This window comes from Pseudopipra pipra, chromosome 4, assembly GCF_036250125.1.
Source record: "Pseudopipra pipra isolate bDixPip1 chromosome 4, bDixPip1.hap1, whole genome shotgun sequence".
In the NCBI taxonomy this organism is placed as follows: domain Eukaryota; kingdom Metazoa; phylum Chordata; class Aves; order Passeriformes; family Pipridae; genus Pseudopipra; species Pseudopipra pipra.
In genome coordinates this window covers 70,476,407-70,546,353 of record NC_087552.1, presented here as the reverse complement: position 1 = coordinate 70,546,353, position 69,947 = coordinate 70,476,407, and the positions used below count along the sequence as shown (strand labels likewise).

Sequence of the window (69,947 nt, the reverse complement as noted above, 5' to 3'; positions counted from 1 at the left end):
TCCTCCTAGCTCATAAATGTGACACTGGAGCAGAGGGACGTGGCAGCCCAGTCAGTGGAGTAATTGCCTCCAAATCTGTTCCCTGGGTGGGAGGGGTGGGCTGGGTGGCCACAAGTTGGAAGGTGGGGATGGACATTGTGGCAAAGCACAGGGGAAGGGTGGACTGCTCTGCTCACGGGAAAGAGCATCCTCACCTGCAGCACGGGATTTGATATTCCTCTCAATTTTGTTTCAACCAGTGCTGCAGTCAGCCAGTCATCCCATGTACCCCTTTAATGAATAGCACTCTTAATGGCACTATTAATGACTGGAGTGATGAATCACAGCTTGGCTCTGCTCCTGAAGTCTCCATGGGACTCAACACCAGGTGACAACTGCAAGCTCGGAGGCAGATGGCTTAAAGGGTAGACCCCATGAGTATCCAGATAGATCCCAAGACATTACTTTCTCCTCAAGATACATAGGAGTTAGGAACACATCCCAGCCACGCCCCTCAGTGTGAAGGATGTCCTGACCTCTGGGGGAACATGGGATTCCCATGGAGTATGGCCACTGGTTCATAGGCATCACTGTCTCCTGGATCACATGTGTCAGATCTCCTTGCGGTGAGGGACCTGAACTCGGAATTTTTGCTGAAGAAAAGTGTGATCAGCTGATGTATGAGGTGAACTATTTGACAAGTCTGTCCTGGATTTGTGATCAGCTCTGGAAGGGGCAGAACTAATATACTGTTAACATTGGGAGCGTTTCAGGCTGCCAGAGACTGCAGCCCCCCAGCAGTGTTGGGTGAGGAGAGACCACTTTTCTGCATGACTTTCCTCCCTCCATTTTCCATCTTTCCATCAAACCAAGCTGACCTTCCCTCTCAGCCAGAGACCTGAGGATGAGTGAGCAGAGCCCCAAGCTCCTGTTTTGGGGACAGAGTGTGAGATCCCAGTGTGAGCGGCCACAGATGCCATGGTCCCGAAGCAGGGTGGGACACAGCATGCCCAGGGGGCCAGGTTCATTCCCATATCCCAGGCACTGGCCTGGCATGTGCAGCTGTGCATTTCCCCCTGTGGGAGTGCAGCACCCCCTGCAAGCTGAGCTTGTCTGTGCTCCCTCTGCCTTGGCTCCAGGCATGGAACAGGCTTTTCCTGCTGTGCTTCTGGCCCAGGGATTGCAGAGAGAGTTTTCGTAGTGTCATTCCCCCCCAAAAATCTGATACCCCATAGGGGTATCCTCAGGGATGGTTGAGAATTAAACTCCTTTTCGCCCTTCCTGGGCATTGTCTGCAGCGAGGCCAGACCCTTTACCCATCCTACGGCTTCAGGGCATTGGGATGGGAGCATGGAATGTATTCATCAGGTTTTCTGCTTGCAAAATACACCAGGACCTTGGCAGGCTGTGAGTCCAGCCCCACTCACCCATCCTTCCCTGTGTTCCCCAGTGAGGGGTCCGGGTCTGGCCCCTTGCCCTCCAGTCTCCTCCTCCTACTCCAGTCCTGACCAGACAGCTGGGTTTGCAACCTCTTGCTTGGATGTGGAATTTCAGGCCTCTCCCCTCTCACAGGGTGTCTTAAGCTATGATTAAGAGCTAAATTACAACTGGGCAGCCGTCCCCGGCTGAGAGCCGCAAGATTTGGGGAGGCAGCTATTAAAGGTGGTGGAGTCCACTGAGCATAACATCTGCATCAACCAGAGGGGATCGTGGGGCCGAATGGAACCAGAGGGTTTCTCACTGGCACCCCCAGTGACATGCTGCACCACCCCCCCACCCTGTGCAAAGCCATCCTTCAGCCTCGTGAGGCTGAGGTTAAGGTGCTGCTTAAATAGGAGGTATTTTGCTGGTTTGGCTGTTAAAGAAGGGTGAATGATGGCCTTGTGGAGCATCATTCCTGGACTCCACCACCATTTTCCTCCCAGCTCCTTGATCCATGCAAGTAGAGCCGTTAGCATTAAAAACATCCAAGCGCTGTGATTTTTTTGCATAATTTTCAACTAAGCTGTTTCCCTCACCCACATTAATTGGGATGGGGCAGCCTCAACCCCCCCATCCTGGAGAAGGCACAGGTCCCTCCTCTCCTGCAGGGTTTCAGTGGGATGGAAGAAGGTGGCACGGGGCCGGTTGTGCCGGAGGGAGCCAAGGAAAAGTCTTCCTGAGTGCCAGCAAGGCAGCCCAGGCAAAGCTTCCCACTCTTCCCGCACATTCTGCAACATCCCAAGCTGAATCACTTCACAGAACTTACTTTTACCCTGTTAAATGCCACTAAACCTTCAAATTAATCCTCCCATTACAGGACTTCTTTTGATGTCAAAGGGGGAATTTTTTTTGATGGCAGAGGGGGATTTTTCCCCCCGGTATAATTATTCCTATTTTTCTTTCCCCTTTTTTAGGCACAAGAGATTCCTGCCAGATGCATGACTTGTGGAGGCAGCTCCCACACAAGGTATTTATATATTTATATGTATATGATGGGAACGTGGTATTGAATGACCTGAAGTTTCAGGCAGAGGATAAGGGGAATTTCCCATTTCCTACTCGTTACAGTGGAAGTTGCCCGGGAAGAGTCTGCAGCAGGACTAGGACCAAAAGCCCTGAGATAAAGAACTGCTTTCCAGTGCTGTAAGATAAGCATGTCCAGGGAAAACATCTGCCATTTAACACTATAATTGAGCAAGTTTCAATGCCTGGGAATGATCCCTGCCACTGCCTAAATTACAGGGATGGGTAAGGTGGATTAGCTCCAGTCTTGCATGTGTTTCCCATTGAGCATCTTGGGTATTACTGGGATCACTGGGCTGAACATCCCAGCACGGAGCCAGAATCACTGGATAAAGCTCATGAAGCAGTGGGTAGTGCTAAGGAAGCTTTCTGTAATAGCCAGTAAAGATGGAACAGGCAGGTCAATCCAGAGTTTCAATCAGATTTTATGAATTATTAGGACAAAGGGGATACAATTGCAGAGGTCTTTACTAAAAATGTTATGAAATAGTCCATATACTTCAATGGGGAAGTGCATTCTTGCTAATAAATCATCGCATGGAGGCTCCCAGCATAACATGGGGCTTTCCTGGGAACAAAGAATGAGCCCTGGGAGGCATTGACCAGCTGTGCCCAGTAGCTCAGGTCTGTGTGACTACCTGCCCCCTGATCCTCCACTACCCCAGGGGTGCAAACTGACTCCCACCCTCTGCCTCCCACCGCTGTGCCACGGCTCCAATCCGCCCCCGGAGCACCTGTGCCCAGTCCTGTCCCCGCTCCAAGGGAGTGGACCTGGTCTCCATTGTTGTCAGGGCAGTGATTTCAGGGGGGATCTGGGGAACCAGGCCAGCTTGGAGCACGGCATCCTGAAATTTGGCTGCGGAGGCTGGAGCTAAGCAACACCGGGGAATGCTGCAAAGGGAAGAAAAGCAAGGAAATTGGGATGTAAGCAAGCCCTGGGCTGGAGATACTGAAAGAACAAGGGGATAGTGATGCTCCAGTCCCCAACACTCCCTCACCTGTCTGGCTGAGAGTAGTGGTAGTGAGCAGCCACGGCGGAGTGGGGGCACAGCAGGTACTGGTTTTCCTCCCAGCAGCGCCGCATGGCTCCAACAATATCCTCGTCGGAGGCTGAGCAGGATCTCAGGGTCTCAGAAAGCTGTGGGAATCAGGGAGGCTTGTTTTGCACAGGGCATCAGCCACAAGCACTCAGCAAAGCAATTCAAAATAGGGAGGCTGGAGGATGGAGCTTCCCAAGGACTGAAGGAAGAGGGGTTGCTGCAGCACTGCTGGAAACAACCATGGGGACAGAGTGTGAGCAAGGGTTTTCCATCCACAGGTGCTGCGAGTGTGGGTGGAAAGGAGTCGAGACTCAGCTCAGCTCTTGGCTGCTATTTCCATGCTCTGAGGGACTTGTAAAACCCACCTCAGTGTAACAGCTCTTCTTGCTTTTAATAAAATCATTACTTAGTATTTATCTTGCTGCGCAAGCAGGAGTAGGCACCAGGCAAAGGATCCTCCTCCCTCCTAGTGAGGGACAGTGATTGGGAATTTGGATGGGAAGAGGCAAGGCTTTGCATCTGGCCCTCTCATAGTTCATATCTTCGGTTTTCTCTGGTATCTCTCTCTGTGTTGTGCTCCCATTTGCCATAAGAGTGAGGCTGAATTGCAGCACCCAAGTCATCAGACCCACTCCCAAACGCTCAATTTGTGCCAGCATCTGCTGCACGATGCCTCGGTGCATGGCCAAGGATGGGGTGGTTTCAGATCCTAACTAAATAATTGTAGGCATTCATTAAATTAGTTTTGCAAAGAAGAAAGAGCTTTTTAAAAGAAAAAATAAAATTTAAAAGCAGTTTTTAACATCTCAGTGCACACACATTGATATAAAACTTCTGTTCTGGCCTCACACGTAAATTTTTGGTTGGAAGCTCTCCACTATGATTTTTTTATTCTGTAAATGAGTTGAAAATGGTAGTTCTCCTTACACACAAACACACATACATAGTGTTGTGTGTGTCAGGAACTGACCTTTCTGTGCAAATCCTCCGGCAGCTTTAGCCTTTTTGATGTGCTGAATCGCTCCATCAGCGTTTTTATCAGGTTGCTGTCAGAGCCTGAGAACAGCCACAGGATCCTCTCCACATTGTAAGGCTCCTGGGAAAACAAAGCAATAGGTGAGCAGTGGAAATTCAAGCATTCGTCTCAGGGGAAGAGCACCTGTGTTGATTCTCTGATGTCTCCGTAGGGTTGAGGTCCTACTGCTGAGTTTTTCTTGGTGGCAGCTGGCGTGGGCTTTTTGTCTTCCCTTTACTCACCTACATCCCAAGACAAGTCTTTGGGAACATGATGTCTTTTGGACCTTTGACCTGTTTGACAGTGACCATCAGATTAAAACAGAAAATGCAGGGATAACTGATGAATCAACAGTGTGACCACATCTGTACAATCACCATGATGAACCCAGGCTAATAACACACTGTGAACTGGAGAACCAGAAATATCCAGCTGTTTACTCAGTGTTGCAGATGCTGAGTGACTCACAGTGACACCCAGCTCCCTGCAGGGCTGGTTGATAATCTTTGAGAACTTATAGGGCACATATAGGGCCTGACTGGCCTGTATGGCTGCGTAGCAATCAGTGTTGCAACACCACAGCAGAGCTCTGTGCAAGACCATAGAGGAGGGTCACAAACCAATTTCTCTTCTCCCTGTCTCATCCCTGCATGTTTACAAGCACTAAGAAACATTCATCCAGTGGTTTGGCTGAGATACCTTGTAGAGACAGACAGGACAAGGAACATCAACTCACAGAGTACTCATCACATCTCCTGGGTTCAAGTGATGGGTTTGAATGAACTTTTCACATCTTTCTGCCTGTGACCTTTTGTCACTCCATCCTGTTCTACCTTGGAGAGTCATCAGGTCCTACTCAGACTTTTGTGTCCTCATCTGGGTGTCTTATGGCCCCAGTTCTGTCCTTCATCTTCCCACCATCACCTCCCAGAGCCTCTAATCTTCAGTTTAGCTGGGTGTTGCCTGCCCTTTGCTTTAGGTTGTCCCCTGTTTTAGGCTGTCCTCTGCTTCCCAACCTGGCTGTCCTGAGAAGCTACATGTCAGTGTGCCCTGGACTCCAACAACCTGCTCCCAGAAGCTCCTCCAGCACCATGCTCCTGACATCCCTTCTCCTGTCCTTCTTTCTGCGGCTCCCACATCCTTCACACATGCTTCCCCTTCACCCTCCATTCATGCCAGCCTTTTGGTTTCCACTACAGATCTCTGTGTTGACCAGTAAGCTGAACTGGGCCAAGACACTGATGCAAGTACTGGCCTTACCATCTAAGTAAGGCTTCTGCTTCTGTCCCAGGCCACCAGAACTGTCCAGGAGAACTTTGGGGCCCAATTTGGAGGACAGATCACACTGGGGACAAAGTTTTGGCGTGTGGACATGAGCTGTGTGGTGCTTCCTGACCTCAGGGCCAGAGAACATCCCCTGGTTGTCTTTAGGTGCTGCAAAGACACAGCACCTGCTGTGATTCTCCTGGGATTGCTCCTTACAAGGCTCATCCACACCAGACTTCCTGCTTCACCTGCAACTCTTTAGGCAGCATCTAATGGGAAAATTTTCTCTGCTGTACTTTAGGCTGCAGAAGAGGCAACCTAAAGAGGCTGTGCACTCTTCATCCTTAAAGGTTTCCGATACCCGAATGGAAAATCCCTGAGCAATCTGGTGTGACCTCAGGGCTGACCCAGCTTTAAACAGGCCCCAACTAGAGACCTCCTGAATTCCCCTCAAGAATGAATAGTCTCTTATGCTGTGGAAAAACTCGCATGGATGCTTCAGATGTGAGCTGAACAATGATGTCCCACGCAGGTGTGGAGAGGGATGTGTAGAGGGATACACCCATCCAGCTCCTCAGCAATCTCGGGATATCACCTTGCCTGACTGCCTGCTGCCATAATCCCAAAGGCTGGCACATGCCTGGGTACCTCAGCAGAGCAGTACTACTGAAGGGACATGGGCCCAGAAAGGAGCCCAGATACCCCTGGAGCTCTGAGGAGCTCCCCAAGTTCATGGCTTGGGAGGAAAGCAAAGCTGCAGAGCACAGCCTGGTGATAGGGGTACAGGGACTTAGTGACTGCAGAGCATGGCAGCCCCTCCAGGCTCCCGGGTCCTCCCAAGGTGTTTGAAAAGCTTTTGGAAAATCCAGGTAGCTTAAGGCCACAGAGACACAACACCAAGGGTTTCCCTCTGATCACTTGTTTGGAAGCAGATCCAATCCCTGAGGATCACAGGGTAGGGATGAAACGGGAGGTATTTGCTTCCAGGTGTTTGGTTTCTGTACCTCTACGACTTTTCTTTCTGAGGCCTTTGCCTGCCTGTTGAGACTTGTTTTGCTCTGAGCAAGCTGCAGACAGCCATAAATGAGGCATTTCTTCTGGACTTCCCTACCTTCTTCCTGGTCTATCCTCTTGCTCTTGGTGGAGCCTTTCAGAAGCGTCGACAAAACCCCTGAGACATGGTGGCATTTATAGTTCTGTAGTTGTCACATGTTGTGAAAGTGTCCCTCTCTTGCTAACCTTGCACAGGACAAAACCCCAGAAACACAGCACTTAACAATGAAGATCACAAAGTCAAGCCTTGAAAAGTGAGGAGGAGGGTATTTGATCTATCTCAGCTCAGCAGTCTGCAGCATAAATGGTTAATAGGAGTCACACCTCCTAATGCATCACTAAGAGGCACTGCCAGTGGCAGAATTATGCAGGTAGATCAGAGTAAAAGAAAAAAAATTCAATATTTGCTATTTCCCCATTTTGGCCAAGTCACTACATACCTGAATATCCATGGCTGATGCTAATGTAGCCTTCACGCTCTCTGCCACTGAGAAATCTCCATGTTGGACAGTCCTATGAATGATGTCATTGCTGTTCACCACGGCAACAACTCGAATTGGGAGACCCATTTTCTGGGCAATACAGGCAGCTGGGAAAAAACAGTGAAAAATAAATGTGTGCTTGGTGAAGAAACATCCAAAGGAAGTTTAGCAAAGGAGTCATTGTACAAATTGATTGAGCAACTGGCTCAGAAGCAGACACGAATGATATTCCCTGGTGGGCTCTGAGATATCTGTCCCCAGGGGTTTGGTAGAGCACCAGATTATAAAATCCAGGGATGCAATGCTCCACCTGCCATTGAACACTGACCTTTGGGCATTTCTATATTTGATGATGGATGGTTAGGGGATGACAGGTCAGGCAGGTGCTGTGCAAGCAAGAGAGATGAAGATTTTGAGCTTGTTAATGCTGCCTCAGATGGGCAACCTGGAAGTGCAGTGAATGTATCAAATCCTTTGTTGCTGTCATAAGACAGTTCTATGCCTATTTTGGGACAGAGGCAATCAAGGGCTCTCATTTAGAAGGCCAGATTATGCAATTATGAGTGGTTCTCTTGACCACACACTACCATGCAAACCAGAGTAGGACTAGGCAGGACTCCACACCTCTGTTAATGTCTCACTTAAGAAATCAGAGCCACAGTATTTTCCCTCTTTTCTTCATCAAACACATTCTGTCCTCTCCTAATGTTCCCATCCTCAAGACAGCTACAGTCATCATCAAAGGGTGGTTTGGGTTTTTCTGCACCTTGTAAATCATCAGTGACACCTAAATTGAGTAATAAGCATACATGAGTAATAAAATAAAAGTGGTTCTGAAGAAATCCTACCAGAGAGTGGGTGTTTTAATAAATAGCAATACCTAGTATCTGTGAAGTGCTTTTGGTCTATAGATCACAGCATTGTCTCTCTTATCTAACCTATCTTTTTCCCTTTACCTGTGATATTTCCTCCTCCTCCTGTTGGCACAACAATTTCCACCACTGGCAATGGGGTGGTATCCAGGGATGGGGCACACTGAAAGTAAGCATAGAAGAAGTGAGCAATCTGCACCATAATCCTACACCAGTTGACGGAATTCAAGCTCATCAAATTGTATTTTCTGGCAAAATCGTCATCAGCGAACAGTTCCTTGATGGGTTCATCGATTTCATCGCTGTTCCCATGAGCTGTCAAAAGGAGAAAGGAAAGATTAGATCTGCCAACAGCAGTGCATCAGGCACAAGGTATGTCTGCTCAGAAATAGGGGTTGGTCTCAAGCCCTGGGGTTTGCTGTGGCCCATCTGCCTCAGGGGCTGAGTGGCACCCTGTGGATGTCGGGTGGTTTCTGCAGACGTGGCACTCTGGGTTCCTGCTTATACCAAATATATATTTCCCAAATATGTATTTCCCCTTGTGAGATGCCAAGGTGAGACCTAGCTGAGCAGAAGAGTCCATGAGAACTCAAGCAGCTCAAGCACCCAGTGGTGATGCTGACCCATGGGGATGGCAAGGTGGTAGGGGATGGATCACACAGGAAGGTGAGAAGACAGAGGGCAGAGGTGACTCCAAATCCTTTTAGTGTCAAGAAATGGTGCTGAACTCAGTGTAGCCAAACACCAGCCACCTGCATGGAGGCAGCTCTGATCTGTGGCCAGGAGAGAAAGAAGCCTTGAACTACTTGGTCACCAAACTGGGGATGTCGTCTCCTGTTAGCAAGATGTCTGGGCATGGTGATGGCAATGACCTGACTGGCTACAGCTGCTAAAGCTGCAAATCCCACTGAATATCTCCCTGAGACTTTAAGGGTCATGGTTTTGACACAGCAGGGCCATAGAGAGGACAGTCCAACAGCAGTGCCAACCAGCAAAGACGTGGACATTGTCTTCAATGACGGTGGTCATCTGAAGTTCCTGTATCTGAGTGCAGAGCCCCTTGGGCAGCAGAACAAAGATGTCCATGTTCTTCTGCCCTCTCACACTCTCGATGGCCGAGCTCCCTGTGTCCCCTGAAGTTCCTGTTTCAAAGTGAGGAAGCACCAAGAAAAGAAAAAAATTGATGCATCAGTCAAACCTGCATTGCTGCACTTCAAGAAAAGACACAGAGATGCTCCATGAGATGTTTTTGACTAGAGAAGCCACCCTGGCATTGCCTGGAGATCACTCACCAGCCACCCATAAGGCAATACCACCCTGGGTCATCTGTGGGGAGGGCTGTGGGATGGTGGCTCTCAAGGTAAAGGCCTGACCAGAAATGTCACCCCCCACAAAGAGATATACTCACCCACAAGAATAGTGACGTGCTTCTGCTTTTTCTCCAAGAAATATTGCAAAAACTGCCCTGTGCAGGACAAGGACAGATCCTTAAATGCAAAAGTAACCCCGTGCCACAGCTCCAAAACATTCAGCCCATCTTTCAGCCTGGATAAATGGACAACATCCTTGTGCCCGAACCTGCTGAAGGCCCTGTCGATCAGGTCTAGAGGGAAAATGGTTAAAGGAGCTGTTAGATTGTTTTTCTGACCCATGGCTTCCTGCACCTGTGTTCTTCATGCTCCTGGTATCTTTCTGCACAACCAAAGACTCTCAGTTGCTGGAGTGGTGACAGACATCCAACAAGTTATTAGTAGTTACTAGGAATAAACCAACCCAGCTTCATGGTGTTTGATAACTATGCCAAGTAACCCCAGGGGATACTCTACACAATCAGAGAAAACTGTGCTAAAATATAAAATACAGGAAACCTGAGTTTTATCACTATGTGCTGTTGAGACAGAGGTTGCAGCTGCCCTCTAGTGGAGGTGACAGCTCTTAAATGTTGCAAAACATTAAAAATGTGATCTCAAGGAGAGCGCGGAGCAGCAGGAAGCCCTGGAGGGAGGGCAAGTCTGGAGCTCAGCAGAGCAGACAGGTGACCCAGCAGAGAGCAGGGTCACAGCATCAGCCATCACTACTGAAGTCACCACAATCCCTATTTGCACACAGGGAACACCTTTTCCTGCAAGGTGACAAAGGAGATCAGGGTACAGAAAGGAGCAGGCAATAGTGCAGCAGGCTCCATCCTCTGGGGGCCACGAGAGGGTGGGGTGTAGACAGGCAGGTGCATCTGAACACCCTAAAATCCTCGCGCACATCCCCGCGAGCAGCTCCCTGCATGGCTGCACTCACCACTGAGCGTGTTCCGTGGGACCAGGTCAGCGGGGATGAAGAGGGAGCACAGCTCCTTGACCAGCCCAGGGTAGCAGAGGCTGCTCCAGCGCCACAGGGTGTCCCTGTCCAGCGAGGGGATGTTCTGGGGCATGAACAGGCCCCCGTCGGGCGCGTAGCCGGAGAAAAGGGCTCCCTCGAAGTCAACGGCCCTCGTGCCGCCCCGTGTGCTGATGTACTCCATGGCTGCTGGGGAGGGACTGCTGTCACTGCCAGGGACCCAGAGCAGCCCCCTCAACTCCCTCAAAAACTTCCCCTATGGACACACAGAGCTCCTCAGGGAACAAACCACCTCCTCTCAGAAAAAGTCACAGGGAGCTGGAGCAGCGGGGGCCAGTGAGGGGCATGCGGCATTTTGCAGGGTACGGAAAGGCCGTCTGGGATTTGTGCCAAGGTGGCCGGAGCCTCCTCGTCTTGCTTTCCCTTCACCCTTCCCACCCTGCCCCGGAGACGCTTCCCGCCTGAGGAAAAGCCCTGACTGACGGCGCAGAAGCCGCTGCACAAGCACGTCATGTCTCTTGTGGGCTGTTTGCCAAAGCTGCAGCTTTTTTTTTTTTTTTTTTTTTTAAAAAGAAATAACTGTTTTTAGAGCAGGCTGATTCTGTTCAAAGGGGTTAAACTAAGGACAGGATTTGACACAGTGCAGGAACGGCTGAGCTAAATCCGCCGTGTTCACGCAAATCCGACCGAGCAGCCACCGGCGCTGCTGGAAGAGGCCATTTCCCACCCAGATCCCGTGAACTCCCACGACTGTTCTCACCTCAGGCACTTGGGCCAATGCTGCAGCCCCTCGGCAAGGGATGGGCAGCAGGAGAGTGAGCAAACAACCTGCTGCCACCACTTCCAACCCGGTCACCCTTTGCACTTGTGCTCACGGAAAATGTGTCCCCGTTGCAACATGACGATGTTCCCTGCGGAGCAGCCAGCAGAGACAGCCTCCCTGCACCGAGCCTGGGAATGGGAGTATGCTGCAGCTCAGGAGAAATCTAATTAAATATTAGAAGAGAGCTTTTAACATGAGGGTGATCAAGCACAGGACACAGAGGGCTTGTTGTCTCCATTATAACCCCAGCTGAGGAAACATATTGATCTGATGTAACTGTGAGCTTGGATTTCAATTTGAGATTGAACCTGCTTAAAGCAGGTTTTGGGTCAGAAACATCCTTGCAACGAAGATCAGTCTGTAAGTCAGCTGTGCAAAGGCAAGTGTTCAGCCTCCTAACAGCCCTGTCCCACCGACGGGGAAACTGAGGCAGGAAGGGAGAGGGGACACGTGCGGGATTGTGAAAAAGAAATCAGTTTTCCTTTGCAGGGAATGGCTGTGCATCCCTTTTCTACTTTTTATTTTAATACAATCAGTGCATTTTGAAGGGAAAGTTTGACACAGGACCAGTGGCTGCACAAACCCAGGGTGCAGCTCAGTGTGGGCTGCTGGAGCTTGAGTGGGGACTTCAGTCCAGGCAGGTAAGGTGCAGAGGTGCAAGGGATGGCTGATAACAGCCTGCCATGACCCAGAGAGCTTATGTCTGAAGCAGGGGACACATTGCCTGCCAAAGCACTGGAGTCTGACACATCTCTAACTCTGGGGAGTAACTGGAGCCACGAGAAAAGTTTCCAGAAGAGGGTGGTCCAGTCCTTGCCCTGAGCACTGACATAGAAACAGGCTTTTCTACACCCAGCATTCCAAAGGGCTGCTTCTGCAAGCTCCTCAGCAGGAGGTAGAAGCAGAACTTCAGGCTGTGGGCAAAGTTGCCCCTGATGGTGTTCTGCAGAGCAGGAAATAAACAGAAGCTTTTTAATAATTTATCTGAGCTCACACAGTGGGCAGAGCAGAGCAAATCTCTAGGAAATCAGCTAGGCAGGGAGCTACTTATCTATAATTATATAAATTATATCACCCAACCAGTCCATATCTCTCCACCATCAGGAGACCTCTGTGCTCAGCATTCCCCACGACATTGCAAAAATGAAACCTACTGTGACCTCCCTGTACCTGCAGACACCACGTCCTCATGCCACACTGGCATGCTGTGGGATGCTGACCCTGCAATGGGGGTCTGTGCACATCCCAGATGTGCATCCAGGTCCTTTCAGAAGGTGCTAGAAAAAAACAGGTACGGGGCTGGACCTTGTTCGTCAGGGATGGCTCAAGTTTAAATTGATGGTTAAACCCCCCCAGCATCATCCCTGAAGTCATCGAGAGTTCCCAAGGTCATCTGACCATCTGATGTCTCCAGACCAGAGCCTCAGCTCCTCATCATGCTCCAGCGGTAGCTGACACAAAAACCTGCAAGTAGCACCTCTGGAAAAAAACAGTGAAATATTGGAAATAAAGAAAATATTAAAAGCTGCAGGATACATGGTTTGTCTCCTCTACTCTGACCTCTCCCCTCTCCCACAACAGTGTGCCAAGGTGAATTTAGGATTTTCCTTCCTTGCCCACACAGAGACAGAGCACACTTCAAGCTCAGCTCAGATTTAGGCTAGAACAAGGAAAGAATCAAATCCATAGGAAAAGCTGCACAATCTGATAGTTCTTATTTCCAGTGCAATAATTTAATATCACCAATGTGCGTCTGATCATCTCTGCAAGGGTCACCCAGCACATTTCAATGAGACCTCATCTGCTCCCACCACCATGCGACATTATGCCCCAGGGCATTTACTTACCATATGTCTAGTTCTTCTAATGTGTGTTTTAGCACAGCTAAAGAGATGACTTCACTGATTCAGCTAATTTTTTTTTTCTAAGTGAAGAGTTCATGCTGGGATCCAGGGACTGCTGATGTGGCAGCCACAGGTGAACACAGAGGAAGTGCCCTGGACACTCACTGGGATGACAGTAGAATTTAGTGGGAGGGCTTTTCCCATGCTCAGCCCCGAAATTTTCATGCATTTCATTTTAGATGGAGCTCTGAGCAATCTGGTCTCGTGAAAGGTAGTTGTAACAAGATGATCTTTAAGTTTGCTCCAACCCAGGCCATTCTATGATTCTATGATTCATTCTATGATTCTTTAACATTATTTTGAACTTTAAAAGAAAGGAGGAGAAGAGGGTGCTCGTGCACACCAGCCTGTCAGGACTCATCTACTGCAGCAACAGATCAAGGGCTGGAAAATGTAATAGCCTTTAATTAACCCGGTCTTACTCAGTACCTCCATATTCCTGCTGGTATTAGCACTCCCACTTTGGACCTTGTCTGTTCCTGAGAAGTTCATGCTCTTTGGACTCATATGTCAGGAATCAGCTGTATTTGCAAATCCCAGCTAAGGCTGCTGTCAGTCTTTTCCAACCTTTTCTTTTGTAGTGCATCAGTTTTCATCCCTCCAGACAGAATTTTCTCGGCCTCTTCACCTTCCAAAAGCGTGATGAGGACTGAGGAAGCAGAAAGGCACATATAACAGCAAGGAGACAATTTTTTCCTGCACAAATTCCCATGAAATTTCAGGTCTCAGGCCCAAGTGTTGCAGCACTCAAAGACAAGCACGGCAACACTCTCAGCTTCGTGTTTGTTGAGGCGCTTTTCCGTCCTCTCCAGCAATGGGCCCCCCTACATGTCCCAGGCACAAGCAGCGCTTTGGGTTCGGTTGCCCTGTCCATTCCCCCTGCGGAGCATCCCCAGGAGCTTCTCAGGAACGGGCTGTACCGGTGAATCCCATGTCACTAGATGGCGACAATGCCTTGTGTCCACGGAGGAGATGCAGAACTGCTGCCTCCCAAGTCTTTCCCTGCTCCCCAATCCAGCCTTTCCCACCCTCCCACACCTGCCTCCACCTTTCGGGCCACGGACATCCAGCAATCCCAAAAACAGCTGGGAAACATCTCCCCAAAGAGCCCTATTTTGGAGCTGAAGAAGAGGAGGCAAGGGCGAAGTTCTGGGGCAGGAGGTCAGGCTACGAAGCTGAGAGGCCTGAGCCAACAGAACGGCTTTTATCACCCTCCTTTCAGCAGGATCTCTCCTACCCCCAAGGAGACATTCAGAAAGAGGAACACAGAAAGGACCCCACCTTTCAACTGGGTCCAGAATGCACCAATTTTTATAAAAAAGCATCTCATAACCCTGAGCAGCACAAAAATCTCCCCATATCTCCCAGTCCTGTCTCTGCCCATAAGCTGTTTGGGGCCTGAAAACCACACACAGATAAAAGCCTTCGGACCTATAAGTGACCCAGGCGACACCAGGCAGGTTCAGTAAGGGGGTGATCAGGATATCTGGGGTTTTGCAATGCCATTTACTACCCCATACAGAGTACATCCCAGTGGAAAGTGCATTATGTTGGCTGAGAAAAATATATAAGCTCATTACAGGGGCTTGTTGAAGAAGTTAAATGTCCCATGCTCTCTCAGGCGCAGAAGTGTGAACTTTCAGAGAGAAAACAGGGAGATTCTAGATTTAAAAAAAAAAAAAAAAGGTAAGGGTTTGGAAGAAACCAAACTATTTCAGTTCTGCCTATCTCAGGAGCAGACTCACACGTTGGTCAGCTTTGGAGATCCACGGCATGAGAAGGGGGGCTAAGGAGGTTTGCAGAGTGTCTGCAGCTGCACAGGCAAATGCGCACCCAGAATCATTTGTTTGAGCCTCATGTCAAGGAGATATAAGGCAGAAATGCTCAACTGTAGATGAATTAAAGTGTTCAAAGATGCGCCTGATATAAATTGTCAGCATTTCAGCTGCCATGAAGCAGAACTGCCACGTGGGTCACCTCCTCTCATTATCAATGTAAACATAGAGACTTTTCCACGTCCACCTCTGGTGATTTTGCAGGGCAAGGAGCTGCCAACACGGCAGCCCTTTCCCCACAGATGGGTGCAACTCTTTCCTCAGAGGGACGTGTTTCACAACCAACTCAAGGACATCTGTGTTGTGGCTTGGATCTTGTAGATCAAAGTGTAGGAGCCGCTCATAAAGACAGAGCAGAAAGGGAGTACAGGGAATTGTGCAGTGCTGGCTCCCGTGGTGGGGTATTGAAGACGCTGTTACCTGGAAAAGGTTGTGCAATCTGGTCCTACTATACCAAGGTTTGCAACATACCCCTGTGCCTAATTTTACCTCAAAATCTGCTGTCCCATAGGATATGGGCTCTGTGACAGCCCTCTAGGGACTTGACAGAAGAGATGATGTGGAGGCAGAGCAGCCACAGCATGTTTGTTTATCAGCTTCTCCAGGTGACTTTGGGAAAGTCAGGCAGTCTCTGTGTGCTCTATAATATGAAAAATGGGGATATCTATGCTCAGGGCAGCACTTTGATTACAGCAAACACGACAGGACAAAGCGGGACATGGACAGTAGCAATCCTGGGCTTTGTCCACAGCTCTGGTCTTGCTGGTACTGTGGTTGTTTCCCATGGAGCATCTCTATGGTCCTGAACCTGGTGAAAACTCAGGTGTTCTCAGATCCCACATAACCTTTCTGCCCTCCTCACTGGAGTGTCCTGCCTCAGCACTGACCCTCTGGCTGGTGCATCATTCTTGTGTTGTTGCTTTCCCCAGCCAAGGAACACCATCTGCTAGGGAAGGTCTTGGGGGTTACTGCTTGAACTTTCCTTTATTTTATATATAAACTGTGGTTATATATTTGCCTCAGAGAGAGAAAGGAACAGGCTCCTTCTCGTGCCTGTATGGGCCTGAGAAGCTCTCCTTGACTAATTAGCTGCAATCCCCTGTGAGCAGCATTGACTGAGCCACTGAGCTCAACAAATCAGGATGAAGGAGAGCACAGGCCAGCTGGAGAGGTGAGCACTGGCCCACAGCAACAGCCAGGTGTCCCTCCAGGACTGGAATTCATCTGACCACTGGAGGCTGCTGTCCTTTACATCCCGATATCCCAGGCTCCTCCACTTGTGCAGACGAAGATTTACTTATCCCCACCATGTCTCAGGGGCTCTTCATGTGCCTAGATCAGATGGGGACATCTGCACTGCAAACATGGTGGGATGAGATGAATCATCTGCACTGGCTAAATGTTCACTGGCTCTGCCTTAGGGGACTCTTTCAGACCTTCCTCACTCAAGAACATTAACTGCTAACGATGGCTCCATTTATTTCCCAACATTTTCTTTCCTTGCCCTGGCATGAACAAGCTCCATAAGTAAAGAGCACCATTTTCAGTCCTTATACTCTGCCTCCATGAGCTGGACAGTGGGATGGAGGACAGTCTCATCCCACCAAAGTCCAAGCTCCAAGGACAATACATGGCCTCTGAGGGCATAAGCAGAGGGGTCCATATGCCCAGAGAGAGGCTGTGGCTCTACACTGCAGATGTTTGAGGCAAGAGAATGGCACAGCCAGCAACTTTATTCCTACTCTAAGGCAAGACCCCAGCAGCAACAGCAAGGTCTTCTGTAAGCTCTGCTCCTCAGGTGATCATAGGCAAGCAAAGCTAAGGCTTTGATAGGTCTCATGCTATCACTGGTAGACCTCCTGTGCCCTTGGAGATGCAATACTAACCCTTTGCTCCCTTAGGTCCCTTTGTAATAAGACGACAAGGGCTGAGGGCTGCCCTTTGCTGAATATCAGCATCGATGGAAAGGTTTATCAAGCAGCAGTTCTCTACAATCTACCGCTTTTGTCAGCCTTATCAGGGCTCTGATAGTGGCATATCTAATCTAAACCAATACAAACTGGCGCTTGCATGTCTGCAGCTTAGAAGTTACAGCTCGGAGACAGGAGTCTCCAGGAGACTGCCAAGGCTGTTTCTAAAAGAGAAAAATCTAGGAAAGGTGCTGTATTTCATCTCAGTGCTGTCTTGGTAATGCAGCACAAAGAAAACTTGGTGGAAACCGACAGCGACAGAGAGCTCACAGCAGCAGTGGCATCTTTTCCCATCCCATCCAACCTTTCAAAGCAGTGCAGCTATGTGGCCTGCCAAAGAAACCTTTGTTCCTCAAGGTTTAAAATAATCAGATCAAAGATGTGAAAACTGGGCAGCAGACCAAGTTCCCAAGTTCAAGGGCAGCAGAAATAGGGATTACCTAAGCAATACTATAGGTTGAGACAGAGGGAAGCCCACCTGGGGATCTGTGACTGGCAAGCTTGTGACCAAGCTTCCAAAAAAAATGGCTTTTGGGGTGTCCAGCTGGACCTGCACTAGAAGAATCCAGGACTGAATCAACAAAAGCCCCAGCTTGTAGCCTTTCACATTTGGACCAGGAAAATACTAGTGAAGAACCCAGCTCCAGCTTCCCAAAGAACTGAGGGGAAATCAAAGGCTTCACGAAGACTGGGGACTCACTGGTGGGATAGACAAGAGGAGCAAGAGAGGTGATAGAGGTGAGGTTCATGAAGACATTCTCAGACCTCCACAAGGCTGCCAGCTGAGCAAAGTGCCTGTCCCCAGACAGTGCTTTGGCTGTAAAGTCATTTTCATAGTTCAGATCTTAAGTAAGAGTTTAGTTCAAACTGGAGGAGGCAGGGGGAGGTTTTTTCTGTAGGAGCCCTAAAACTCAAAATCCAGTTTCCCAGCATAATGTCCAAATCATCAAGAAGCAGTGCACATAAGAGGGTGATTTCCCACTGCCTTGGCAGACACTGAATGAATGGGAGCCAAGATGAGGAATCCCAGGGAAAGGTTGAGGGAAGGTGGTAAAAGGATGCAACTGCTCCAAGGGCAGCTACAGAGGTGACAGAGCCAAGCTCTTCTTGGTGTTATAACATGAGGCACTGGCCACAAATTGTACTTTGGGAGGTTTGGGTTGAGCACCTCTACTTCAAGAGGTGGGTGTTGCAGGCCCAGGGTGAGTACCCAGAGAGGGAAAAGAGGTGGGGTTTGAGATTTGGCCCAAACCATGGGTGATCCACTGGTGATATTCTTGCTTTAAGCAGGAGGTTGAACCAGAGACCTTCAAAGGTCCCTCCAATGGGCATTTTTCTGTTTCATCACCTTGGGACGCAGAGCATTCGGGTGTCTAAATCGGAGTTTAGACGTTCTGCACATCCATATCTTTGATTCAGGTGCAAAAAGCAGAAATGAAACACCTGTGTCCATTTTTCTGACAAGCTTCTAAGATCTATGCATTATTTTCAAATCAACTTAAATGTACAAGTAGCTGCTGGCTTCCCCTAACATGTAGCTTCCTCAGTAATTTTTGAAAATGATTCATGCATTTTCCCTTTCTACAAACCAGGCTTAGGTTTTATGGTATGGATTTAGTTTAATCAAATTCTCACATACTTGGCCTTGTGTTAATGCAAATCAGGGGAATTTTCTTGGCCCTGGAAAGTTAAAGTGATATCATATTTTAAAAGACCCCATATTCTGGTGGGGAGATGTACAAGTATTCTGAACTTTGCTATTGAGATTAAGTTTATCTCACCTGCCGTTTGCTCAGCAGGCCTGGCTAGATAATAATTACCTTGGCCAAATTTCATTCAATATGCATTCTTCTTTTTTTATAATAACTTCTGCATTTCTTTGCTAAAAGAAATAAAAGAACCCAAGTCCAACAGAACACAAAGAGGTTTTATTTTTGATCAGTGATCAAAAATCAGTTGGTTGCATTTCCAAACTTTCCAGCAGTGATCATAGTTCACATTTATCCAATACACCAGGTCTGGGAGCATAAATGTGTTACAGGTATTTACAGTAAATAGAAGAGGAGAGGATACCTGCAGAAAACAATATGGGTCCCAAATGGGGCAAATTCTCTCATGAGTTGTCCATTTCTCTGAACTACTCAAACAATTTCTGCCCAATTACCAAGAGAGTCCTAGACAATTATATTCCCCTTTCAACATTTGATGGGCAACATCCAGACCTCAGGAGCTTGGCCTGGGAACTCTGCAGTTTTTTCAAGTCTGAATCTCTCTCCCCATCATGCAGAGAGAGGGGACCTGAATTGCCTGGAGGAGCAGCCAGAGGTCTAAGGCACGAATGTATGGGAGGCACACATGTGCTTCCAGGTGGCCCATCGCAGGAGGCAGGGAGCTGTCAGCTCCAGCTGCTGCCAGGATCTGGCCAGAAAGCTCAGTCACCACTGTCACCATAGAGGAGACACTAAAAAGGGACGTGTGTCAGTGCAGCCCCGTGTGACACTGGGGTATTCACCCGTGTGACACTGGGGTATTCACCCGTGTGACACTGGGGTATTCACCCGGGTATTCACCCGGGCAGGGAAAAAAGTGAAAGGCAATTCCTAAGGTGACGTCATTCCCAAGGGGAAAAAGGGAAAAAAGCCAAAAAAAGCTGTTTGGAGAAATTGCTGAATCAACCCACCTGCCATGGGTGCTCTCTGAATCAGCCTGGCTCCCTCCATGGTGCTCAGGGATGACATCCCCTACAGATTCCTCCCCCAAGACAACTCATCCACCGCCCACCCCACCGGCTGGGCTGAGCTTTTCCCCCTCCTGCCTTGTCCAGCAGACAATGCCTATACTAATTAACCAGAAACGGAGGCTGATCTGGCCTGGGCAGTGTCACTGAGCACCACTGCAGCACAGAGAGGCCAAGCTGAGCCGGCAGGAGCAGGACAGCTGCAGAAGGCTCTGACAACATCTCCAAATTGCAAGGAGACAGGTCTTTTACATTCTTATACATGACTTCAAAAAAGGACAAAGGTGCTGTGAGAAGGCAAAATGGAAGAATTGCGAAGAGAAGGCATGTGAGTAAAAAGGGGGAAAATCCCTGGGCTGACTTTGGGAGGGAGACGGAATTCATTGGGGCAGCAGATGAAACAGGAGCAAGAAGCTGAGCCTGGGAGTCCAGACTCAGAGGATGGATGCTCAGATGCCATGCAACAATCTGGGATGCTCGGGCAAAGGGACTGGACTGGAAGAGGAGCCCAGCTCTGATTCCCACTTTAGAGGGAGGAATCTGGCTCAGCTTGGAGGCTACCACTGGACCTACTTCTGATGTGGCATTTGGGAGAAATGCAGCTTTGAGGGCCACAACGCTCCTTCAGTGCAGGAGTGACTGTGGCTCCTCTGGGGAAAGAAGAGGAAAGGGTGTTTTAGCACTGGTAGATCACTAATGGCACCGGTGCGTCTATCCATACAAAAACCCTTTCTTGGAGGCAGGGCCATAGTGATGGAGCCTGAATTAAACTGCAGTCTTCAGATGGGCCAATGCAAGCCCAGGAATTCATTTTGAGTTGTGTTTTTTCTTACGGGACAATGATGGTTTTGTGACTACTGACGTATCTGAGGTCTGTGTCTGTGAGTCTGTGAGCAAGGCAGTCCCTGTCAGTGTGCAGCCACTCTTCATGCCCGTGCTAAAGACCTGTGTGCACACAACAGCAAGCAGAAACCCCCCTGGAGTCAGCTCCAGGGAACACACAATCCTTCACCACTTTCTCCTCCTCCAGGTATGTGCTTCCATACTGCAAGCTCTTTAGATGATTTGGCTCGTTCCTCTGATAATTAATCTCTTTGCCCAATTATCATTTTTTTTTATCATTTGTTTATCGATGCCACATCACAACCTCCATAAAATTGATTTTATGGGATTTCCCTGCCCCCACACTGTAAATTGTGGTCTGTAAAATGTAGAGCAATTTATCACTGACCATTGCCCAGTTTTATGTTAATGTTTGAACATGACCATAAAACAATTACATCATCTCACCTCTGGCCAACTTTTAAGGCAAAAGGACCATATAAAACCAGGCTCTGCTTGCAAGCAAGGTACCTTCTCTTGTGTTGGGAGCACAGAGAGCCTTTCCACCATGAGCTTCACTGGAAAGTATGAACTCCAGTCCCAGGAAAACTTTGAGCCCTTTATGAAAGCCCTCGGTAAGTGCCTGCATGTGCTATGTGCTGCTTTGCCTCTACAGATCCCACTAGTTTTTGGGAGCCAACTGTGCTTATGTGCTGATGACATAGACTGAAATCTCTCAGATTTCTTATTTCTATCTGTCATTTTGAAGCTGTTGGGGTTTTCAAATGTATGTGTGTGGGCATGTGATATCAAAATAGAAGAGGAAGCATCTCCCTGGCTGGGGGCTGGATATCAAGAGATGACGGGTAAAATTCTATGGCCTGCAAGAAAACAATCCTGACAGGCTCTGCAGCCACTGGCCAAGTGCTGCACACACATGACAAACCCGTGGGACCTCGGTGGCTTAGGGGGACTGCACATCTGCTCCATCAGGCTGTGAAATTTGAGGGCAAGCAGGACATGGCTCAACCCCTGTGCTGCTGCTCAGCGATGCTGCAAAGCCCCAAATTCAACCATTGATCAGAAAAATAGCAGGGGTTGTTTAAATGCTTAATGATGAATGGGGCTAGAGAGATTTCCATCAAGGGAATGTGCTCCTGTGGGGATTCAGGAGGACTTGGCACTGTTTCTGCACAGTTATGTGTCAGGGGGGCTCTACCTGCCAGATCAGCTTCAGTTTTTGGGAGAAGATTTTAGTTAACTGGTTCTGAGGAACCCTGAATATCATAAAAAAACCACTTGGTTCCTTCTTTCTACCTTGATTTATTCCATTTTTTCTTGCCTTTCAGTGACGAAAAGAAAGCAGGATTTTTTTCTTAGTCAGGGAGGTACCTATTGTGCTGCCAGCCAGGTCAGTGAGACAAGGAATATGTCTAGTTCCCACACAAAATCCAGGATGACATTCTTCCTCCCCAGCAGACTTAGGGATATGTAGCTCTTGGGAAAGCATCATCATTGGAAGTTTTTTCCACGCTGCAATAGAAATTTCCCAGCTGTAGGTCCTCATTCATTCATTCAGCAGCAATCTGCCCACAGTTGGCTCCATGGTTCACCTAATGTCTCTTATTCCTGGGCAGGGCTTCCTGATGACCAGATCCAGAAGGGCAAGGACATCAAGAGCACCACAGAAATTGTGCAGAATGGGAAAAAGTTCAAGATCACCACAACCACTGGCTCCAAAGTGCTGACAAATGAGTTCACCGTTGGGGAGGAGTCTGAGATTGAGCTGCCGACAGGACAGAAAGCAAAGGTGAGTGATCAGCCACTCCTCTGCCAGGGTTGTATGGGCACAGTGACATTAACTTTCCCTTCCAGACACTCCCTCCACATTTGAGCAAAGGGACTGAGGTGTTAAAGCACTTCTGCGCTTCTTGCATTTGTAAAGCTATTTTAATACCTGGTCTGGAAAACACAGGAAGCCAGTGTTTTAATATCCCATTTGGAAAAAGAGGATAGAGATGCTTTGGTAAATTTTTCTGACAGCAAAAGTTCTGAAAGATTTGAGGTGGAAGGGATTGACTTTTTGTCATATTGCAGCACAAAACATACCTCCACCTTCTTTTTGTTGACTCAAAGGTAGTGCAGGAAGGTCAGACAATGAATCATAAACCAATAATCTCTCCTTTAAAGCCCTAGTAGCTGTTAAATTCTCTGCTACCCTTTTCCACTGCTTCTGTTTACACTGGGTGAGATGATTTGGCAAGGTAAGGAGTTATCACCCTTGAAACTGGGTCAGCTCCCGTTCCTGGACATTAGTTTCTAATGGTTCAGAAGATGTCAAGGCAGCACCACTGGCAAATATTGCCTCTCACCTCTACCTCAGGAGAAGATGATATTTCAGGGACTTTTGAAAGTAAGAGGGATGATCACCAAAAAAATGCCCCAGTGAATCAGGCTCTGGAACTGTACTGGCTATATCATGATTTCCAGCATCATTGAAGTCCCTTTGGCATAAAGCGGGGGAAAACAGCTCTTAGAAGAGTGTTATCCTCCATAAACCAGCAGCTCAAGGACAGATGAACACATCTTATAGCTGGGCAAGACAGATAAACAGAGTTGGTCTTTGCTGGGTTATTTATCTGAGTGATTTCAATGATCAGTGATAGCTGCCCCAGGGGTGCTGGTGCTGTCTGTAGCCTTTTAAGATGTGCAGCATCTGAGGGGCAGAGACTCAGCAGATGTGCCTGTCCCTTGGAGATCTTTCCAGCTGTGACTGAGTTTCTGAAAGCTCCTTTAATAGTTTCCCACCTTGATTGAGAGTTCCCTCAGGCCCCATGCTCTCACCCAGCTCCAGTCACCTCACCCCAAAGGTTTCTGCAGCAGTGTTCAATAGGTGGGTATGTGGAGAGAAGATGACATGGCATGCCCTGGCCCAGCCCAGGTGGCTCTGCAGTCCTCTCCTACTACAGAAGGGAGAGGACAAAATGCAGGGGTTGAGGTGGCCTCCAGCAATAACATGAATGCCTCTGTGTCCTCCTACCAGGCTACTGTGCAGATGGAGGGTAACAAACTGATCGCAGAGATGAAAGGGATGAAATCCATCACCGAGCTCAATGGAGACACCATCACCAATGTAAGTATGGAAGGGCAATGGCTGGGGTAATGGTGCTTAGAGCTGCCTTCAGGGTTTGGCTCTAGAAAGCTACAGAGATGCTGGGGACCTTGGGGAGGTGCTGGAGAAGAGCATGTACCTGCATGCAGGCTCTGCAGTGAGGCACTGAGGGCAGATTCTCATTAGAGTCTGACCCAGAAAGTATTTATAAGACCCGAGTTTAGGCACTGCTGGTCAAGGTTTCAGGTAATGAGGGCATGTTCTCACCCATCCAGAGGTAAAGATGTGTGTCTGGGCTTGGCACCCTTAAAGAAGACAGACACAGCAAACTGATCCCAGCTGGGGGATGCCAGATTAACCCCACATGCTTTGGGGTATTCATGAAGAAATCCAAAGCTTTAAAAATTCAGTTTATATGAGATAGAGTGGGGATCAGTCCTGTTTTGATTTGCAAGACCAGATCCTTCCTACGTATGAGTTTGGAGCTAAGCACCATGATGATCTTTATGGGTCCCTTCCAACTTGGGATATCCTATGATTCTACAAATCCATAAAAAGCTAACACTCTCCATTTGTTTTTCAGACAATGGTGTTGGGTGACATCACCTACAAGAGAATCAGCAAGAGAGTCTAGAAACCTTGCACATACCAATCATTTTACTGTGTAAAATGCATCCATTAAAATAAAATTTTTATGAAAAACTTCTTCGTTGTCATCAATCTCTTCACTGCTACTATAAAGAGACTCTAACCTCCAAAATTCATGCAAGCACTGGTAGAAATTGGGCAACAGGCTGAGCTAAGGCTGTGCCGATGTTGTGGGATGGAGTTGAGACAGGGTGCAGGCTCAGAGCCATTGAGTGATCCTCTGAGTTGTGCCCCGTGCTGATGAGTGCTCTTCCAGCTCCTTCCTGGGGACAGGTGCCAGCATCCTGCTGGGAATGTCCCAGTGGGTCCTGCACCCACGGCTGCCCTGGCTGGGTGGATGCAGGAGCAGGAAAAGGGTTCTGTTCCCTTTCCTTACAAGCACGGCCAAAGTGATCACAAGGTGACCATCAGGGCCAAATGATGAGTGCTTTAGGTGGACTCAAGGAAATGTCAGTGATTCTGCTTGGAAAGCTGCCTTGGAGAAGCAACCAACATGGGAGCAGTTTGTGTGTGTACCAACTGCCATCTACATCCTCACCCCTCTGCAGCAGGATCCAGCCCTACAGGCTCTGGCCATGCCATCTCCTCCCCAACCCTTCCACTTTAGGAGGGCCCTAAACTGTCTTCAGGTGTCCAGCGTGTGTTTCACCCCAAACTGCACCCAATAAATTGGGTTGAACTGGAACCGAACGCTTCTTCCAGGGTGAAATACAGGTTTTATCTCCTGGCAGGAGATGGGCTGGTTGTTCCCACTGTAGACACAGAGGGAGCCCCGAAGTCATCTCCCATGCTCTTGCTTGGTGCTGCAGGCAGATGGAGATGTGGTTTTCTGATGCACACAGGAAAGGAAACTCTTTACCTTCTTATCTGCCTTTTCCAAGCCCTGTGCTTGGATGATAATTGGGAACTCCCAATTCCCACTGGGAAATGGGTATATGGCTGGTGTGATATATCTATCAGGCACGATGTACTTAGAGCCACTCAAAGCTGATCAGGATGTTAGGAAAACACTACAAGTGCTTCTCCACCTCCTTCTGCAACCTCAACACATCGCTAAAGGACCAATTTGTTCTCATATGCATCTCTCTCAGGACTCCTCCCTCCCCAGGAAAGGTTTTCATATTACAGATCTATAATAATCCTCATGCTAAGAGTTGAACAAATATGGATTGTCACACTGGGAACAGGCAGGCACCTCAAGGACAAATGGAAGGGCTTAGCTCAACAGTGCCTAAAAAGCAGATGATGGTCTCCAGTGAGCTCAGATCTTGAGAAATATCAGCAAAATCACTTAAAAATATCAAACAGAAAAAGCCCTGATTTTGTTTTCTTGCTCTTCTTTTGAGGAGCAGGCATGGGATTTCTGAAAAACCTCTCCATCTCCTGACTGCCACTGAGGGTCTGGAGCAAACCAGTTGTATTTTGAGACAGATGGGCAGACAGCAAAGACCTTTTTTTAAGCTAGAAATCCAACCGTTGCCTTTAGACTTTTCCTTAGCTCTGTTGGATGTCCACTGGCAGCTGATCCATGAGCCATCCCTTTTTTATCAATGCAAAATTGATTAAGCACCTGTCTAATCAAAAGCCAGGTGCCTAAAGGCATCAGGTAAGCAAAGGTGGATACCCCTTCTTGGAAACTGTTTGTTCAGTTACAACAATCCACACAGCCAGTGCACCACACCAGAGCAACTGGCTTCTGGCAGGGACCCATCTCATGCCCATCTGCTGCCATCACTGCAGACATTTTCTGATTTTTAACTAAGGAGACTAATTTGCCCTAATTAACTTATGTTGATGTAGGAATTCCACTTAATCTCACTTGCAAAGTGCCCACAATTTGATGTTGCACCTGTGCCAGCTGTAGAATCATTTTTCAGCAGCTTTTCGTCAAAAATATACCACTGAACACGAACACCATCTCTGAGTCTTACTGAATTTGCACTCAGCGCTCACAGACATACATGACACTTTTTGGAATCAGCTTCCCACTTCTACCATCCTATGGACATCACTGGAAAGAAATTATGTCGTCTCAAGGAAGTAACAGAACCACTTAGGAAAAATCATTTAAAACTTAACAAAGGACTTCATAATCAGGACTTGTGTAGAGAGAAACAGGTTTCCAATAAAAATGTAAATAATTTTATAACATATTGTTCTGCTTTGATTTTTAATGCCAGTGGTAGAAAAGGGATGTTGTTTCTGCCAACACCTCTTCTGCTTTAAGCCCTCAGAATATTTTTCAGGATTTCCCCCCAGCAGGTCCATGCTGTCAGACTGGTGGCACTGGAGACAATCCTTATGGATACAGTACATTCCTATAACACATTCCCAATGTTTAGAAGTGCCACAGGTGGTGTCATCCTACAGGCGTGAATTTGTGTCATTATTCCTTTTTGTGGAAGAGGCTTGGTGCGTTCTCATTGCTGGGTTCAGGCATGACTTGGATCTTCTGGTTTTTGAGGGCAGCTTCTCTCATCTTGTAATACATGAACTCGTTCTGCTGGAACAGGCGCAGCTCCATCTCCGTCTGGACACGCATGGCCTGAGGGACACAGAGGGTTACAGTGCCTGTGATGCAGGGAATCTCAAAGCAAGTGAATAAAACACTGCCAAAAAACAGGCACTGTCCTCCAGGGATGTCCTAGGCCATGTAATGACCTAGGATATATTTTTACACTGGCCTGTGAGTTTATTTAATGCTTGGCTTTGCAGCACAGAGATAAGCATGAGCCATATATCCACTATTTTCCTCCTAAAGTAAGTGTGATGGGAAACACAGAAATGGAGGTGCTGGGATCTCACCCTTTGCTACACAGAGGGGAAACAGTCAACAGTCAGATTGGCTTTATGTAGAAGATATTAATTTTTCTGAGGATATAAAATTGCATTAATAAAGATTATAGCTCTGCCGTATCGGGGAGATTTCATTTGGTATCTTGTAAATTTTTGAGGGCAATAAAGGAGAATGCTACAAAGCCAACAGGTTACATTAAGTGAGTTAAAGGCTAAATAAATGACAGATTCCCCAGCTGCAATTGTAAATAGTTCCTCATATCTGAGCAGATGTAATTCCCTCTTTGACTCTAAACTAGGAAACACCTATCAGTCACCTGAGGAAAAAATGCACTGCTGCTTAGAAGGAGTGGGGAGTGGTAAATAAAGAAGAATGAACACCAATAAAGAAAATCAGCTGGTAAACAGGGAACAACCACCTTAGATAATTTGATGTAGTTAAATTACAATGCCAAGCCTCTGAGAGCAGCAAAATCAGACTTGGTAGAAAGGGAGGCTCTGTCCTTGGGCACAGCAGTTTCAAAGAAGATTCAGGGGCTCCACTGCCATTTTAAATGTGTGTTCTGGTGCGGGATTAAACCTATTTTTCAGGATGAAAATTTCCAATAGGAAGGGAGATGCATTTCCCAGCAGACTGTAACAATCCCTATGAAAGCACAGCATTAGTAAGAAGCAGTCAGTACTTGATACATCTCTCAGCTCTTACGGATGGGTTGTTTCTACAGCTTGAAATGTAACTTTGCCCAGACAGAGAGCAAAGACGACACAGGATATGACACCTACCTCCAGATCTTTGGTAATTGGGTGGGATGGTCCATGGGTTATCAGGAGAATGGCGTAGGCTTTACAGATCAAGCCATGCCCAGCTTCAATGAGACCAGCATGCCAGTGAGTGACTCCTGCCCGCATCACGGCCATCCCCAGCTGCGCGTTGTTGGGATGATATATTTTCCTGGAAGCACATTGAGTAATCAGGTCAGAAAAAACCTGGCTTCCCAAAAGTTTGTCAGTGATGTGGTATGTTTGCCAAAGAGCAGGTTGTTTACTCAGGTAAAGAGCCTACTGCACCCAGTGCCACCGAAATGTACAGCCCCGCTTAGAAAGAACAGGAACAGGTTACGCAAGGACAGAGCTATACAGGGACATGAGTTGTGAAAGATGAACAACCTGTGAACAGGATTCATTCCACATTATTTTGGCACAAATAAAGCCCAGATCTGACCCTACTACTCAGATGGCACCAACTTGGTGCTTAGTGAAATGAGAATGGAACAACTATCAGATTCTCAGTCGAAGTGGGAAGAGAAACAAGTGGTTCCAGAAACTTCAGAAATATTCACATCACCCCCTGCAGATGCACTCCTGCCTCTGGGGACTGTCAGCACCTGAGGTGGGAAAAATGAAACTTCTCCCCTGCATCCAACTTTAGAAGCTGAAGCGGAGTTAAAAATGCTTGGATCTACCTGAAAACCTGCCCTCAAGGGCTTATTTGGCATATTGAATTGGCAGATCTTAAATCAAGGAAGGAAACTACCATAGTCCTCACTGTGGTCTGAAAAGCTGAGGAACACAGAGGGGAATTTCCTCTGTATGATTCAATTAGCTCGGTGCCAGGGCTGGGGCAATTAAAGTTGCTTGTCAGGTCTGCAAGCCAGGAAAGTGACTCTGTCACCCTACTGCAAAAGAAAAAAATACCATAGGCCTTTTGGGCTAAAACTGACCAAGAAGACAAGTGAAGAGGGTGAATAAGATGATGAACTGGGCTTTTCTCTCTTCTCTATGGTTTCCATTATTTTTTTTTCTTTTCTTTTTTCTTTTCTCTCTTTTTCTTTTCTCTCTCTTTTTTTATCTTTGCTGTTAACTATTCATCAGTCCTGTCACAAAACCTCAGTAACAGTAAAGCACAACATTTTTACTGTGAGGTTTACCCTGGATCTATGTGAACTAAGCCTGAATTTCTTTATTCTCACTGAGCATTTACCCCAGGACTAAACTAATTAGCCAAGATAAAATCCACAATCTATTCAAGAGTGAAGGGATATCTTGAGTGACAGCCATTTGACACGAGTTCTCCTTCCTGCAGGGTGCAGGGGAACAGACCATCACCTGCAGTGACAGCCTCTCTGTCCTGCACCCAGGCTCTGTGTCTTGCTGTCAGGGCAGCCCTGAGATGCTTCTGAGACAAAACAGAAAGGCTAATGAAAGATGTACCCAAACCAATTGCCAGGTCCAGTTTAGTAAATTAAGGTGTTTGCGAGCTCTTGTGCATTTAAGAAGGGGTCCCTCTCTGTCTCGTGATATATTTATAGGTTCCCATCTGAATTCCAGCACCATTGCCCTGATGGGAACAGACTAAGAAAATTATTCCTGTAACACTGCTTAACATTATGTAAGCACAAAGAGCTGCCAGAAACAGGGCACAGACGTACAGGTAGCCATCCACCATCTTCTTGGCATAGTCAGCTGCTTCCTCAAACATCTGGAGGTAGGAGAGCACCTCGGAGGCAATGCTGAGGATCCTCAGGAGGTAGATGTTCGTGTCCCCCAGCACAGGCTCCTGTTTCTTCAGGCAGTCACGGCACAGCTTCACAACCTGCACGTGAGGGAAGCAGGGGGAAGAAGGGTAAGTCCGAGCACCTTTGGTCCTGAAGCTGCCACACCAAAGCACTGTGGGCTGCATGGTCCACACCAATCCCAGATGCTGAGTCAGCCTCTGTGAAGACTGGGGAAGGTAAGACATGCTTTGATTTGCTGACAAACAGCAGCCGAGGAAAGTGACTGGTGCTCAGAGCTTTCTCTCCCAGGGTTACATTCATAAAACTGGTGAGGAAAAAGTGATATCTACTGCTCAGGAGAAGAAAGATTCCAGGAGCTTGGGTTTTGTTAGATACCAAGTGACCTACAGGACTCTTATACCCCAGTGCCACCCACCCAACCTCCTGCAAGCACTTGATGCAAGGAATACTCTAAATGACCCCACAGGGCTGGAGACATGGAGCTGTACTGCACCCAGCTCTGATCCTGTGTCCAGATTTCTGCTCTGGGGGGGCTTCACCCTTTTCCCAAAGGAAGTTAAAACACAGAGGTTGCTACTCAACCTGGAGTACTCTCTGAAGAGAGCAATTAAATATTTCCTGGGTGAGCAAAAGAGGGAGAAAGAAAGAAGTGACTTGCACTCTCTCACCCTTTGCCCTTGTAGCCCATATTCCAGATGGGATATGAGTGTCCCACACCACACACCTCTTCTCAGCGTCTGACAGATGAGCAGCATGAGGAGTCAAGAGGTGAAGAGAAGATCAACATAGGCAAAGACAGCCCACAGCTTGATGTGCCAAGTCTCCTGACTGTCCTGTCCCTTTCCCAGCTTCCTTGTTTTCCTTTTTATGAGGCTACCTGGCAGAGCTGACTTGTTACACTTGCCCTGTAACTCATGTTTTTCACTCAGGAGGCCCTTGGTTCAAAACCTCTTTAGCCCACAACTCTGTCTCATACAACATCCCAGACTAGTTTCTGTTTCAGAGGTGCTGAAAGTCATCTGAATCTCCTTATATCATCTTCACAACAGAAACTAGTCTGGGATGTTGTATGAGACAGAGTTGTGGGCTAAAGAGGGCAGAAACCAATATCAGTTTTTGCAATTTGAGCTGCCAAGAGGGCAGGAAGCACAAGAGGATATTCAGGTTACAGCAATGAAGAGATTGTTTCATCCTTAAATCATGGAGGTACGGAGGGACAAGGCCTGTTTTCCTGGGCAGCGTGTTTACAGCAAGAGAGCAAAAGTACCAGGACTCACTTCGTGGTAAAGTCCCTCCATGCGGGCCTTGTTGATCTTCTCTAGTGTGTCCTTGGAGAACTGGATGACCTCCTTCACCGTGTCTGCAGAGGGCTGGGAACAATGTTAGGAAAAAACAGTGAGGAAAATGCACAGCCTGACACATGCCAAAGTACACTGGTCGAAAGGATGCTTGGTCCACAGTTTGGGAACCCAAATTAGCTCATTGGGGTGCTTCCCACATCACCCCTTACCTTCCTACCGCTGGCTGTGTGTACCAGAGTGCTCCTCAGACCTGCCCAAGACTGAAATGGGCTGAAATGGACCCACTACCAAGTTAAGAGGTGAAGCTCCTGCTGACTTCTGCAAGAGTGATGCTCATGAGGGTAGTGGCCATGTACCTCCACCATGCATAACTGGATTCCTCGACTCTCCCCACCACTTCTCCCCTCTGGAAAAGGGACACAATTGACCCTGCAACTGAGAGGTCTCACAAGACGTCAAAGAGGCTGTGAAAGCCACCAGCTGGTGTGTATCAGGTGTTCGTAGTGCAGCTGCTTGAGATAAACAAGGCTCTTGAACGAGAGATGGGTAGAATAGGAAAGATCACTGAATTTTACCCACCAAGAGAAATGCTGTCATTACATCCAAACACCCTAAAGTGGTTGAGCTCAGATTTCAGATGCACCCAGAGAGGGAAATGTGTTTTCCCACACCTCAAAGAAGTTTGCATTTCATTGTGCATTTGGAGACCTGGTGCACATCTAGACACATCTGGAAAAACACTAACGAGCTCATAATTAGCTGCTTCCTCTTTCTTCATTTAAAGCTGAAATACAACATTAAGTTATCCGGCACCACCATTCATCTTCTGCCTTTCTGAGCCTTTCAAATTTGCACTTTCCAACTGTTCTATCTGTCATGACCTTTCTTTTCCTAAATGGGAAATCTGAAATCAGCCCACAATCGCACGACTGCAGGAGTTTGTGAGAAGAGCCTGGTCTGGAGACACACAACAGAGCCAGCAGCCAGAAGGACCTCAGGGTGTGGATCAAAAGCAGAGAAACAACATTGCAAAGAAAGATGCAAAGGCTGGGAGTCAGGACCATATCACTGTCCTGTTGTCTTTTTCTCATACCTGGCCAATCAGATTTTTGAGGAATCTGAAATTCAGCTAGCTGGGAGAAGCTCTTGAAAGTTTACGGTGGAAGGAAAACCAGTAGTTTTCAGAGCCATATACCCCTCATCTATTTATGGATACATATGTGTGTGTTATGATTTATTATCCTATATTATTAGACTGAAGCTATCATAGCTCATCAGATTTGGGCAGCTGTCTGAGCAGCACACAGAGTGTCCTGGGGCACAGAGCACATTCAAAGGCCATGCTAATGTCAGTGCAAACCACATGAACTTGCTGCCTGAGTAAAGACTCCCAGAATAGGTACTTTAAACAGCATTTCCACCGTGGCTTTGTCTAACAAAAATCCTCCCTTGCCTTTACTAGACTTCTAAGTCTGTTGCCATTATAAACAATGGTAACTTTGCTACTCTTTGGAAGGGGTGAAGGACTGGAGGTCAGAGCAGCTGTTGGGCATGTAAGCTGCCAATCTTGCACATATTCCTAGCACTTTTTCCAGGCAGCTGTGAGTGCTGCTGCTCTCAGGCAAGTGTGTCTGAATTCAGAAAATGTGATACACCCGAGCTCTGAGGGTGAGGTCAGCCTGGATACCTATTGTCTGTGGATGAAGTGTATTTTTAACAGCTGAAATCATGCACCTTGCATACTTAACAGCCTTTTTCTACACAGGCACTTCAGACTGTGGAGGGCATTCACCCAAAAGTGCATGTTTTCCTGCTCTGTGCTGCACAGCACCTTTAATGTCACAAAAAGGGGATGGTGCATCTCTGGTGGGAGGTGTCCCTTCCCATGGCAGGGGGGTTGGAGTGAGATGCCAACTCAAACCCTTCTGTGATTGATGCTCTCAGTGCTCACTTGATAGCAGGTGTTGAATGACAGCTGAGGTTTTTTTATGCTGTCTACTGGAGAAGGCGTTAAAAAATATTTCTGCAGAAAGCCAGATAAAAATCCTTCTGCATCAGAGAACTGAGCTCTGGGGCAGCTTTATACTATAAGTAGGGAAGTACAGTAGTCAGGATTAGCTTTAAGATGAAGCTCAATAATTTAAAATGGGATTATGGAGTAGGGTGTTTTGCACTAGAGGAGAACTTGACCCAGCAAGCAACGGGTCTCCTCTGGTCCCATGTTCTGTTTCACATGGGAATTCCCTCATATCAGTTTCCCACTTCTCTAAACCTTTCTCTAGAAGAGATTTATACTCTGCAATACCCAGCCTTTCATGATTGCCACCTATATGGAAGAAGAGTTACAGGGCTGAGCTTGGTTTCCTGGTAACTTCTGAGCTGGAGGCTGAGGGTTCTGTCCTCCTTCTCAGGAAAGTGCATCTTGCTGAGCCTCTCCTGGTGGCACCGTTGGTCTGAAGTCACAGCTCCTCATCCCACCCTTGCTTTTTGGTCCTGCCTTACATCAGTCCCTGACCTGTACTATCTGATTCATTATGAGACTGCTCAACAGTGCAGATCAATGACTTGATGATACATTAAATTGCCTTGCTTTGCCTTGCCTTCCCTTATACACTTTATAGAGCTTGCAGGAGTAGAACCCCCTAAGCTAACGCTGCCATGGAAGACAAAATCTGTGAGCAATTATATCCTTGGGCAGAGGAACCAAAAAGAAACTCTTAGAGCTACCAGCACTCTCACAAATTGGAGCTGCTGGCCAAACAACACATGCCACTGCCAACAGCAAGACACAGCCTTACACTCTCCCACTTGATGACTTGTGAGACCTCCAAGGAAAACACAGACTACTTAAAAATGAGCAGTCAAACGTTAATTCTTCACAGTCAGTCTGCCCACAGCAACCACGCACAAATGTCAAGTGACGGTGCAAAATCCATGTGACAGGGCTTTGAAAAGAGGGACTGGAAGTTCAGACTTTCCACATTCCTGGAGCCAGGGTGATGGTACAAACCATACAGCTTCAGCATCACTGGTTAGTTCTGTCACCACAAATCACCTGCATCACATTTCCATGTCTGCTGCTCAAAATGATGATTCTCTTTCAGTTTCTCAGGAAAAAGCCCCAGTCTAGATGCCAGCATTTTTCTCAGCTCTGGACCTAATTTTCCAATATTTTTGCATTCTGTCTGTTGATGGACTTTTAGGTTAAAGGAAAATTCTATGGGCTTTTTTAAATTAAAATCTGCACTTATACTGGATAATAAGGATTAAACTGGTCTTGCATGGTGGGCTTGAATTGTGTTGTGCTCAGTGTTGTGCCCAGTCAAGGTTCAGTTCTGTTCTCATTTTTTTACCTTGGCACTAGTCATGTTTTTGCCAAAATCGGACTGTGTTCTTATTAACAGTGTCCTCATGCTGAGAAACCACAGTCCTAGAGAGACTCAGATGCCTTAGTGGAGGAGACACAGCCACCACTGGGTTTGGACACAGCAGGACCAACCATACCTTGCTTTCCCCCCCCTTCACCGCCAGCATCAGGTCATCCTTGAGCTGTTTCTTGCAGTGCTCGCAGGTGCAGTCGAAGTAGTACTGCTTCTTCAGCTGCTTCCGCCGCTCCTCGCTCAGGTTGAGGAAATCCACGTAGGAAACTGTCAGCTCATCCCCTGGAGAAATCTTGCTCAGAGCCCGCAGCTCAATCCTGAGTGCAGAGGAGATGAGATGTGCGCTTGGAGGAGCAGCAGAAGCAAAGGTGGGGCCACAGAGCCATCAGGGACAAATCCTGCGACCTGTCCCTGCCTTGCAGAGCTGAGCCCTCGCCCTAAGGCCCTGCTTTAGGTCTTCAGGGAGCAATGCAGAGATGAACAGCAGTCTGGTTAACTGAATACAGAGCAAGAATACAGTCACACCAGTTTTTCCTGCCCCTCTGCAAGTCCCTGGCGTGGATATGTGAAGTTCTGATCTACAAACAGATTATGGCTCAATTACTTTATCCAGATGGGGGTTGAACCTAGACATCAACTTTTATTACGTTGCAGGAGATATCACCAGGAAACCCCCCCCAAGATTAGAAATACCCAACAAAATGCTGAGTTTGGACTTTAAGTCTTTTTTTTTAAATACTGCTTTGCATGCTACCCTGGCTAGACTCCCAGATCCCAAGCTGTGCTGCCTTCGGTGTCATTTTCACTTTGAAAAGTTAAGACAAATTCCCTCTGGGTTCTGGGTCAGGGATGCCCTCTCCCTGTTCATGCATCTTTACATAAAGGCTTAGAAATGGTTATCTGCAAAGAGTCTATCTTTTAATAGATCTTTTGACCTGATGCCTATTGCTATTACAACCACAATTCAACTGCCAGCCTGTGTTAGAGAAACCCATGGAAAGCCCTTGATGACAGGCTTTTGGAAAGCACCTGCCTTTCTCTCACGTCATTCCCTGCAAAACCTCTCAAATAAGATGGACATTCAAAACTAGTCCCTTGCTGTTTCACTCTGTACACTGAATCTCCCAGTTACTCCAGGCCATCTCTCAGTTGCAGGGGCTGGACAGGTACAAGTGGCTGAAGAATTTGGCCAGAATGGGGAAAAAAACCCTATCAAATACCAACTGTGAGGTGGTGCTCCTGTATCCATCTCCTCTCCCAACTACTAGTGAGCTCAACAGCCTGTTTGATGTCCATACCTGTTATGAGATGGACCTGGGGGGGATATGCTGCCCCCACCTGAACATGAGGTGCTTTAGGTGGAACCCAACAAGGGCCTCACCAAAGGCACAGGTGGCAGAGGACTCACAGGTCTCACCAGGTGCATTAAAAGTAGGTCCTTTGGGGAAGACATGACTTATTCTGTGTGATCATATTTTTGCGAATGATCGTAAATCTCCTGCAGCTCCCTTTTAATTCCCTTGTAATTCCTGTTACAAGCTCTCAGCACCAAGGGCGTAGCTCTGAGCTTTTCAGCTATGCTAAAGCTGCTGTAAAAATTACTCTCTGAGGCTGGTCTTGACCTTCTCTGGCTGTTCAATCATACCAACAGCATATTTCATACAAAATTTGTCACTAAACATGCCATTGTCACAAAGGGTAGGAATTAGTTATGTCTCAACCGCAGGAAAATGCCAGCCAGAGAAAAGTGCAACCTGCTACTCCAGGAAAAAGTGCATGAAAAGGAGCAATTCCCATTGGAAAGGTTTACACATAAACATTCCTGTACACACCTATCAGGATTCTCGTTAAAGTGAGTCATGCAACCAGAGAAGCCTCTGACTTTCATGATGCCCCCAATAGCTCAAGCACTATAGGTATATTTTAAGCAGCCATCCCTTGATGGGATTGATAGCCTTTGGGATAAGCCAGGAAACACATGGCATATTTTAAAAGCTGTAGTTAAAGAGACACTGTCAGCCAGGAACACACCACTGAGCTTGTCCAAAGTTCTTTTCCCCAGTGTCTGCCACGAGCAGCAAGGACCTTGATAGCTGCATGCACAGGCACAGCGAGTGCCTGATAGATCAAAACTCAAATTGCCCCAAAATAGCAACTCTAATCAGAAATGAAACACATGTGCCCCTTTTTATGGCCCTATCTATAATGTCCTGAGTAAGAATCAACGGTGAAGAAGAGCACTTCCAATGCATTTCACAACTTGCTTGAGGAAATTGCAGTCTGATTGAAATTAAAGTTTAAAGACAACAGTGGGGACTTAATAGGACTGAATATAATATACCAAGTGCCATGAGCTAAGCAGAGACTTTTTTTTTTTTTTTGCACATATTTTTGTGATTTATTTAGTTGGGATCAGGTAACAGTGGCATCATTGAAAGGTGAAACATTAATCAAGTATTATGATAAAAAAGGATTGAAACCTACATCTCACGGAACTGCTATTGTAGGCAGAGCATTCATCGGGCACTGTTTGTTGCAGAAGAAACGTGGACCATTTAGTGTGTCAGTAACACAATCATTTCTCATCTCCTAATATGCAAGGTTTTATTTTGGGCTGTACAAGATTAGCAAGACCTTGTTCTGACTTTCACGCTCTTGCCATGGTCAGGGGAGGAGAAATGAGAAGTGCAGAGGGGAAATACTGACAGGAAGGAAGCCAAGGGAGAGGGTGGGAAGGCAGAGAGGGAATTAACCCTGGGGGAGATAGTCACAGTATTACCACTATCATTCTAATTTACTACAAAATGCAGAGTTAAGTGAGGTTTGAGTTTAGTGGGGCTTTACACGGGGAAGGAAGAGAAGTTTAGAAAACAAGGGAAGTGAAATTTGCTGCAAACAGGGAAAGACCCTAGGGATGTTTGCATCTTTTCCATTAAATATGGGGCATGAAGGGTACAGGGCAACAGAGGGGAACGATGCTTTCAAGACTGACCCACCTCATCTGTGTGTGGAACATTGATCTTACAGCCTCATGACTGAAAGACAAAACAAATATCTGCAGTTTACACACATAAAAGTACAACCAAAAAAAATGGTACATGGCATAGCGCATTGGGACGTTGTACTGACAGGAGACAAGGGGGTTCCCTGTGCCTCGCTCCTGATTCACTGCATTGAGAGCCTCCCTTTTGCTATGCAGCTGCCAGAACTGAAGTGCCCATTGGGCCATGGAGGATTTCGTGGAGAACTGCCCTGGCACTGTGATTTTAGCACTGTGATGTGCAAAACCTTCTTCTGACATTTGGCAGGTGCAAGGGGATTAGTTCTCCTGTACAGAAATGTCTCCACTGACATCAGCAGTTGTAGTCCCTAAAACACAGTCTGAAATGGAAACCAGACTGAGATATCAGCCCCAAGGACTGTGCTCTGTATGATGAGTTTGTGGGTCCTCAAGTCTAGTATTGTGCCTTGAGTGCTGATAGAGAGTTGAGTTCTCAAGACAGGGACTTATCATCAGGTTTACACATAAAGACAAGAAACCTTCATAATTTACCTGGGAAATAACCAGAGGGTCAAGTTTCAAGTCAGTAAAAAGATACATGTGGGAGCTTTGAGAAGCTGTCAGGCAAATAAAATGCCAGTCCTCTACTTACTGCCCAGGAGGTCAGACTTCAGGGCTGCTGTCACTGCTGGTTACCTCCTCCACTGCTGGAAGCTGGTTGGAGAGGCTCTCCATCACCCCACTATGGATCTAATCCAGGACAACTGGATACCATACCACAGACTCCAACCTGACTTTGGATCAGACCCTATTTCCCACCAAGGTAATCATCCTAATGCAGTTTTATTTTCTCTTTGCATGTTTACAAGGTGCTTGATAAATGCTGGTGTAGTTTTATCAGGGAAAACCAGCAGCGATAACTGGAGTGCAGAAGCAACATGTTAGTTGAAGAAAGGGAGGCTAGGGAGGGGGTTAACTTATAGCACTAAAGTTTGGTGAAGACAGGAAGCTGTAAAATCATAGTGGAAAAGTTTGGAGGAAATACTGTGGCTGTGCAGTTTTTGAGAAGAAATTTCCCACAGTAAATGTCTTGAACATGCTGCAACCTGCTGGATCAGCAGCAGTTTATACCTGTCACGGCTCGAAGGCTGGGAAGGGCAGAGCATCCTTCCTGTGGGCTGTCCCAAGCCTTGAGAGCAGCAGCCTCCTCTCCCAGCTCTGATGAAATGTCCCTGCATTTCCCACTGAATCTCTTCCCGTTTCACTTTTCTCTCAAAAGTTTTCTTACAGGACTTGGGTGGGAATGGGGAATGCTCATTGGTTTTAGAGCATCCTGCACTCGGACATGACACTGCTTGCAGATAACAGTCACAATTGTCATTAAGGTCCCATTGCTAAAGTGTTAATCAGTGATTAATGGAGATGGAACACTCTCACCAGATGAGGGTTGTGTTAGGAATGGTTATAAACACCTCAGCAGATAGTGATACACAGCTGATTGCAATCTTGAGAAACTTGGACTGTGGACTCAGCATAATCCTTAGTAAATTACTAACTGGAATTACTCCATAGTTATGAAGCCTCAATATAAGGGGGAGCTAAACAGCTACTTACTACTTTATCTACCTATTTTGAGTCTAGTTACAAAACTCAAGAAAAAAAAGGAAAAAATTCTTTTCTAGTTGCTGGATTTGGGGTCAAATCTTGTGTTTTAGTGCATCAGATGACAAGTTTTAAAATAACAATGACAGAGAAAACAGTTCCTCTTGAGAAAGAAAATACTGATTTTTTTTCTTTTTTTTTTTTTTTTTCTGAGCTAGAGAAGGAAATAAGAATTAACAGATTTTCTGAGACAGGGATCTGACACCAGGGTTGGCAGAGTTTGCAGACTTGGCAGAGTTGCCCCTTAGGATTCATCCCTTTTGTGTCCAAGGAAAGAAATCCACTCACTTGCCATTGTTGAAGACGACCGTACAGTTGGGCCAGCAGTCATGGTTGGCCTGGCAGAGGTTGGGGAAGATTCCCACACCAACAGCCTGCAGTCCTCTTTGGTCACTGAGGGTAAAGCCATTGCAGCTGATCTAGTCCCAAAACACAGGCAGGAAGAAGCGTTAAAGAAGAAAAAGTTGAAAACCTTCCAGCTGGGACAAAACATCAAGAGAAGCAGTGTAGGACTCATGCACAGGGACCAACCCAGAGCAGAGCTGAGTAAATGTTGCAGAATATTTGCTGTTAATATTTGGTTGGGATGCCTAAGATAAACTTGGTTTGACCATGTACTGGTTTCCTTATATATTTGCTTCCTAGAAATAATTCAGGAAAAGGTCAAAGGAAAATTAATTTGAAGCAATACAAGCAGAAAGCAAAGTTCACACTTATTAAAACAGGTATCAGTTAGAAATTAACCTTGAGAGCTGTGTTCAACCAGGTCATGTTTGCTGGGTTGCCCTCAAAGCTTATAAAAATGAGTTAATTACTACTGTTTATTACGAATTTTCAGAATGGCTTTTCCATGACAAATCTACCAAGAATGAATCATTTTATTTGCCTATATGATACATTATTATCACATATGAATGGAATAGTTTATAGTCACAAACATAAAAAAAGGAAACATTTGCAAAGAGAATATGTGGTAGGACTGACCAAAGGAATTCAGCTGCTAATTGTTTTACCTTGTTAATAGTTTTATTTCCTCTCTGAACTGATTCTGTACGTTTTCTGTACGTCCTTACTTCTTCACTGACAAGCTATGCCAGTCATTAGCACATATGTCTCCCTGAGTCCAATGGACTGGATTTCGTTTGTGGGGTGCTAGCAAAGGATGCTGTGTCCTCTCCCTGTGACAGGACTGGCAAACCCAGCTTCTCTGCCACAACAGTCACTGGCAGAGGTGCAAGCAGAGCGTGTCTCCTCCCAGATCACCCTGGCTCCTTTGGCTCTGTTGGGAGCCGAGGGGTTGGTGTATCACTAACCAACTGGTACCAGAGCTGGGGGCAGAGCAGCTCAACCTGAACTGGCTTCTAGGAATTTGCCTCTCTGCTACACTGAGAACAAAAATTTGTAGTTAACAAGGTGGTAATGGATATTATCAAATATAGTTAGTATCTTTTACCAGTTTTATTATATATATTAAATATTTATCATATAAACAATATCTATATATAAATATTTATTAGCTATTATAAATAAATAATCCAATGCATACAATATCAATAGACAGTAATGTATCTACTAAATAGATTTGTTATATTTAAATATATTCTAAGTATATTTACTAAGAACACGTTTAGATTTTCTCAGCTCTCCTGGGTGCAGAGAGATGCCCAGTGGGACTTGTGATGACAATGCAGCACCTACCACTGAGCAAACCACTTGTCTGCATGTTTAGACAGACAAAATGCTTCAGACCTTGCCCTTGCCATGCCTCAGTTTCCCAGTGTCAGTGCAGAAGAGATGCTACTGGGGAACAGGCAGTCCACGGAGGGATGAAATCAGCCATCCTCAACTCAGGCCAGCTGGAGACTTTCTCTGGAAAGCTGGCATTAAAGACACTGCCCCCTTTGCTCTCCCAACCCCTCCAACATACCACTCCAAATATGTGGGAGATGAACTGCATGCCGAACTGCTGGCAGTGGGGTGGCCAGAACTCGAGGAAGCTCTCCACGTCAATGCGGAGATCCTTCTTCTCCTCGTCCCCAAAGCTGTCCACGTGGTTCTGCAGCTCATCAATGGAGACCAGGCAGCCCTCAGACAGCCCACTGCCTTCCCTCTCGATCTTCCACAGGATCCGGGCAGCCAGCCTGGCCGGGACACAGCCACAGGAGTTAGCACCACCACCCCCCCACCACCACAAGGAGAGGGAATGAAGGTCCATCAAAATTCATTTCATAGGTGGGAAATTGTGTGCAGACAGACAGACTGAGACTGGCTCAGCTTCAGATGGCTGATGGCTTATGGCTGGTCACCATCTGTGGGCTTTTGAAGGAAAGGGAGAAGCAAGGTTTTGCCCCTGCATTTGTGTTCTCTTCTGGAGAAGTGCTAAGGACACCCAGGTCCCCAGCCCTCCACGAGTGCTCCCATTTCCCTGGGGACTCCTCTCATTTTCTTATGACAGAGCAGGGATGTGAAGCCAAATTAATGTATCCTATAGACAAATTTGGGAAGAGCCCATCTCCTATTTCACTTTTCCACCTACTCCCCACTTTCCCACACCTCCTAAACCATCCAGGGTGGGTTTTCCTCACCTGCAGTAGAATTTTTGGGGCCCAGCACCAGAAAAATAAAAGCAGGGGCACATCCCTTGTACCCCAGATGCTCTTCCAAGTCCCCATCCTCTCAGCACAAGGATAGTCTTGGCACTTCCTAAATTTTCTCCCACCTCCACCCTGTCCAAATCACGCCACCCAGTTCTTCCTTGCCATGGGATGCACCGTCCTCTCCCAGGCTGGCAGCTCAGCCCCCGGGGGTCGGCTCTCACCTGATGTTTTCAGAGGGTGCCTTGCCATGTCTCTTGATGGCAGAGCACTCGTTTTTGTGGTTGAGCCAAGCCGCCCTCTGGCAGGTTCGGTCGCAGTAATAGGCAAACTTGCACTGGCCACAGCGGTGCAGCCTCTCCTGCCGCTTGAAGCAGGTGTGACAGATGACATGTGTCAGGCTGGAAAGACAGAAGGACACATTGGCTCGTACCTCAGTGAGGGCCAGCTCAGCCCAGCTCTGCCAGCTTTGCATCCCTGGGCTCCCCACAGCCGCTAAGGATGGACCCCTCAAGATTTTCTGGGAAAGTGAAGAAACATCCCACCCAGCTTAATCCTTGTGTGCTTGCCAGGTGCTGTTCCTTTTCTGTTTGGCTACTTCAAAGAGACAAAGAGTTTGTTTAAAGGAGGACAGCAATAAAGCATTCCCCAGCTCTCAGCCCTCTTGTATGAAGCTCATCTGCTCCTCCTCAGCACTGCTGCCATCAAGAGGATTTTCAGTCTGGTTTTGGTTTCTGTCTGGCCTGTGCTGAGCAGAAAGCAGATGCCTGATGTGTCTGTGGCTCAGGTGAGCACAAAGAAGAATGTCAAGGCAAAGAACAAGCCCAAGAGCTTTGCCTGCCTGCAAAGCCTCTGAATATGGCTGAAGTGAGGAAAGGTGAGCTCATAGGAGCACTGGGTGGAGTAGGACATGGGGCCCTCAGTGTGTGAAGTCCTCCCTGTTTAGTCTGACATCAGCTTTATCACTGGGCTCTTCAGGCCACTTAAAGCCTTCCTGCAGAGGGGCTAGTGATGCAAATTTCTCCTGCAAATCCAAAGAGCCTGACGTGTCTTTGTCTGATGCCAGCAGCAGTAAGTGCTGCTCACCAGCTATTCCTGCCCCTGGCTCTGTGGTTTAACTGCTGAGAGGTTACTGTGAGTCAGAGGGTGATGAAATACCCTCCAAAAGGGGCAAATTTCCTCTTTGGGGGGTTCAAAACTAGATTTCCAAGAAGCATCCTAGAATTGTATGCACATACCTAAAAACAAGGCTGCAAGAGGAACACATCAGAGGATACTGGTGAAGAAGTCTAACCTCCCATCCTCCCTCAGAGAGTGTCCAGGGTCCCAGACCAAGGGGAAACCTCCACCATGTGCCCCTTCCAAGTGTCCAGCTGCTTGCTCCTAGGACTTAATTCACTGAGAAGGAGGGGGACATACTTTGGTCTCCTGCCCAAACAACTTTGGAACTTTCCCCTTGATGCTAGAGAAGGCTTTTCACTGCCTGATTTGGTGTCTCCAGCTGTCTGCTTCTCCAGGCAACCACCCACTTTATCTGGGCCTCCAGCCAGGCTCCACAGTACAGGAGAGTTTAAATTCCCATCACTCAGACACTGCTGGTGCCAGAAGAGAGGTTTTCCTCATTGCAAAAAGCTCACAGACCACAGAGGCTTCATGATCAAGGGGAGGTTATCATTGTCCACAGCCCAGAGTGGGGAAACTGAGGCACAAGGAAATAAAAAAAATTCTTGATGATCCCATGAGGAGGACATGGCACAGGCAAGAATCAGACCCACAGCTCCAGAGAGTTCAGCCCAAAGACTGTCCTGCTTCTCCACTATACATACATACATACATACATATATATATATATATATGCATATTTATGTCCATCACAGTACATTTAACAATTCTCTTTCCTCTGGCAGTGTTGTGTGAGGGTCTGAAAAAAATCAACTCAGTGCCTTGGCTTTTGCAGGATGAAGAGGGCCATTGATTTAAAAGCAGGATGACCCACAGCAGACAAAACCACTGGGTTTGCAAAAATGAGGTTTGGAAAAGGAGGTTTAGAAAAATGAGCAGTGCCAGAGAGAGCCCAGTGCAAGCCAAGCACCTGGAATGGGGCAGGGGGAAGCATGTGTCAGAGAAGGGGGATAGAACCAGCTCCGCTGTGTCAAGTGGAAGAGCTGGGAGCTGACGAGAAATGTGAGGCTGTGCTCTGTCAGCTGTCAAGTCAGTGGGGCAGAGAGGTGCAAGAGAGATTACACTCCTTGTAAGGCAAAGGAGAGCCAGCGAGCTGATAAAACCTGCATGGTTACATCGTGCCGGGAGATACCTTGGGGAATGGGGCTCCCTCCTGCTGCCTGGGTGTTCTGAGGGCAGCCAGAAGGCATAAAGAAGAAGTTTCTTTGTAGAGAGGAATGACAGGTTGGAAGGGAACACAGTGCAGCAAACCCCAAGTTCTCAAACAGGTGCTTCTCTCCCCCCAGCTTGCTCCCTCAGAACAGAAAAATACTGAAATGCTGGCTTTGCATTTTGCTGTTTATCACATAGAGTGTCCAGATTTTCCGAAGCAAATCCAGCCTGCAGAACCAGCTCCAGAAACTCCCCATTTCTGAGGAGATGCAGCAACGCACAAAAAAAGTTATACAAGATTTTCCAAGAAAGCAAAGGAACAGTCCAGCCACAATTACTCACAGGTAATCTGACTGGCAGGCTTAAGGAATACTGTGTCTCACAAAACCTTTGCAGGATTCTCCATGCCCAGAAATGTTTTAAAAGAAGACTGGGTTTATCGATAATGTGTGCTACCATGTCTCCAGTGGCCTAGGCTCAACTCTTGGCACAGTAAAAAATCAGGAGACACAAGTATTTGAGATCTACTACCTAAATCTTCAACTAATACTGGTCAAGTACTGCCTGTAAGCACCTAAATCTCCCAGGTTCCCCTTGGCAGTTTTACAAACTCCTGCTGTCCCAGAGGAGCTCAGAGCTGGGTGCCCCAAAAGGGATTGCCAAAGTGGGGCTCTCCCTTGGCCCAGGGCTGGACCTTATGCCAGGCTCTGATACCACCTGGAGACAAACAACACCAGGAACACAAAAGGCTTGCAGTGATCCACAGGCTACTCTCTCACTCCTTTTGCAATGATTAAGGTCCTCCAAGGACAGGTGGAGCGGCCCAAGATTAAACCTGAGTCTCTCAGCCTGTGGAAATCATTGGTCTAAAAAACCTTCTCTATCTGGTCTAAAAAGTGTTTAACTTTCTAGAAATGGCTCCAGGTAGCCCAGATCTCCCCTCTCAGTACAGAGCTCAGTACAGAGCAGCCCAATCCGATGTGGGATGGCCAGGTAGCTACAAAAGTTTCTGGAGTTTACCCTGGGTAGGTGAATTCTAGTGTGGTACCCGCCCAGGAGCCCTGAGGGTTTCAGCCCTCAGAGTCTTGGTGCTCAGCTTCCCTTGCTTTAACACATGGACAACACAACTGCTTTCTGCTGTGTCTACATACACCATGGCCTCTGAGATGATCTCTGGCCACTCATTCACTGCCATCTTCCACACTGTGAGCCTTTTTCCCACCCTGCCCAAAAGCAGGATCTTCATAAGTACAGTGATACCTCCAGCCTGTCAAACCTTGCCACGTCAGTGATTTAGGGCTGACTTGGAGGGCAGATGCCACTGACTGACTCACTAAATGACTTTCTCAGGTTTCCTTGGCCTCTCATCCAAGAGTCAACCAAGCTGAACTCTGAAGAACTCATGTGCTCTGATGTTACGTAGATGAGACGCACAACTACAAACTACTAATCCTGGATGTAGCTGCCGTGACAAAAGCAATGATTCAATGTGACAGCCAGAGGTGACAGAGCACTGACAACTAAACCATGGCTCCTGCAAGCACAACTCTCAGTGAAAGCAGAAGAAACAAATAACTCTTGTGACTGCTTGGATTGGATTCAGATGGATTAAGAACTATTGGACCTGCCAGGACAGAGAGCTAAGCACTGTCACACAAAATGTATTAACCTCATCTCTGAGGCATTCACAACCAAACATCTGCCATCCAGCACACACAGCACCCCATTCACTGGCCTGGAAAAGCCAGGTGAGATGGCTTTAGTGCAAAGAACAGAGGAGGATTTCATTGAGTAGCTGATGGACATAGTGAGGAGCTCACAAACTGTTTAACACAGGTTCATTCTACTCTGTACATCATAGGTGATACACATGGATGAACTTATACCCAAATCCTATTTATTACTGGCTGGCTGTCCTCAAGTTGCTACAGATACAGCAGAAGAACAGCTTAAGATGTACACAAAGTCTCCTTGGCTTTCTAAGCAGAGTGTGTAATACTTCAATAAAGACAAAAGTCTAAGGAAATGCACCTTCTGTTCCAGCAGTGAAAGAACAAGGGGAGGTGATCAACAGCTGGCCTCGATTGAGACTACCTAATGATGAATTATTAGCACAAGAATGGGTTTGCTCCTTTAAAAAGGGGTTGGAGCTTAGTTGTTTTCATCTTTAAAATGTCAGGGATGACAGATCCCAGTTTGTCTAATTTGAGTGGAGGATTTGTTTTAGACTAATGTTTGACTATTTTATTTTTAGTCTTTCTTTACAAAATTTCCCAGCCTCTTTTTAGAGGTGTGGGTGTGGTTTTCTTTTAAAAAGCTAGGTTTTCTTCCAGGTTTTATCTAAGCTTTTCAACAAATGAGACAATAATAAAAAATCAAACCCCAGAACATTCTAAGCAGTGTGAATGTGATCACATTAGCTCACAGTATTTACTGGCATCAACTCAAGGAATTCGTTTCTATAATCTTTTCAGAATCACGCTGTTATGGAAAATTTTGGGTTTCTTATATTCCTAGCTACAATAACAGCTACAATTCCAGATTTCCTTGGAAAATGTTTCAGGCCTATTTCATACATCAAAAAGAATTATATTTTTTTAGCCATTTGTAGATCACTCATCAAGCAGATCCTCAGGTGATCCTGGCTTTCCACTACATGACACTGTTTCCCTTGACTACTGTATCTCAAACCCCACTGGTTAAAGAGCAAACCTTCTCTTGACGAAGGCTGACAGAGACATACGAGGCATCCCCATGCTCGTAGGAAATGTAAACTCTTACAGGCTTGAGAGCCAACTGATGTGCCAGAGGAGAAGGTCACATACAGTACATTGAGCCCAGGCCCTGGGAATGCCATCGTCCTGAAGATGTCAGTGAGGGAAGGAGACCTGGGATCTTCAAAAAGAAAGCGAATAGGGAGGAAGGATTGAACCCCAGCACATAAGCACAGCACTAGATAAAGCTTCAGTGGGAATGAGAAATGCAGAGGGGCTTTGCAAATTGAAAAATTACCCCAACAAAAGCAATTAATCCCTTGAAAGGATAAATTTCCAGCCTTCTGCAACTACTATAGGGCAAAGCAGGCCTGACACTGGTATTTTCTGAGAGATATTTAGCTGATAACAGCAGGGCTGAATCAAACACAGATCAGACTGTGCCTGCAGTTTATCCAAAGAGCAAAATACTGGAGATCACACTGAGTTCTGCACCCTCTTTCAATCCATATTCACCATCTCTCTAGGTAGCCTGTTGTCATTCAGGTAGAAGTAACAGGCTTGATACAAGAGTCAACACCAGGTAAACACTGTGATAAGCAAAAAGGTTATAGAATCACAGAATCAGAATGGTTCGGGTTGGAAGGGACCTTTAAAGGTCATCTGGTCCAATCCCCCTGCCATGAGCAGGGTTAGCCTGGTGACTCATACCCTGGCCTTAAAATCTAAGAAACTACGAGCTGGCAAATGTTTATAGGAACCTTCTTTGAATTTTATGTACTTCTGGACTAAAAGTCTCTGGCACTGTGTAAGAAAATGCTGCTCAGATGACCATCACTGGGCTGAAGAGTGTTGGCCCTCACCAGCCTTAATGACTGTAGGGGACTGCAGGGGCTTCCAAGGTGGGAATGCAGATTGTAGATTTAGACACCTAGATGTGCTCATCTCTACCCCCCTGTGTCCATCACAACACTCACTGGGGTCTGGAAAGTCATTTAGCTCAAGGGTATCTGTTTTCAGTGTACATTATGGTGTTCCACTGATTACATGGGCACTTAGGACTGGATTCCCTTGTCTGGATGCAGGAATCCAGTGCTATTTTAGGCTCTGCAGGGACACCCAGCCAGCCTGAGAAGAGGCCTGATTCTCATAAATCCTGGTTTTTACCTGTCACCCTTAAGAGGATGTCTCAGACACCCTGGGGCATCTCAAATTCTTTAAAAAGACCTTGGCTTTGGGTGTCTTCATCTGCAAGCTGAGTCTCAAAGCATATTGCTGGACAAGTGAAGTAAAGACCAACTCTGCTCTCTAGTGCTTTTGTGGTTGTCTTTATGCACAAAAAAAGCTGAGATCTGTGGAAAGTCTGATCACATATTTGGTAAGACCTGACCCAAAAAATTAAACCCACGAATCACACCCATTTCAGTCCCCTCTCCCTAGGACACAAACAGAGTGCTTTCAGCAAGAGATTAAAGTGCTGAGTTGAATTAGGATGAGGGACTGTGGACTTTGGGTTTCCCTGTGCAGGCTGAGATCCTTTTTAATAGCATAGACTCAACACCAATTTTAGGACCTATACAGGTGTGTTTGTGGGCAAGGAAAACCACATGCCTCTTCACTGGACTTCTGCATCATCCATGCAGAGGCAACAGCAGTTCTTTCAGGGCAAAACCAGCCACCACGGCCTAGTGTGAATTTACTCTTGCAGGTCCTACAAGGATTCAGGCTGCCCTTCTCTGACAGCAATCAATTCAATGGGTTTTGATGCAACTGAATAGGATAGCAGTAGAAGATGCCTTCAAAACCAAAGCCTGGGGTGTGTAAGAAAAGCATCTCCCCATCCGAGGTTTTCTGTTGGAAACCTAACCCTGAGACACAGCCTACAGTCTAAGAGCTGATGTAGTGATAGTTTCTCCCCTTATCTCACATTACACAAGTGACATTTGAAAATGCAGCAAAGCTGTAGCTCTTCAACATGGGCAGCTCTGCTCTATGCATGATGCTTGCAACATTTCACATACAAGAAAAAAAACTCTCTACCAGCCATCAAAAGCCAAAATGTTTTCAATGTTTTTTAATTCTTTTTTTAAAATTATTGTTAATAAGGCATATGGGAAAAATAACTGTCCATAGGCATTTCTGAAGCAAATATTACCAGAAGATTCCAGGTAGTGACACAAGTGAAACTGAAGCAGAAGAGCTAAAAGGACACATCAAGGAGAGATGATTTGTCCCCAACTACTGTAATGGAGCTCAGGGTTAAGACTTCAAGAACTCAGCATTTTAAAATGACAATGACATTTTTAATGTGATCTCTTGCAATGACAGATTAAAATAAAAACTACACGTATCATTGCTGCTATTGCAAAGATTCATAATCATGTTCACCCACTGACAGTTAAAGGGCAAGGAAACAGTGAAAGACACACAAAAAAAAATTATTTCTTGCCCTGTCCATTTAATCCCCAATCCTCTGCTACTACAAGATCACACAGTAGCACTGATCAGCTTCAGGTACAAAATATCTGGGATTAAAACAGCAGCACGGCCTCTACTTGTGCCCCAGACTTCATTAGCAGAGCCTGTTCAATCAGGGAAAGCTCAGCTAGGCAGGGCTGCTCACAGACTTGTTTAATGTGCAGAGTATTTACTAAAGTCATTGGTTTGGGGCAAAAAAATCAGTCTTGGGACTGACCATGATGCCCTTGAAGAACACTCACAACTTTCCTAAGCCCAGAATGAAACCTTCAACTGACATCTAACTCTTCAGTTTAAAAATTAGGGACACATTCTGTTCTCAGTTATTCTCTTTTTATTATAAGCCTGAATAAGTTCCATTCATGTCTGAGGCTTTGTTCTAGATTTAGCCCCATGGACATTAACACAGAAATTGGTTCTTTGCGTCTTTTAGCTTCCACGTTATTGAAGTGAATCTTCCTCTGATTCAAAGGGCAGAAGTGGGGACCTACCAGCCACATGGGCAGGGCAAGTTAAGCAAATGTTGTTTATGCTTAAAAAAAGCAGTAGAAAAGAAAAATGTCCTTTCACCAGAACTTAATTTCTGGCTACATCAGTGTGGACGTAAATTTAAATCCAGTCTCGTGCAAGAGCAAAAGCAGACACTTGTCTCCAGTTGACTCAGCTATGTGTAAATATAAAATCACTTTAACACAAACAATGTCAGCTGCTGATCCCCACCAGCTCCTAGTCCGAGGGCAGCGGGTGATGAAGCTGCAAGTACAGCTGGAGGTGGTACATGTGAGCAGAGCACAATGGAACTCACTTTTATCGTGCATTACACACCAGAGGCTTCAGCAAAGTCAGTCCAAGATCCCTGTGCCTGAATCACACCAACTCCTGGCAGTTCGCTGGGGCATAAGACGGGGCTGGTTTTGTGAGGCACAGAATATATGCAACTTTCACTGCATTTGTAAAAGCTGATGACACCAAGCACCTTGCAAGGTCACATCCTGGAAATACATTGCATCATATTAAAAGTAAAAAAGATGATCTAAGCCCTGGGAAGCACATGCACTGTAAGCTGTGAATGTACCTACAGAAGTGCTTCTGACTTCCCTTTGCTCTGTTTTCCGGCATTGTCCACTTTCAAACTTCTACGCAACCAGGCAGATGAAATTTTGCATCGAGATTACTTTTGGTCTGTGTGTTACAAGTGCTTTCCTCTTACCTGTCAAAAACCACGGCTGCATAGGCTGGCTCCGCAAAGATGACATCCCCAGGCAAGAATTCCTTCTGGGCTTTCAAGCCCCTGCCTTTGCCTTCAGTTGTGAACACTTCAACTGACTCCATTCCTCCTTTGGTCATCCCAGGGACCCCGAGGCTTGGGAGGTGGGTATCTCGGAGCAAGCCAAATCTCCTGCCACTCCTATCAACTTGGACTTGCTGCAAGACCACGCTTATAAAAGGGCTGGCCTCCCCCCACCCCTGGCCGCATCGCTTCCCATAGGAGGGGAAGGGGGTGGGAGCAGGAGAGGCAGGAGCCGGAGATCCTCTCTCTGCACAATATCGCCGACCTACGCAGGGAAGGGACAGGGGTGGGATTTCTGCTTCATTAGGAAAACCCTCCACGAAAATGACGTTTGAATTCTTTCTCCCACTCCCAAGAAGTTGTATATATTACAACTCAGCTTAATTTATACTCTCCCATTGGAGAGAGAATGTATTCTCTTTGCAAGATATTTTTAGCAACCACATGCTTCTGTCTCTCAGGAAGCAACAGCTGAGACAGTGGGATGGGCAGGGCTGGGATGCCTATTTCTGACCCCTGCACTGTCGTCTGGCTTTTTCTAGAAATCAAACAAAGCTGCTTTATTTTTACCCTCAAGGAGATGGACAGCATGTTTAGAGGCAGGGAGAACACTGAAACACGTGTCTGGAAATTCTCGGCATCCTGTCACCACCAGAGCTTGGAAGAGAGGATTCATTTCCCAAATGCCAGTGGCAAAGTGTGTACAGAGCCGTGAGGAAGGAGCTGGAAGGGCAGCAGCAGTTCAGCATGGGCTGAGGGAACAAGAAGGACATCTCAGATACCCATACAGTTTTAAATGCATTAAAACTCTTTGAAAGATAATGTTGCACCTGAGAGCTCTCCCTATCTCCAATGCTTGGTTGTGGATGAAAATCTGAGCCACTTGAGTGGAAAAGAAGTCCACAACTCCTCAAAAACTCACAAACTCGTGAGCAGCCAGGCCCTGGCTTTACTCTCTGCCCCAGTGCAAGTTCAGGGAAACAAAAGGAAAAGGCCTCCCAGTGTAAGAGTGAACCTCTGTGGAAATTGAACCCAGCCCAGATTGCTGTTCAACATTCTTTTATCATTTAATAGCACTTCACAGGGCTGGTTCCTGCTAATCTTACCCTCCCACCCCAGGACACCTGATGCTGTTTGCTCTCTAAGCACTGTGCAGATAACAATGATTGCAAACCTCTTCCCACACCTCTGTGCTGCACAGAAAAATCTGTCTGATTAACAGGGAAAGTGAGATGCAGAGAAATAAAGAGGGTGATTCCTGTGCCTCCCATGGTGGTAAATGAAACACTTTACATTTCCAAGGCAGTGGAAATTATCATTGGGCTCCTCAAGACACAGAACTGCTCAGCATCTTCTGCTAAAAGATTCTGGCAACGTTCCTTGCCTGTGAATGAAGCCTGGTATCATACCTCAGCACAAACACCCTGTGTTATAGTCTGCCTGAGTGTGCCAAGCACAAACAATATCAATCCACAGCTCCATAAATCCAGGGTGATCCAGCTGCTCATGTGATTATGAGCTGTATCTTCCCCAAACAACCAGACACCTCCACTCCTCCTGAGGAGGGCCAGACCCGTCCCAGAGCCATCAGCACAAGCTCTTGTAGAAACACTGAGCAGTGCAGAAAAGTCACTACAGGCAATTAAGCCTTACAAGCAATTACAATTTTAATTGCAATGCTCTACATGTGTGATAGGTGAAGTCAGGGTGCTCTGGTCTCACGGGTAATTCCCTTGGCTGCACATGTCTTTTAGAAACTGCCAGAAGTACTTTAGCACCTCAAAATTATGCTGATTTTTTTTCCCCCCAAACCACACAATCTGGAGTGTGGCTATATTGAACCCAGTCATTAATCACACTAAACACTGTCTCTGATTCCCAGATAACAAATAATACAGAATAGAATAGAACATAATAAGAGAACAAATAATACATTTACAACAACGAATCTACCTTTCTAGAGTAGATACTGGATAATGTGGGTTTTTTCTTTTTAAATACCAATTTGGAGGTATTTTTAAATACCAATTGGTATTTTTAAATACCAATTTTGATCCCTTTGGAAACAGATTGAATTTCAAAGCCAGCTGGAGAGAAACACCACTTCTGGAGCGCTGAGCAAGGATGACCCTTCAACAGGAGATTATTATTCTGTACTGTGGGTCTGTCTGGATTCTGGGCCGGAGGGGTGAGTGGCCCCATCCTCCTAAGAGAAGAACTAACAGCACCCTCTGCTGCCCTCTAAAAATTATCTAAAGCACAATTTTATCAAATTTAATCACAGCAGCTTTGGACTGTGGTGAGCAAAGCTCAGGCAAGTCATGAATTGGAAAGAAAAAGGATTCTGTGGTTCCAGGAATACCAAGGCATTTAAAATACTGCATGTATTTTGTAATACTTGCACACATAAAGGCTTTGGTCAGTGGTTTATAAGCATTGACTGATTAGTTGTATAATGAAAATCAAGTCAAAAACTAAAAAAACCACACACAAATGCATATACATGGACTTTCTTTAAAACATATGAAACATCCATTAACAGCAGCTTTTCCCATTGTCAGTTAAATTTAGTAGTACTCTTGGAACAGAAATAACTCCAGTGGAATTAATCATTCTCTTTAGAAAGCTGACAGCTATTTTAAGCAGTCAGCTTTCTGGAGGAAAATATGTACGCTCTTCAAAGGAATATACTTGGAGACAGTTGGAATACAGTCTTGCTATGTTTGGGCTTAAATTCTGTTTTTCACACATATTTCTTAAACTGAATTGTCACGTTTCTGAATTCCAAAATGTGCTTTGGTGCATTAGCAACTTTAGAAGTACTTTGACCAAGAGATTTTAAGAGTCTGAAGGTTGTGTTTCGTAAATCATCAATGTTTAGAGGTGGCTCACACCATTATTTTTAGTGCAGAGCTGGTACAGGTTTTGTCATGAGCCAGATGCATCAAGGATTGCTGGTTGTGCTTGTCAGTTCATACCTGTGCCAAACAGAGCTGTGGAACTGCATGCTATGAGTACATTCTGGTTTGATAGTCTGTGGGGGGAGGGTATCCTTCTTTAAAATGTAAAATCAGCAATAACTTTCAGCTTTGGAAAGACCCTATGGTATAACTCTTTATAATTTCATCAAACACATGCATGCTTCCCTTGGGGAAGCTTTAGTGTAATGGATTTCTTTTGACTCATCATCATCATCTTTTGATTCACTGGTAACAAGCTAAAAGCCCTTGGTACCTGTAGTACAGTTAATCTGTAGTTACAGCCATGCATCCTTTTTCAAGCCTCAGCAAATAGTTCTCCTATGTTAGAAATTACTGATTTTCCTCTCTCCCTCCTTGAACACATCTTCTTCACTCAGTGGAGAGGAAAAAGAGTCATTTTTCTCACCCAGTATTCCACAAGCCCACCTTAAATTACACTGAGAGGAGGAAGAGAAATTGCACAAACTGCTCTCTTACAATCATATTAGAGCATCTCTATACCAGAAGAGAGCTGGGCAGAAGGGCAAGTAACTTGCCTTAACCTTCCTGAGAGAGGACTGGGAGATATATTTCTTACTGTGTTCTTGAGACACAAGGAGGGTTGAAGTTTCAAGAAGTAAGGTACAGCTGGATCAAACTGTGCTCACAGAAATTGAAACAAAAAATTGAATACTTGTTTTCTGAAATCCTGAACTATTTATTACAGTAAAAAAATATTTGGTGCTCAAAAGAAATGCAGCTTTTTTTTCCGATAAAAGCAGAATAGCTCATTTCAGTCTGCTCCAACTGTGACAGGCTGGCCCAGCTCTGGTGGGTGGGATAGGATGGAGGAAGCAGAGGTCAGTGGGATGTTTGGCAGAGACAAAGAAGTGGAAACAAGAGGGATTGGGCCAACAGGAAGAAAAAATTAAGAGAATCAAGAAACTGTGTTGCAAGCATTGGAAACCTTAATTTTTTTGGTAGTGATTGGTATATTGCACTTCAGTCAATGTTTTAAAAGATTTCATGTGTCCTGGCAGAGTTCAGAGCAGTGAAAGAGCAGGCAAAGTGTCTTTTTACTTGCTCATCCTGTGCAAAAGGGGGAACATTGTGTTCCACACCAATTGCAAGCTTCTGTTATGGGCCAGGGCAGATCACAGATATTTCTGGCCATTGAGGCTTTTAGCACTGTTTGATTTGGTTTGTGCCTCTGAGAAGGTTCGGGCAACACTCGGTTTAACTCTTATTTTAGTAGTGTGTAAAGGCTTAGCTATGTGTCTTAGTCAAATCTGTGATAATGCAGTGTTCAAAGATGAATATAAAAGCTTGTAAGCTAACTTGTTACAGTATTCTGTGGGGGAAAAAGTCTTAGAGTGACAAAACTAGTTAATGGAAACATGCAGTGCCAGCGTTAATAGCACTGATTTCCAAACAGAATCCATTTTGATGTTTCACTGTTTTTACAATCCCACGAGCTTTGAAAACAAGCCAAAACAAAAATCATTCAAAAAAAGTATTCAGAGAGTAAACTCACTGAGAAAATTAAAATTCAGTGCTACTATAGTATTGTTTCCTTGAAGAAGAGTCTTTCACCGAGCTACAGATATCAGAATCTCTCTGGTTGAGCCTCCTTTCCTTGTGTAGGAATACAGTGCTGTAATACCACAGTCCACTGTATTTGATAAGGGTTTTAAAGTCTGTTACCTTTGCCTGCCCTTTTTAAGTTGAAGTTCTGCAGATATCTGAGTGTATTTCTAAGTTTGCTTTCTGACTCCTCTTGTACACTGCTTGTACTTCCACAGTCAAAAGGGACTGGATTTCAGTGCTGCTGTTTCAGAGAGCTGGTACCCTCAGATAACTGAGCGTGCAGGCTCCTGCCTCTCTTGCTTGCAGAATAAAACAAATTAAAGTGGTGCACGTGATGTAAATTAACCTGTTCTGCCCTGCAGCTGGGACAGGCTGGAGCGTGCACTTGGGTTATGGTGAGGCTGACAGGTGGTACCTGGTGAGGTGCTCTGTGTGTGGATGTGCCTCGGAGACAGCTCTGGCAAAGGGCTCGTGAAATGAGAAAATGTGTGAGTCAGTGTCTGCTCTTGTGGAACTGCAGTCATTGGACCTGATTCATGTGTATCCATCTATTTCTCATTAAAATGCTGTGCTTGCCGTTGGCATTTTGAGGGCACAATTTGCCTCTGTCATTTTGTGGGTTTAGTACCTTGAACCTGAAACTTTATGCCTTTGCCTTAAGGGTTTTGTCTAGCCTAGACTTTTTCTTTACTACATTGTTCTGTTTTCTGTGTTCCCTACCCTGAAGAATTGGAAGAGAAAAATTAATAATAGGCTAAAGCTGGGAGCATTTCCCCTTTAATCAAGAGGTAGAACATCCTGGGTCAAACAGACTTTCTTAAATTACCTGGTTTCTGATATTTTAATTAACGTTAGTATTTTTCCTACCACGTTTATACTGTCTCGAGGGAAAGCTTTTTTCCCTGCCTTTCCTATGTGGCATGCCACAAAGATTCCTCTACAATTAACCCAGCAACAGTAAGAAAACAGATAACAAAGGTTTAAAGTTGGAAAGGTGTTCTCAAACTTCTCTCAATTAGTATAATATGCAAGTATAATAACGTTAAAATGTCTTCAAGCTTCTCACATTAGAGTTTTAATGATGGTGCTGAATTGCTGTGCCAATGAGGAATATTTAAAAAAAAAAAAAAAAGAAAAACAAAGAAAGCAAAGGAAAAAAAGCTGGATATGCTTCTAAGATCATAATGAAGAATAGAGAAACAGTAAGCAAAACATTATCTTTCAATTCAGACACTAAGAATCTGATTTATTATTACCGGGCAACTTATTGGGTTCCAAATTTCCTAAATTCACCTCTATTATTTTTATTTTTTCAATTTATTTGAAGTCCTTCAGCTTTTTGGTAAGAGAGCCTAAAGTTCTCATTGCCTTCTTAATGCCCATATTTCAGTGTTTGAACATTAAAACAATGAAGTTGTTCTCTGTCCTCACCAATGTTATTCACTATTATCTCAGCTGCTTTTAATTTCACTTCGTCTGAATTATTAGTTGCTGTGTACTCTGAGAGGTCTCAGAAGAGAAAAGTGAGAAAATTATGCCAATAAATAGTATGCTGGGTTTCAAGCATGCATTTATTGTTATGATCTATTCTGCTTTAATAACATTTTTTTTATTTATTGAGACATTTTTATAAGTCACATTGGAGATAAGAATGAGAAATCATTTTTATGAGTTAATGTAGGTGTGTTTCAGAAACTTTCCTTGCACCAATCTTTGTAAAGTTTGAGTGTGTTTTGGCAATTAGTAAATCTTCAGTGATTCATGGCTTGTCTTAGTGATGGAGGATTTGTAAGAGTGAGACCAGCTCACTAAAACATTACATTTCAATCAAATTGTTAACATACTTCTCAATCTCAAGCGTGGTATCATAAAAAATAAAATTATGAAGCAGAACTCCAAGTGCAACTTAAGCAGAACATTGACTCAGAGGGAACAGTGATGCAGCAAATGCATCAACTGTATTTCTTCAAAGAAGAGTAGAATACTCTTCCCTAGGTGGGAAGGAGGCATTGTGCCCTTCTCTGATACTTATTGCTTATTTCATACTCAAATAACAAATTGTTGGCATCTGGAGTCACTTAAAAAAGCACCTGGATTGAAACACCTGTTTTCTAATAAAACCAACTAATTCAAACATTGTTCACACCCCAACTGAAAACAGTAATTTTAAAGTGATGCTGTTTATGCCAGTTCTGCTGTTTAGGATAATATTGAAAGGTCCCATCAAAATTACATTCATAAGAATTAAGTCTTAACTCCTCCCTTTACAGTAGGTAACTCATTTCTCCTGTGGTACTTTTGCAGGATTCGGAGATGCACAGAAATGAAAACCAGTGTTTTCAAGCTTAAATGCCTAAATACAAATGTTCTTACGTGTGAGAATTTCAGTTTAAGGGTGTTGAACAAGTCTTGTCCCCTGTCTCTGTGCAGAGGCATAGGCCAGCTTTCCAGCCTTCTTCTCTCTCACCTCCTCTCACCTCCGTTTTCCTTCTCTCTTGAGGCTCCATAGTCTCTGCAGCGTGTCTGGAATTTTGGTAAAGCAGCCCTTTATTAAAATGCCCAAGTATCTTGGATGACTACTATAAATGACTAGAGGTACAAATCCAACAAGGAATACATATTGTGTGTTTGTGTGTGTGTTCTGGTTTTTAGCATTTTATAGGCATTTTGACTGATAAAATCTTTTTGGTACCTATTCTGTGTACTGGACTTTAAGTTTTTGAATCGTAGTAAGAGCTGAAGTAATCACAAGAAATACTGTATGGCTTCTGAGGATTAATAGTCAAAAGAATAAAAAATATTTTATTTGTTTCTTTGAAAGTGAAATGGAAAACTTCACCTGCTTTTCTAGCTTTCCCTTAGGGACTGTGCTAATTCTAACATGGATTGTCACTAAGGGTCGCAGTTGTCTCCAGGGTCTGCTTTCTTCTCCTTGACATTCCAACAACAATAATATTTTCTTTTTATTTGTGTGAATATCTGCTTTTTTAAGGACAGTCTATGTTCTTTCACATTCTCTTTCTGGACACACAAAGTGAAGTATGGTGGAGCAGGAACTTGTTACTTATTTTATTGCTGGATTTTCCCTTTATGCCTGGATGGTACCTGAACATTTTTTTCCAATTCTGTCTAATCAGCTTAGTTCCCTCTGAAAAAAAAAGCATTTCCTAAGCATTTAGGAAGGAAAACAGAGCAGAGGAAGTGGTGCAGACGAGGCAGAAACTGAAAAAGGGGCCATTAATGAAGAGAGGTATCAATCTGTTCAGTGGGATTTCTCACCCCAGAAGCCAGAGGGAATTGTTACAGTGCTCCACACTTCCCATGAACATGGAGTTAAATCTTTAAGGGATCTTTCCACTTCTTTTAATGGGACCCTGTGAGTATCTGAGGTGAAATGTCCTGTGCTAAAATCACTTGAAAAACTGTTCTTAACATTTCAGTAGGATCAGATTCATGCTTTGATTGTCAGAAGCTCCTAATGTGTGGTGCTTCACTCGTGCATCCTTTTAGATACATAGACTGCTGTTTGTTGTTGCTATAGTATGTCAGTGGACTACACAAAACGTGAGTTCTCACAGCACATTTGTGGCACTACCAGTTACCACAGGTTTCAAAATAAAGCTGGGAAATCTGTGGCAAGGACAGACCATCAGGCCTATAAATAATTACATGAGAAAATATTGCCTTTAGGTCATAGTAAACAGGAGGTGTGGGCTGGGTTCATGCCTCCAGTCCAGAGATCTGTTTTTCCTCCAGAATTTGGCTGTTGACAAACATAAACAGGGTTTTTTGGGGGGGGAATAGCCTAAAAATAAAGGAAAAACTACACTGAAAATTACTGGTTGACTTCATCATGTGGCATGAATATGTGGATCTTTTATTAAAAAAAATCTGATGTCTTTTATTTCTAGAACATTTTTATCGATATCCTTTTATTAAGGAGCAGTCCCTCTGTGACAAACAGTAGTTGGTCTGTTCTGCCATTTCTTAATGGCAGAAAGTTGATCCAAACAACTCCAAATTCATGATACCAGCACCTTTATTTAAACATTTTGGAGACATATAAATGACAAGGCCAGTCTGACAGTTCTGCAAGGGTACTGCTTTTGATTGATTCTCTGAAAAGTTTCTGATGGCATGGTTGCAAACTCTCAGGTAACCTGTTCTTTTAAAGAAGTTTTTCTTAGTTGCCAGGAAAGATGTCTTGTGAATCTGAAAGCTAAAGGCCTTAAGTTCAGCTTAATATTTACAGAACTGGATGCACACAGGCAGTGGTAGCATAGATCTCCCTGTGCTCTATCATTTCTGTGTGTGGCAAATGGCCTTGAGGCATAGTTAGAAAGAAAAAGGTCAGACTTGTTTGTGACCCTTCTCTTGGAGCGTGCAGAGACGTGTCATTTATCAAGGAGGTTGTGGATGTGAGTGGAAGTGGTTGGGAAGGAGCCTGTAGTGTCCCAGACCAAACTGGAGACCATTTACAAACTCACTGCCTGGCTGGGATTTTAAGTGAGAGACACATTATTTTATTCCTGAACTTCTCTCAATACAGTTTGTCAGAAGACCATGTATAAATACGTTGCCTGATATATATATATATTTATATTTGCCTAAAAATCCACTAACTATACAGAAATAAAAAGAAAAAGGCTGCACATATTTGTACATTTTTTCATGTGGTTGGAGGCTGAAGTTATACCAGCTCAGGGTTTTCAAAAGTGGTTACCCAGCACTTCTGAAGGTGCTGTGCTTCCAACCAACTTCAGTAGCAGCTGCTGTATCCATTTGTGGGTCAGGACATTCTGGCCTTGTTTGGGCTAAGGAAGGCAGCTGAGGCTGTGCTGTGCTATACTGGCAAAGCTGGAGCTGAACTGCAGTGCTGTTTGCTAAAGTAACAGCAGGGGAATGCCAAGAGCTGCATTAAAGCAGATGACATTGCTGTGCTCATGGTGCTCCTCTGCCTTCCCCAGCCAAATTACTGCTTGGGAACCCTGCCTGTTTCATGTCATATGTGTTAATCATCATCTTGTGACCATGCAGAAAACCTGGATAGAGCAAATCTTTAAGGCTCCAAAATCGAGGCAAATGTTGGGAACTCTGTGTCTTTGTTTCTGAAGATACTTCTCTCTCGGGGGAACCCAGTTATTTGGTTTAAGAGAACTACATATGTTAAACTGAGGTAGGAAATGATTGTAGCTCTGCATTCATCACTGCTGACTCAGCTGTAGTGCATAACCTTATATTGACAAAGACTGAGCCCAAACAGAGGTACTACAGTGTTCAGAGGTGGGAAATGGTTCAGAGAAAGAGAAAAGACAAAGAAAAAAGAACTAACATGTGACAAATTTACAAAGAAGAAAGAATCTTAAGTCCTGTCAGCCTTTTCTTATTTTCTATTGAAGAATGAAAATGGCTCTTGTAATAACAAGGAAAAGTAATATTTAAAGCTGTCCCTAGAATATATTTCAGAGCAATTAATCACCTACTGCAAAATGCCATTGAGGACAAGGACACAGCAGGGTTCAGAATGGCTCCAGGAGGCACAATAGATGTTACTTGGCCAACCAGACTTCTCCTCCCTACAATTCAATCTTTTCATGACAGTGGTCACCCAAGAAAAAAAGGTGAACAAAACCTCATTTTTAATTTCACATTATAGTGCTTTTAGTTTTTGGCGTTCTAATGTTTTTAGGGGGTTTTTTTGCAGTGTGCCACTTGGTTGGGTTTCGTCTGCCAAGAATGCTGTGCAGTTCATGCTAAGTCAAGGAAAATACACACAGAGTACTGTCCTTAACTCATATAAAGAAGTCTCTCTTTGAAACAAATACATGTTTTCCAGTGAGAAGCTGTGCAGGTTGAAATAGAGTGAATAATGCCCATGATAGTAGCATTTCATAAACAGTGCAATTAGCTTGTTTTTTAGTCGGGGTTTGGTTTGGTTTGGTGTTTTTTGTGGGATTTTTTGGCTTTGGGTTTTTTTTTTTCCAATAGACAATATTGTTCCATCTATCTCTCTCTAGGTAGCTGTTTTTACAGTTCAGTACACTTGAGCAAACTGGTGCAATTTTCTTCTGTAAAAGCCTTTTCTGCTACAAACATTGGCCATTCATGTGTTTTGGGTGCAAGGAGGGCTTTTATCTAATGCCCAGAACTGCGTCCTTGGATTTTCTTGTGTGAATCAACTCAAGTTATTGTGTCCCTCTTTCACTCCTCTGTTTGAAAGGGTTAAGCTGTGTGAATCAGTAATAGTAGAATACTGACTATTTCTGGATAACTTGTACTACAGAATGAAGCAGCTCTAAAGAATGAGCCACCCGGCCGCTGTAGATCATGAAATTCGTATATTTTTAAATTCATAAGTTCTAGTGTAACAATGCAGCAGAGAGTCTATCTATAGACACTGTTTGTGTCAGTGTCAGGACTCTTTCAGGGGATGGGATCACGGTGTGCTTTGAGTTTTGCCCCTCTTTTGCAGGTCTCTCTAAGCTACAGATTGCTCTTTTTTTTTTTCAGCAATTGAGGCTGGTTATTACTTGTGCCCAGTATGTAATGTCACACTTCCATAGAAATGTACCAGTCTCACATGAAAGGAAATAAGCACTGGATTAAGTTAGTCCAAAAGTCTTTTGTTGCTATTGTAGTTTGTACTTTCAGACTTTTTCATGAGCCCCGTTGTCTGGTAAGTGACTTTAGCCAGTTCGTGGGGATTTTTTGGTTTTGGTTTGGGGTTGGTTTTTTTTTTGTTGTTTGGTTTACTGGTTTTAAGAGGCACTGCCCACTTAGACCTCATGCTGTGACTGAGATTCAGTCCTAGAGTTCCCATAGTTATATCTTCAATGACAACCCCAGGAAAGGTCCTTAAACCTTTGCAGTTTTCCCACTTATTTTGCTCTCCGGGGGTAGCAGCACCCAGCACATCTTTAGTGCTCAGCCCAGAAGGAAATGGTCTGAACCTAAAGATTTCTATTGACAAGGCAAAGGCGACCTTAATCCCAAAAAGTGCCAAGTCTGCATCAATTTTGTTGCTTTCATGATTCATCAGGGTAGGTGATAGCTCTTGTACTTTCCCTTTTACCCAGGAGAGGGCTGCAGACTGTTGACTGCAGAATGAATTTGGTGCTGATTTCAGGTGTACTTCCCAGAGAGTGCTGTGCAAGAAGGCTAAACATCAAATTTGCCCACACGTTAAGCATTTTGATAAGACATTTTATAGAATCATTTAGGTTGGAAAAGACCTCTAAGATCAAGTCTGACCATTGAAAAATTTTAAGAGAATCCACAGTAATAATATAACCACAAGAGACTGATGTAGAACTGATATGGTTTTAAATGTTTGTTTACTGAACAGAATTACAATTCCCCAAAACAGGAGTGCAGGAAACTTCTACGGGCCTATCTACAGTTTAACAAAATGAATGTATAAAGGTGATGAATTAAGGTAGAACAAGATACATTTAAGGGATGGGTCTTTGGAGCTGACCTTTCTACAGGGGATATCTTTGCCTTCTAAACACTTTATCTTTCAGCCTGAGGAAAGGAGAGTAGAATCAAAACTGACAGGGAGTTTTGCCTTGGGAGCACATTTATCTCGTTTGGTTATTTTTAGCAATCCAGGTTGGTTGCTTCTGTTCTGTTTTGTTTCTGCTGTGGAGTCACGCAGTTTGCCTGACGTTACTGTACTGCAGCTGTTCAGTAGAATGAATCTCAAAGAAATTATTAATTGTATTATTGATAGTCAGTAGGTAATGTAATTGCTTCTTGTCTGCAGCTAATTGGAGACCAGTTAATCAGAGTGTTTTCTCAAAGAGTGGATTTTGTGCCCTATAACTGCAGCTTTACAGATATAATCATGTGTAACAGGGTCCGTGCAGTTACATGGAACAACACATGTATTAGTATTTTCTAATTCTGAAAATACTACCTTTTTTTTTTTTTTAACTCAACAGATGCTAAGCAAATTGGTCAATATTAGTGACTAACTTTCCACCCAATTTATGCAGAAAACAGCGCTTGTCAATCTCACAGAGAAATCAAAGAAAACACGTTGCTCCTTTCAAGATGAATTAACAGGTTGTGTTGAAGTTCAGAAAAGGACAGATCTAGAGCCAAGAAGGGATTTAGGAAAAGAAAAAGAGGAAGAGTTTCAAGATAAAAACATTGAAGGCAGAGGTGACCTTGGTGAGGTTGTATCTTCAAACTTGAGGTGTGAACAAGGCGAGCATTCCAGCCTTTTCTCAAAAAAACAGTCTCCTACAAATACGGGGAAAAGAGATTGCCAAGCTGGTCAACAGCTTGTGAGCATGCACTAGAAAAGACACCTAATTGTCTCTCTAACAAGGGATACTGTAAAGAAGAACAAATATCTGAGGTGGCCACCATCAGAGATAAGAGCTCCAGCCATTCAGAATCTAAAGGCAACTACAGGCTTGTGCTTGCTGAAACTTCTACCAGCTCATACAGAAACGAACAGGAATCTCAGATAAAACATTTCAAAGAACACATCAGTGAAGAGCTGGAGTATAAAAAAGAAGCCACAAAGCAGAAAAGAAAGAAAAATAAGTGAAGGTGCAGATTGTGGAAAAGAAAACGAGAATAAAAAGAGAATTAAATTTAAGCTAGACTTGGTAAATGAAAAGAAGTCAAGAACTTCTAAAGGCAAAACACTTAAGGAGAACCCCCCAGAGAAAGAAAGAAAAAAGGATAATAAGAAGCCTCAGGCAAATATCAAAACAGAAGAGGAGCTACCCTGGGATGAGTCTATCTTTGAATATTGATAAAGGTTTTACTTAGCTTTAAGAAATTGATTCTGTTTGTAGACTCACTTCACTGGTTTGTACCATACTGTGACTTCTTCTGTTTTAAGCAAAAGTTTTGTTCCAATCTGGAAGCAAGAAAAGGCCTTTCTGCAGAAATTTTTTAGCAGTAGGTTGGCAGTGCTTTTCAATCATCTTTCCTACACATGCAGCAGCCATTGCAGTAAGTGTGAAAGTCTGTATTATAGACTGGAATATTCCCTTCTGGAATACCACAAATATGGGTCAGTAGCTTACAGAGTACTAATAAAATTTCACCAAAATTCACAGCTTCTTTCTAATATCAATGATGCCCACTATTGACGTTTCTGTTATTCTTCTGGGGAAATACATAAACACTACAGTGTTCCCAGACTTGTCAGATTTAAATGGAGAATGTAAAAGGCTTTTGATTCCAGATGTTATTTGCTGTTGGGGATTTGTGGTTTTGTTTTTTTGTTTGTTTATCTGGTTGTAAGTGGAAAATGAGTCCATTAAATGGACCAATTAAGTGGAAAGGATTGTAAGATATCCATTGTCTAGTAGATTTTTTCTCATGGCAATCCTGATTTTTAATTTCATTCAGGAATCACAGAGAAGGTGCAATATACAAAATGAATTATTAACAGGAGGCTATATTCTGCTTCATTACCTCAAAGTAATATACAGGAGGAATGCTGGAATGAAGCTATTTGTGATTCAAACAATGCCCTGAAAGATCCAGGCAGGGGGATGAAAGGAGAGCAGCCCTGCCAAGAAGGACTTAGTGCTAGGGGATAAGATGCTGAACATGAGCCAGCAATGTGCACTTGCAGCCCAGAAAGACAGTTGTGTCCTGGGCTGCATCCAAAGCAGTGTGGGCAGAGGGTTAAGGGAGGTGATTCTGCCCCTCTGTTCTGCTCTGGTGAGACCTCACCTGCTGTGCTGTCTCCAGCTCTGGGATCCTCAACATCAGAAGGACATGGACCTGTTGGAACAAGTCCAGAGGAGGCCACAAAGATGCTCAGAGGGCTGGAGCCCCTCTGCTCTGGAGTCAGGCTGAGAGAGCTGGGGTTGTTCAGCCTGGAAAAGACTCCAGGTGGACCTTTTAGCACCTTCCAGTACCCACAGGGGCTACAAGAGAGCTGGAGAGGGAGTTCTGACAAGGTCATGGAGTGATAGGACAAGTGGCAATGGCTTTAAACAAGAGGGCAGATTTAGATTAGATATTAGGAAGAAATTCTTCACTGTGAGGGTGATGAGACCCTGGCAGAAGTTGCCCAGAGAAACTGTGGGTGCCCTCACTCTGAAAGTGTTCAAGGCCAGGTTGGATGGAGCTTTGAGCAACCTGATCTAGTGCAGGGGGTTGGACTAGACAATTTTAAAATTCCCTTCCAGCCCAAACCATTCTATAATTCCATAATGGGTTCAAGCTCTTGTGCTGCTCCCAGGACTCGAGGGTGAGACCTTCAATAAGCCATGGAAATGGGAAACACATCAGTCTCTACAGGGCCTGTGGCAGGCAGGGAAAGGCAAGAGAAAGAGGGGAATTGCTTTGTCAGCCTGCACTGTGCAGAGCTGGGGTTGTGAGAGGATCTGAAGCCTGTGTGATGTTGTACTGAAAACTGCTGGACTGAGTAAATGCATTAAAGTTCTGAGAGATGATAATTTAAAAGCAATTTCATAAGACCCTGTTTAGTGTCTCTCTCCTTGCCTTCAGGTTGAAAGAAAGCTCCTCTGAGCCTTGATGTGGAATCTGAAAGCCATCACACTGTTGGTTTGCACCACTGTGGCCGTGCTTTCCCCAGGGTTAGTCTGTTTGTAGAGGCACCTGTGCTGAGCTGCTGCGCTCAGTAAATCTTCCCAACTGAAACTTTCTGTTGTGGGCTGTTGTGGTGTGGGATGGAGCAGAGACCAGGCTCCTCAAAACCTTGAATTTTCTCTGATTTGTCTTAGATTTAGTTTAGTGATTATAAGAAGTAGGTTGAAAAACCCTGAAAAATAATGTTATCTGCTTTTATTTTTTTAAAAGAATTTGTATTTTGTGATTGATTGCAATTTTGGATTTAGATTTTCCCTGCTGCTGCTAAACTATACATCTGAGTAGTCAGCATCTGAGCTGTCAAGTAACTTAGTCCATCCTCTAGGAGACAAACTTAACAACTAAACAAAGCTTAGCAGGGACATGTAAGTGCCACTAACAGTTCATTGGATGGGAGCCCTGGGAATCTGAACCCCGAGGTCCACGGGGATTCAGTTTTAAGTTCAAAGTATACACAGGATTCTTGTTCTGGTCACCTTTCCTAATCTCTCCTGGTCTTTGTTGAGGCTGAAAATGCCTCTGCTTTCTTCAGTGGCTCTTGTTCCTTGCTAAGATCTGCTCTGTCCAAGGACACTTTCCCTGGCTTTCCTTAGCTTTTGCTTGTCTGTCGAGGGAGTCTAAAGTCACAAGTTAATAACTGCTTTTCTCATAATTTACTTGTGCAGAGAGTGAGTTCAATCATAATTTACTTGCACCGACTGTTGGTGACAGTTGTGAGCTGTTGTAAGCTGCCAACTGCTGCCTGTATTGTCCTGTGGTGTTACTGAGGAGGTTTTCAAGTTCTCTTTGCTATAGGGATAAGCTGGACCACACTCCAGCTTGTCTCACATGTAAGACAAATACTGACTCTCTCCTCTCTCAGGCCACCAAGTTTTGCAAACTACACATTGTAAGGTCTCTCTGATATTTATGCCACTCTGTCACATAGGGCTGTGCAAATTTGGCCAGTGTCTTTCACAGTTATTAGTTGGGCACCCTTGCTCCATATGGTCCCATAGGCCATGTGGCCATAACAAAACTTAGACTAAGAAAAGTTTCCAGCAGACAAAAAGGCCACAAGGTAGTACTCTGCTTGTACACCATGAACATACTAACTGAAGGGCAATAAGTGCAAATTTACTTGCTTTTGAAACAGGATTTGCACTCTTGGAAGTCAGGAGGAGGAGATTAACATCCCTGAAAATATGAAAAAAGCATGATTTGGCAGAACAAGGAAATGGTTTTGGTATGTTCAGTGATCATTCCCAAATCTGTACATGAACTCCACACCCTCCTTGCTCACCCACTGGAAAATGGCTGCACAAACTGTGCAGAATTAACTCTAAAGAAAGTTTCTTGGTGACATGAAAGATAAGGTCCCAAAAGAAATGTTCTTGCCACATTTCCATTAAAAAACAAGTAATCTATGATGTAAATGCTGCAAATGAGACATAGCAGATTCTCATCTAGCAGAAATGACTTACAGCTCTAATTTAGGTAAGTGATAACCAATTTTCTAAGGTCATAAATAATGGTTATTGTTCATGTGCTTCCTCATCTCCCTGTTCCTATTCTTTCACATTTGTACCAGCAGGTATCTATGTGCTAGACATTTTAAAGTACTAGGCAGAGAGATTGATTACTTTATTTACCCTTTGCTTAAATATATCTTTTTTCACTTCTTAGAGACAAAGGAATCCACACTGTCTGTAATGAAAGCTAATTCTGTTCATCTCTTCCTCCCATTAAAGCTACCAAAGCATTACAATTCTGACTGGAGAAACAAATGGAGCCACAGATCTTTGTCACATCTGAGCAGAAAGCCTTGCAGATGTGCCTGGAGAACCCTTGGAGCCAAGAGTGTCCTGTGCAGGTACAAGGGTTCCTCTGTGAAGGCTCAACAGCACTAAATTTGATCTGTCTCCCTGTTTGGTAAACTCGTGTGCTGCTTGGCTTTCTGAGAGAACTGCTGTACAACAAAAAGGCAAAGTAGAACTGTGTACATGTAGCAGAGCACAAAACCAAGGTTAAAGCTGCTATTTGAAACTGAGCTTGAATGAAGACTCCTGCATTTCAATTCTGTCTCTGTCTCTGGTTCACCAGGTCACCTGGGATCAAGTAACTATTTCTTCCAAGGCCTCTTGTTTCAGCTACAAATGATGCAGAAGGGGATTCTGGCAGTTTTTCCTGTCCATGCTGTGCCCCTGAAGCAAACTGCTACTGCTGCCAGCTTCCCTCCTTTCTCCTGGAGGTTACCATTCCTGAGACATCCTTATGTCCCTGTGCTATCACTCACAGGCAAACAGATTGGCTCAAACTCCCCAAAAGGACAGCTGACATTAGAGGGAGGTGAGACCACTCTTCTGAGGGAGCAGGAAAAACAGGAAATGCCTGAAAGCACTGGAATTGCTTGTTCAATGAACACAGTGGAGCCCAGATACTCATCACTGAACAGAGCTGTGACATTCACTGTCCTATGAAGAGTGACATGAATGTGTTAATCTGCAAAATAGTGTCACTTTTTTATAGTTGTTTCCCTTTTTATAACTTTTTATACTTTGGTTTCATGACAGGCTGCAGTATGTGAAAAATCTGTAGTGAGATCCTCGTGCAGGGTCTGCCTGAAAGAGGCCACAATTGAAACAGGACGTCTCTGAGTCATGTGAGGTGAGCAAAAAGTTCTTTCCACAGTGAAGAGTTCTCATCTGAAATCTTGTGAAGAAAGGGAGAACTTGAAGTCACCTATTGTGCCCTGAACTCAGGTTGTGGTTTCAGAGGCACACAGGGAACATCAGCACCTGCCAAGTTGACCCCACTGCTGGCTGATGAGCCATGTCCTTGTCACATCCACCCTCCCAACTTGACCAAGTGTGTTTCTATAAAGACTGACAGACATCCAACCAAAATCAGTGTGCATCATCCAAATACAACACCTTGAGCTGCATCTCAAATGTACCATGTGTCTGTGGCGTCAGACCATGGTGTAAAACGGTTGCTTGAGCGAGTTAGAGAACCAGGACAGTTTAAATAAATTAAAGGATTTTTTTCAGCACTGCCATCCCACAGCATGGAAGCTGACAGTGTTTTTAATGGCTGTGTTTATCTGCCAGGACACCAAGATGAAAACACCAGGGTGAGGACTGGGAGATCTGGATTCTCTTTCCGGCCTTTCCACAAGCTTCTCCTGTGATTTACAACTTGCCATGAATGTGGTGCCAGATGAGCCCTTCCAGCTGCAGCTTTTTTAACCTTTGCCAGATGAGCCCTTCCAGTTGCAGCTTTTTTAACCTTAACACGTTATAGCTGCTGGTTCTTCTTCACACCCACTGGTGGACATGACCTCAGGGAGGAGGTTAGAGCCCTGCCAGATCTGCTGGTGTCTCTCCAGCTGTAGCTGTTTCCCATCTTGCTTCTCTTTTCAGAGGGAGGGGGTGAGCAGCTAAGCACAGTATCTTTTTAACCCCAACCAGCTGTAGCAGTTCTTGATTACATCCTTAAACTGGTGACAAAACAGGTGTCACAAAAATGGGTCACAAAAAGAAATAAACAAATAGGAAACTATAAATAAGTACAATGCCATAAATCTTTCTGTGGGACAGCTTTGGAAAAAGAGCAACAGTGTTCCTCATCTCCGTTTCAGAGCTCAGTTGGCAGTTGAAAGCAATTAAGTGCTATTGCAACCAGGGGTTTTTTTCTAGCAAAGCAAAGGTTTAGGCATTGATTCCTATTGAATTTAGGAAAATACTCTTTTCATTTCATAGAGCTACAACAAACTGACTGCCCAGCTTTGGTCCTGGGTGTGTGCTGCCAGTCACTTCTGCTCCAGCACGGGAGGATGAGTGTGGGCATAAATAAAATTTCCACAAATGACTGACATATCCACAAGTCCTGAACACCTGTGGGAGCCCACCTTGCACAATGTGCTGGGTACCACTTGTCTCACAGTTGGGCTTCATCGCAGAATTGATATTTAACAACACCTGGAAAAACCACAGACTTTTTCTTCTTGCACTGACAGGTTCAGGTCCTTGCTGTTTCTCTACCTGAGATATGAAAGTTTGAAATAAAACCAGATTCTCAGTTAGGGAATTGTGAAAGAAGTGGTACATTTATTTTTTTTTTCTCTCTGAAAAATAAAACAAAACTGAAAATGCTTTTGTGTAGGAGAGAGGAGAGATTTAAAAGAAACCTTTAAAGTGAAGTAGGATTTCTTAGAATTAACAATGAAACTGTTCCCAGTAATGTTATGAGCACTAACTTAACAGCTGAAATGAAGTTGTTTTTCCCAAAGCTCAGTGCTAAATGTTTCCAAACCACCTGCATTATAAATTCAAGTTCCACAGGCTGGACCACAGTTATTGATAATGTCA

The 69,947-nt window shown here is 45.1% G+C and overlaps 4 protein-coding genes across 9 annotated transcripts; 2 read left to right on the top strand and 2 right to left on the bottom strand.

Annotated features, from left to right (window-relative positions):
- Positions 1-2,891: 2,891 nt before the first annotated feature.
- THNSL2 (threonine synthase like 2) lies at positions 2,892-11,458 on the bottom strand. 5 transcript variants are annotated; one of them, XM_064653513.1, is made up of 9 exons: positions 11,304-11,458; positions 10,505-10,729; positions 9,621-9,815; positions 9,202-9,354; positions 8,297-8,527; positions 7,299-7,447; positions 4,495-4,620; positions 3,483-3,622; positions 2,892-3,375 (listed from the first exon to the last, which is right to left on the bottom strand). In XM_064653513.1, the coding sequence occupies exons 2-9, from the start codon at positions 10,725-10,727 to the stop codon at positions 3,141-3,143; spliced, it is 1,452 nt and encodes a 483-aa protein (XP_064509583.1). In that variant the 5' UTR covers positions 10,728-10,729; positions 11,304-11,458; the 3' UTR covers positions 2,892-3,140. The 5 variants fall into 5 exon arrangements, with proteins under 5 accessions (XP_064509583.1, XP_064509584.1, XP_064509585.1 ...); XM_064653514.1 differs by having other exon boundaries at positions 10,505-10,732; positions 11,304-11,450; XM_064653515.1 differs by lacking the exon at positions 11,304-11,458 and adding an exon at positions 10,812-11,004 and having other exon boundaries at positions 10,505-10,732.
- Positions 11,459-21,111: 9,653 nt separating this feature from the next.
- On the top strand, positions 21,112-24,448 carry FABP1 (fatty acid binding protein 1). Its single transcript, XM_064653517.1, has 4 exons — positions 21,112-21,269; positions 22,272-22,444; positions 23,678-23,767; positions 24,330-24,448. Exons 1-4 carry the CDS (start codon positions 21,203-21,205, stop codon positions 24,378-24,380), a joined length of 381 nt encoding a protein of 126 aa, XP_064509587.1. The 5' UTR covers positions 21,112-21,202; the 3' UTR covers positions 24,381-24,448.
- A 2,065-nt stretch (positions 24,449-26,513) lies between these two features.
- On the bottom strand, positions 26,514-50,829 carry SMYD1 (SET and MYND domain containing 1). Of its 2 annotated transcripts, XM_064653509.1 has the most exons (10): positions 50,381-50,829; positions 41,869-42,045; positions 40,978-41,191; positions 39,339-39,469; positions 37,384-37,422; positions 34,512-34,704; positions 30,984-31,076; positions 29,620-29,783; positions 27,974-28,142; positions 26,514-26,939 (listed from the first exon to the last, which is right to left on the bottom strand). In XM_064653509.1, exons 1-10 carry the CDS (start codon positions 50,515-50,517, stop codon positions 26,781-26,783), a joined length of 1,476 nt encoding a protein of 491 aa, XP_064509579.1. In that variant the 5' UTR covers positions 50,518-50,829; the 3' UTR covers positions 26,514-26,780. The 2 variants fall into 2 exon arrangements, with proteins under 2 accessions (XP_064509579.1, XP_064509580.1); XM_064653510.1 differs by lacking the exon at positions 37,384-37,422.
- A 12,170-nt stretch (positions 50,830-62,999) lies between these two features.
- Positions 63,000-63,779, top strand: KRCC1 (lysine rich coiled-coil 1). Its single transcript, XM_064653919.1, is given in 3 exon segments — positions 63,000-63,261; positions 63,264-63,562; positions 63,564-63,779. Coding segments are annotated over 3 exon segments (777 nt in total).
- The last annotated feature ends 6,168 nt before the right edge of the window (positions 63,780-69,947 follow it).

What these genes read in the sequence shown, in the direction of transcription:
- THNSL2 (XM_064653513.1), bottom strand. Translation starts at nt 10,727, where the DNA reads ATGGAGTACATCAGCACACGGGGCGGCACGAGGGCCGTTGACTTCGAG. An exon ending in CCCACGGAACACGCTCAGTG is followed by an intron (nt 9,816 to 10,504) that starts GTGAGTGCAGCC and finishes TTTTCCCTCTAG; the next exon opens with ACCTGATCGACAGGGCCTTC. An exon ending in CATCAGCCATGGATATTCAG is followed by an intron (nt 4,621 to 7,298) that starts GTATGTAGTGAC and finishes TTGTTTTCCCAG; the next exon opens with GAGCCTTACAATGTGGAGAG.
- FABP1 (XM_064653517.1), top strand. Translation starts at nt 21,203, where the DNA reads ATGAGCTTCACTGGAAAGTATGAACTCCAGTCCCAGGAAAACTTTGAG. An exon ending in CGACAGGACAGAAAGCAAAG is followed by an intron (nt 22,445 to 23,677) that starts GTGAGTGATCAG and finishes TCCTCCTACCAG; the next exon opens with GCTACTGTGCAGATGGAGGG. An exon ending in ATGGAGACACCATCACCAAT is followed by an intron (nt 23,768 to 24,329) that starts GTAAGTATGGAA and finishes TTTGTTTTTCAG; the next exon opens with ACAATGGTGTTGGGTGACAT.
- SMYD1 (XM_064653509.1), bottom strand. Translation starts at nt 50,517, where the DNA reads ATGACCAAAGGAGGAATGGAGTCAGTTGAAGTGTTCACAACTGAAGGC. An exon ending in GCAGCCGTGGTTTTTGACAG is followed by an intron (nt 42,046 to 50,380) that starts GTAAGAGGAAAG and finishes CTGTCTTTCCAG; the next exon opens with CCTGACACATGTCATCTGTC. An exon ending in TCTCCCACATATTTGGAGTG is followed by an intron (nt 39,470 to 40,977) that starts GTATGTTGGAGG and finishes TTTTGGGACTAG; the next exon opens with ATCAGCTGCAATGGCTTTAC.